Raw genomic sequence first — 72,089 nt, 5'->3', positions numbered from 1 at the left:
GCTCTATGTGTGTGATCTGTGAAAAGCTAATGTTTTTTTCATACATCTACTGTCTACTTAGTGGTTGAGCCAGAACTTACTAACTACTCTATGAGTGTTTGTATCACATCAACAAAGTAGACTGCTATATCGAATTCTCTTGCTTCTCTGTATGATGTTAGTTAAGAAATATGGAGGATCAAGCCATCAAAAATGCCTTGTATGGAAATGTGACATCAACATTAACCTTCATGCAGTGGCCTGTGTTAGTCTACAAAGCCTGATCTACCACAAAACAGGTGTAAGATAGTTAGGTCATGTAATAGTGAACGGGAAAGGCTGGTGTATTGACATATTCAGAATGTTTTGAGACCAGCTACCAAAATGTTATCAAATATTATCAGTATATTGTTCTCATTTAATTCACTGTATAAGTTGCCAGCAAACAGCAATATTGTTAAACAAGGAAATAATTATTTGAACTTGTATTGTATTTCTGATAGCACCACACTACCAGTGATGGTGTGATGCAGAGAGTGATTGTGTCTGTCACGCCACATGCTCAAGAATTTTTTACTACATGACCTCTGCAGGGGTCATGGTCCCTTATCGTTTTAATCATCTATTTGCTTTTATACTGCAGAGATCTGAGGGTATTGTGTACTTGTAACTTTGTAATAACCCCTGTATGTAACTCTCATTACTTCTTTTCTTTTCTTTCTGTTCCTGGAGAAAATTGACCTGAATGAAATCAATTAGCTAAAGCAACTTGGTCAGAGTTTTTGCAGAAATAGATGAATTAAGGCATTTGCATCAATTTAAATGTTACTTAGTAATTTGGATGGACATCGATTGTGAGTGCCAGTTGAGCAGAACTATTTTCTAGAAAAGAAAGATAAATCATGACATTAATTTTATTCATATGAAGGAATTATTCTTTTCTTTGTCTCTAAGAATGTGTAGTAACTTGGTAATGCTATCAGCAGTCAGAACCCAAACCTCACAAGAAAATAAGAAACTAATGATATTTTATGCTCGAAAACCGGACTATTTCACCGGCAAATTGAGAGATACGTCTAAGATGCTTCTTCCAGATGACTTTGAATGTTTAGGTAGACCACTACCATTATTCCATGAGCAACAATTATTTCTTATAATGTTTGCCTACTCTAATTTGTAATGATCTGCTGCCCTTTGTCACTGCATATAAAATGTTGCTGTTTTGCGGGTTTGTCCTCTTTATTTGAGTACTTATTTTGCATTTAAATTTTGTGAACTGGAACTTGATAAGACAAATGTTGCTAGTGGTTGAATTTGCAACTAAAGACCACATTGGCAGAATGAAAAAGAAGTATTATCCCTTTTGTGTTAGAGGAGGCAATATTTACCTGTCTTCTTAGTTTCACAGATTTCGGTCAGCTCGTGAAATTTCGGGAAATAAAATCACTGGGAAGTGTACCTGAATGTACAATATTAAAGGTGTACTATGAACATATGAAAAAGCGAAATTTTGTTCTACCCTGTTGGGGCCTGGATATTTACATACTATAGTACTGGAGTGTACCTTTCTAAGCTTGTGCTTTATGACAACCACTGTAAAAATTTGAATCAGTATAGTCGATGTTATGCACTTTAAATACACAAAATGTGAACAATAGTTATGATAAAAATGTTTCCAGACTAAACCGCCTACAGTTATGGTTTATTGAGAAAAATACTGATATCATGTATTGTCAACAGACGTACGCATATACATCAAATGTGATATCTTGAGAAGAAAAAAACACAATATAGAGTGGTTGCACTCTGTGTGAAAAGTATTCTGGTTGAATATATAGTCATGTGTAGCATTATGTATAGGATATGACTGACCTTGTGACCACTTCACATGGTAGCCGGAGAGAACCCTGACCACATGGAGTATGTCAGTCACACAAACTTCTTGTTGGCAATACTTACTCTATGTGCGTTGTTTTGTATGCAAACTTCAAGTCCCGTTGTAGTTGCCTAACAAAATCATTGTGTAGACAAGTTGACTTGATTTTTGTTCTATGTTGTGGAGTCTTCAAATTTCCAAATATATTCTTTATTGTGTTAACTGGAGAGTTGTAAATCTGCTTAAGATAAACGGATGCTTAAGATAATATGGGTGTCTAGGACTCTTATTATTCTAATTTAGTATATGTGTACAGAAATAATGTGAATGATTACTATTTGTCTGAATCCGTAAGCAATTTTCCTGTCTAACTCTTTCTTGCACAAAGAAACAATTAAAGAGGTCTTCTTCCATGAGATGATTTTTACATATTCACTCCTATGAGTCTCCAAAATATGCCTGGGCTTCAAGTGTACCTCCCCCCCCCCCCCCCCTTTAATGTTGGTTGTTTGGGACATGATGATTTAACAGGTTATATGTTACCCGAGGGGACCATTCATCATTAAATGTATTTCAATGTATGCAATATTCCCTTACTGAAAGATTGCTTATTGTAAAGTTAAATATATGACCATAATATTATTACCTGCATTTCTCAGTTTCTTCTTGCAACATGGTGAGGTTAAGTGATACTGTTTGAGACCCATCAGTACTGCAGCGTGTCACAAGAAGGCAATTGCAGGTGCTTACACTGAGCAGTTGGCTCAGAGAAGAATTGCTCAAGATTGAGCAAAGCTAAAGGGGGATGTTATCTCATACCCTCCAGAGTATGATGGGTTATGATTCATTGGCACACTGGATCCTGCTCAGAATGCACACATCTGTGCTTAATTCTTCTTGTTTTAACATCTGACATCTGACGTTAAAAAAAAAAAAAAGTAGACAAAAATAAATCACAAAAAGGTACATCCCTGGGAGAGCATGTTTTGCCATTTGACCATCAGTTCTAGATTTGACATAGTCATGTAGTGTTGGCCCATTGCTGTCTGCCATTTTTGACATAGTTATCAGTAAAAATTGTGTACAGAGAACATTTCCGTGAATATTTCTAACCTCATTATTCTAACCCTCATTTGACCGGCTTTTTATGTTGGGTGGGTGGAGGGGGGGGGGGGGGGGGGGGGGGGGGGGGGTCTACTTGCCCATCCTTGATGTGACCTTAATCCAAACTGTTAACCAGAATATAAGAGTCAACCTCTAATCTCAAACCCCAATTCCTGATCATGAGTGCTTAAATTTCTGGTTTGGGGAATTCGTATATGTGGGACGAGACCAAGTATGTAGGTGGGATTTGAGTAAAGTGCAGTTTGCCCCGTCAACGTATCTCATTCTGTACTGGGAAATATTCTCAAAGGACGTCAGCTTAGACTCACGGCCAGTTTTCTCAATTTTGATGCAAGAGTGCACTTCCAGTTAAATTGGTCAGTTTGTGTTTATGTACATTGTATTCTCTGTTGATAGGAGTGTGCCAGCAAAAATCATTTTCCCAAGAAAAAGAAGTCAACTAGTGGCATTTTGTACAGTGGTACACCTGGTAAGGTACAATAACTTGATATTCTGGGACTGCTTTCTCCATTGTATTGCCTATATTACCAAGTAATGTAATATTTTATGTATCAATCTGCTCTCAACCATTTGATATATACGAACAGGTAGTTGGTGATGGACACAGGAAAGGAAAATGGGAAGCATAACTTGTGCAAATTCTATTTCACATTTTGTTTGATTATTTGGTGTCTTTGCCACAACAGGTGTTGTCTGCTTTGAAAGCAAGATCACTCAAGGTTTCCTACTCCTATATTGGATAATTGGTTAACAGTGTATATTATACTGTGAAATTTCTTTTTAAGAATCATGTACATGTATATTGTTTATTGCCAATAAAAAGATTTTTCACCTCATCTCATGTTCTGCTGTTTCATTAGCTCTGCTGCATACTGGTATTTCTTCACATTCACTTTATGAGAGCTCTCCTCGGTGAGTACAGTGTGGCATGTAGTGTTTGTAATCCCCTTTGAGAGTCTCTCATATAGGGTGATGCATCCTCGTATTGTACAAACTTATGGTTAAAGTTTCACATAAATTTGACTGTTATTGATCTTCCCATACAGTCTTCACAAACCATACGAAAACACACTACATTATGTTCTGAAGTTTCTTCAAAGATAGTCATGAGAAGTATTGTGATTGTGTAAGGTTGTCAAAAATGACAAAATGAAATAAAGGCATAAAGTTGATTACTACAAATTTTTTATGCAAACAATGTGTCTTATAACTTGCTTTACTAGGCATTTTTGGTTGTTTTTTTGGAAGTACCACATACCTCAATTTCTTCGGGAATAACCATTGTGAAGAAACTTATGTGTAAAATACATGATAGAGTGAGTCGATTCGGTAACATTGAAAACTGAAGTAACAAGGTGGGGGGGGGGGGGGGTGGGGACATATGATGATCAAATATTACACACAGATCCTCTAGAAACTGGATCCACACATTTGGCAGCAAAGAGAACTTAAGGCCTTGTCATACTACAGCATGTACAGCAGTGAAGCAAACTTGTGACCAGCATATATATTTAGGCCTACATTTGTGTGTGTTGAAATTTGACAGAGTCCATACTTTGGATATGCTCCAATTCTAGGCCAGAATCTGTTTCTCATAGAATATTGAACAGTATGTTGTCAGAGGCTCAAACTTTCAGACGTGTTCAACAATTTTTGTGGCTAGCAAACCTGAACAAACTGCTAAAGAATACAACTGATGAACAAAAGACAACATATACCAATACAATGTATACACTAACTACGAGAACAGGCACACGTCACCTCTGTAGGCCAGAATATCCTCCGTTTCTATCCTTCAATGACAGAGATTGAAAAAAAAAATGTTACTTACAGTGTATCCTCCTACCTGGTAGCAGCAGCTGCATTACAAAGAAAAGATCATATGACTCGCAAACAATGTGCTATCATAGTGGTCCATCTTCCTAAAGCATTTGCCTTGATTAATGAATATGTCTGGCAGTGGCGTACTGTGGGTCAAGACATTAAGGGGGCACCTCGTGGAAAAGTAATTTTGAGGGTGTGTATGCTTGTGTGTGCGTGCGTGTGTATGTGTGTGTGTGCGCGCGCTGTCAGTCTGCAAACTTAATGGGGACTACAATACATAACGGAATGTGATACATTCCACAGCGCAGTCATTGAACAACATTGTAAGTTTTCCTTACATGGATTATGGAATGACGGTGTGAAACGACAAATTACTGGCAGTAACATCAAGAGAATCGCATAACAATAAAATGTGAGCGAGCGGAGCGAGTGAGCTTGAAAATTTTGACATTTTACAGTCCAAAACCTGCCGTTTGTAGCTGTATTTTTTCGCTTTGGAAATTAAGGGGGGGGGGCGCACTGGGCGCAACTGCTGGCAATTACTAGCAGCAACATCAGGAGAATGGCATAACGATTAAATGTGAGCGAGCAAAGCGAGCGAGCTTGAAAATTTTGAAATTTACAGTCCAAAAACTGCCGTTTGTAGCTATATTTTTTTTTTCGCTTTGGAAATTAAGGGGGGGGGCGCACCTGGCGCAACTGCTGGCAATTACTGGCAGCAACATCAGGAGCATGGCATAGCGATAAAATGCGAGCGAGCTTGAAAATTTTGACATTTTACAGTCCCAAAACTGCCGTTTGTAGCTGTATTTTTTTTTTTCGCTTTGGAAATCAAGGGGGGCGCACCGGGGGCAACTGCTGGCAATTACTGGCAGCAACATCAGGAGAATGGCATAACGATTAAATGCGAGCGAGCTTGAAAATGTTGACATTTTACAGTCCAAAAACTGCCATTTGTTTAAAGCTATATTTTTTCAATTTGGAAATTAAGGGGGGGGGGGGGGAACCGGGCGCAACTGCTGGCAATTACTGGCAGCAACATCAGGAGAATGGCGTAACGATTAAATGCGAGCGAGCAAAGCGAGTGAGCTTGAAAATTTTGAAATTTACAGTCCAAAAACTGCCGTTTGTAGCTATATATTTTTTTTTCGCTTTGGAAATTAAGGGGGGGCGCACCTGGCGCAACTGCTGGCAATTACTGGCAGCAACATCAGGAGCATGGCATAGCGATTAAATGCGAGCGAGCTTGAAAATTTTGACATTTTACAGTCCCAAAACTGCCGTTTGTAGCTGTATTTTTTTTTTTTTCGCTTTGGAAATTAAGGGGGGCGCACCGGGCGCAACTGCTGGCAATTACTGGCAGCAACATCAGGAGAATGGCATAAGGATTAAATGCGAGCGAGCTTGAAAATGTTGACATTTTACAGTCCAAAAACTGCCATTTGTTTAAAGCTATATTTTTTCAATTTGGAAATTAAGGGGGGGTGGGGGAACCGGGCGCAACTACTGGCAATTACTGGAAGCAACATCAGGAGAATGGCATAACGATAAAATGCGAGCGAGCTTGAAAATTTTGACAATTTACAGTCCCAAAACTGCCGTTTGTAGCTCTACTTTTTCGCTTTGGAAATTTGGGGGGGGGGGGGGGGGCCACCGGGCGCAACTGCTGGTAATTACTGACAGCAACATATCAGGAGAATGGCATAATGATTAAATGCGAGCGAGTGGAGCGAGCAAGCTTGAAAATTTTGACATTTTACAGTCCAAAAAAATGCCGTTTGTAGCTATATTTTTTAAAATTAAGGAGAGGGGGGGGGGGGGGGATGGGGGCGGCGCCCGGTGCGTTTGTGTGTGTATGTGTGTGTGTTTTATATACATGGAAAAGTTAGGAAATAGCCCAGGTCAAGTCTTATTATTGGCAATGCAAGGCATTTTAATACAGACTAGTATGTAAAGCAACACTGCAAAATCAATAATCTAGCTTTGATATAACGAAGCGTAAGGTACAAAGATGTACATTCTACATCACATTGCGCAACATTGCAGCGACTCTTTTTGCCGTTCGGATGTTCTGAGTACACTGCGCATATCCTGCTTATATTCAGAATGCCAACCAGGAATCACGCTGAATCACAATCTTTTGTCGGCTCCGGGCTTGTTGAACAATGTTTCACACCATATACCTCTTTGATTATGGTTAGAAGAAATCTTAGAAAAATATCTTATTTTTTTATCACCCTTTCATGTCGATTTCAAAAGCACTTTACTAACCCTTGAATTACAATTTTGGTAAGTTTTTTTTTTTTTTTTTTTTTTTTTTTTTTTTTTTTTTTTTTTTTTTTTTTTTTAACCAGCGGATAGGGGGCTTACGTGCCCCCCATAGTTACGCCACTGATGTCTGGTGCCGCAAATGTGGCCTGGGATGGCTGCCTCACATTATCATGTCTGCTATACAACGTACTGCCTAATTAGATACACTGATTTACTGATACATAAGCCTACATCAGATGATCACCGAGTAGTTAGCATACTTAATTCTAGGACTTGTCACTTCACAAGGAGCCCTGGAAGGGACATTTTCTTTTTTTCTTTTTTTTTACTATGATATTCACATGTATATAACTTTTCTGGGAAAGAGAGAACTTACAATTTTGGGCATTTGTATTTTCCAAATTGTATTACATACACACACCTCTGTATACACAAACACATACACCCGTGCATACACACAATCACAATACAGTCAGTCATGCTCTTGTATCTATGCTTTCGGCAAATTAAAGTTATTTGTTGTTCCTGCTATTGGAATGTCTCCAGGGAGGTGCTGTTGACTCAGCTCTGTAATGAGCAGTTCCATAATCCAGTAACTGCTAAATAGAATTACTCTTTGACTGCCGACTACACTGCACACACCACACAAACTATTTTGCTTTGCGGCTGTAGCTGCCAAACCATGCTTGTCTTAAACTATCACAACTGTTCTATATCGTTTAAAGTCGTCTTCTCCATGTCCATCCAATTACTCTTGCAGCATCCCAATGCTGACTTTTTTCTGATATGGCTGTGCTGTCAGACAGGTGCCTTTACAGACATTCTGTCTGACCACCATACGCTACATTATCGTCGATGCTCCTACAGTGCATGTACTGGTATATATGTATATAAATGCCTGTGTAAACCCTCAAGACCAATAAGTTTGATACTGACTTGACAAACTTAGACAGTGATATCGCAGCAGCATCTTAGCCTGAACGGTACACAGATATTGCCTTCAAGTGCGGAAGTGGCACCATTTTCAGGAAAGGCACAGGTAATCACTCTCGCCTGTTCATATGGCACCTGTTATAACAACATACACTGCTGTGAATCATATTTCAGTTCCCTTGATATTCATCTAGACTTTGGCAGATAACCACTTCCTCAGGGGCCCCATATACATTGTATGCACAAGCATGGAGAAAGTGACATTGATGATGATCTTGTACATGCAGCATGAAAAAGTGCACTCATATGTTCACTTTAAAAGCAAGGAAAGGATAATTCATTCCCAATCAAATGAGTACCACTGCATTTACATGTACATTTCAAAGGGGTTCAAGATTACTTTGTTGTTTGTAGCTGATGCATTTTCTCTTTTGCTCAAAGTAAAACTAATTTAAAGACCATTGGTTTTCTTTGCTAGTAACACATGTCAACTTCCTATCTCTTTAATCTGTTGTCAATCATCTTTCTTCAGCAGCGAAAGAAAGAAACAAAAACAATGCAGTGTTGTTATGTCTTATTGTGATTTCTTTCGATATGGGTATATACCAGTTCCCTTGAGCCTGTCTTAGTATTCCATGTTGGAGTCTTGACTGGCCTCCCTCTAGGAATGCAGGTAACACTATCATTTTACCTCCTTCGTATAAACATATATACAGAAAGATTCTCTCCAAAAAGCCAAATGAATATCACAATGGCACTGAGTGACTTGTGGAACATATTCTGGCTTAAACAAATACTGATACTGAAATGACACTCTTTACAGCGATTTTTTGTTGAATCAAAGTTGAAGATTTTTATTCCATCTCCAAGTTTACACAAATCATAAATAAAAATCATGATACTTTGTATGATGATGTTTCAAGGTTTCAGAGCTTGGAAAGTATTATTAACTACAGAGGCAATACAAAAGTGTTTTCTGGAAAGCAACATGCAGTGTGACTAACATTCAATTCATGGGATATTATACTATGTGCACAAGCCTACTATGGTCTGATGAGCAGCTGCTCTGGGATTTTATGGAGTTATTCTATTTTCAAATGTCGGTCATAATGTCTTGGATTTAGTTGGGTTAAGAAAAAAAATTAAAGATGTTCAATTCTGAATAACATATTATGCAGGTCCACATCCCATTGTTTCTAATAACAGATTAATGCAAGCAATGTAATGATAAAAGAAGTGTTACATAACAACAGTCTACAGTCTTGGACTGTGGTATTTCAAGATTCAAATAACATCAAAACCATCAACAGCAAACAGTGCATGCAAGCAGGGTGTTTCAAAGTCCTCTTTGGTTGAAAAAAAATCTGAATATATGATCCCTGGCCTTAGAGCTATCAATCCTTGGCTGGAACTGCCTCAGCTCTTGAATACACAATGTCATCATCAGAAACCACTCACAGGGCAAGCATGTACACGTAAGAACTATTAAAGTCAAACACAGTCTCTACTACAGGGGAATCCCCTTATAACGAGATCGGATTCAACGAGAATCTGCTTATAACAAGATAAATCGTCCGGTCCCAACTGACTTTGCGTGTTAAGCATTTGGAAATTCGAAGTTCCCTTTATAGCGAGAAAATTTTCGGGCCTAAAAGCAAAGAAAAACAAAGACAAAATTGTGCAGATATAACAACATTTTTTTTTAACCGAACTAAACAATGGGCAAAATCATGCACTGTTTTCAAACCGGAAAAGGTCCATTATCCATATAATTGTCTGAATTATCGTTGCATGCAGGCAGCGACTAACATCTGTCAGTGTCAAACAGAACGCAAACAAGGAGCATGCGCCGCAAGTTTGTGAAGTCTCTTTCCGAGGTGGAACAGCATCGGAATATCTAGAAGCTATATAATATTCGCTAAAGAATAGGACTAAATGTTATCACAAATGCTACAATTCAAATTAATGTTCTCTTTTGGTTGAAACAAGAAAAAAAAAATAATGGTGTATTTATGTAGGCCTATCTGAAATGTTAAGTTAACCTTTCCCGCAAACATATATGTAAAGGGAGTATCTACGTGTGAGTGGCGAATGTTTGCGAACATAGCGAATTGTAGGTTTTATCAGAAATTTTTAACATATTCAAAATTTCTTTGCAATAAGAAAAACTGGTTGCAATAAAGAACACTGTTTTCGAGTGTCTTTTGATTATGAGAGAAATTGAATTAGATGTCAAAATCAAAATACAATGAGGTCATAAGCTAAAAAAAAAAAAGGAATTAACTCGAGTGTATCTAATCTGAATATTATTTCAGTCGATTTTGCGATCAACAGTTACCGGATAATAGTTTTTGTTTTCATAAATGGCGCCTGTCAATCTCCTCGTCGGGTAAATCATTGATGCAAAGCACGTATTCAACCTGAGGCATCGCAACAAGCTGGAAGCACATGGCGCTCTGGCTCTTCTGGGTAAAGCACACATTTTGCAAATCGCACTGTGCAGCAATAGTGAAAGAAAAATAGGACATTGGGCATGGTTTCCTTGAAAAAAAATGAGAGTTTAAATTGTGATGTATAAACTTCCACCATAATGCATGTGATTTACATCAATAATTTGTCATAAAATGAAAGGTAACTTTGGACTGTTAGTCACAGCTCTCATCCACACGAGTTACGCCAAACGCAGCATTGATAGCGCTATGGCATTTTGATAGTTGCATTAATTTTTCTTCATCTTTCTCTTCTCAGATGTAACTATTAATAACATGGGCATAACAAAAGGCAGGTCCAATCTACATGATTATATGAATTGTCAAATCTAGAACACTCGATAAAATGCATCAAGAAAAAGAAATAGGGCCTATAGACGGCGTCTATATATTTTTTATAATTTTAATTTTCTCGAGAATGTTCTTGCATTTTCCTGTCGCATTTCCAGTTTTTTGTGTTCAACATGACACCGCCATATTATTTAATACATGTAACCCAATTTTACTGGACCGTGTTTACATACAGTGTTATTTTCCCAAGTGTTCGGATACAACAAGAATCTGGATATAATGAGAAAAATCACCCGGAACCGACGATCTCGTTACAACGGGATTCCCCTGTATTTAATTGGAACTCGTAAATGGAATGCTGCTTGTATAGGACAGCACAGAGGCATTATTTCCAAGGTACATTATTCTAACTGCTTAACTTGGCCATTAGATAAACAGGAACACTGCTTTGATAGGACAATACTGTGACAATGTTTCCATGGCATGTTATTCTAACCACAGTTACAAACAAAGCAAGACATCAGGTACATAGGACATATTTTTTCATCAAATTCATCAAATACTATGACAAAAGTAGAGACTTTGTCTAAAATTTATCATACTGGAGAATGAAAGTTCAATAATTGTCAGACAGAATGTAGCCATGGGTACTGATAACACATTTACCAATAATGGAAACTACATGTCTGAAGAAACATTCTTCAGTTACATATGATTTAGTACTTAACAACACATGAAATTCAGCAGCAAGTTTGGCCCAACCCACAGCCTAAACATTGATCCGAAAATGACCTGAACTTTAGAGCTTTTGGCTGGGAATGGAAGACCATGTGCAAATAGCTTACATCAATGGAGTGCTGACTGTGCATTTTGAGTTTCAGTGTAGGTATATTTTCCCAGTGCAAGCATGTGCAAAGAGCAGGCATGGTTGGATGTGTTTCCCGAGAGAAAGTTTGTTGTGTGTGTGTAGTTGGGGGTCACATGAACATGTATCTAAACAGGACAGTAAAAAAGTACAAGGACAAAAGTAATAAGATCCTCATATGTATCAGTACAGAATGTTCCATTCATGGTGTTCATGCAGCATTCACTGCAACCACTACAGTCACACATATAAACAAACATGCTGCTCTTGAAGCGCAAGTTGTATCAATATGATGATCAATGTAAATATCTACACCTGCCTAGTCCCATTCTGACTTTCTTTATATGTACGCAATGTCTATCAACATATAGCCTCAAAGAGTGGCTAAATTTTCAGCCTACAAAGATGAGCATTTCATACCTCGTCATCCTGTGATAGTTTTGCATACATGTGAGAGGGATGCAGTTAAACTTGCTACATGTTGACAAGCATGTGCTGCTCTCATACACAATTGATTCACAGACAAATCTTGTTTGCTTATAACTGAGAGAGCTTCCAAGGCAAAAAAGGTATCCTATCAACCTCATTATGACAGGGATCCCCTGTTCCAGGCACGTAGGATACACAATTACCAGACCACAGTATATTCACCCCATCACTGTGATCAAACCATCTTCACAGCCACAAGAAATATTCTGAAATAAATAATGTCAATGAACACAATGCACAAAACATGATGATGTCCAGAAAAGTCCAGGACATAAAGACAAAAACAAGAGTCATCTCAGTCTTCATCACTGTCTTCAGCCAAGACATGTAGAGACCCACTCTCTGGCTGGGCCTGTGGTCGACTCCGCTGAGTACTGCTCTGTGATTGCTGGGACTGCGAGGGGCCGAAGAACATGGACTTGAACTGTGGAGGTGACAGAAGCACGAGCTTGACAGGATGAGGATGTGCTTGAAAGGATGATATTTGTGTGAGGGTTCCTACCACATTTTGATCACTGTAAGCATTGAGTTTTACGATGGTTATTTTCCTGCATTCATATTTGCACACATCAATTCTTAGACATGCATTAATCTCATATCTTTTCAACATTTTCAGACCTTAGAAACTTCCAAACATAGAGCATTACTGCATATGTAGATCCTATCATAAGGAATTGATATTTTTAAAACTCCCTTTACAATGAGCGATAGAAGAGTGTGATATCATATTGTGAATGAATGTTCATAGCACAGGGAATTTAATATATCAACATACATATTTACAAAAACATGTATACAGGGTAGACACATATGTATATCAGTTTATTCACAAAAAGCTTTACAATATGATCCTTATAATTCCTTGCAAGCAATCACACCTTAAGATCTTGGGATCTCAGGAAAAAGAATATAATTGATTGCATATATATGACATATTGAAGTTTAAAAGCAAAACTGCATTCCTGTTCCTTGATATCCCATTAAAGTTTAAAAGAAAAAGATGGCTCACCTTTTTGCTTGGAGGAGTACCAGGTACAAAGTCAAATCCATCATCATTGTCATCACTTTTCTGATCTTCCCTGATGCTGTCACCCCTGTCCACTCCTACTCCACCTTTCTCCTCAGACATCAGCTCCTCTACATCATCATTCTCATCTTCCCTCCCATCCACATCGATAAAATTTGCCAACAATGTCCTATTGGGACTGGAAGGTCCTCCCTCTTTCCCATTCTCATGTCTCTTTGCCTGCCCTTGTTGTGCATGCCAGTCCCTGTCACCATGGTGACCTATGCTAGTTGATGTCTTTTGAAATTTGTGGCTGAGGGTGGGGTCAAATGGGATGACTGGGCTGGCTGAGACATCTGCATCATCGCCAGCAGTGAAAGCCTGTTGAGGTGGGTCCAGTCTGGAAGAGCCAGCTGTGTCCCCTGTGGGAAATTAAACATCAAAATTTGTTTTCACTATTCTAATTTTCCAAAACTTCTTTGTGTAATAGAGTGGATATCAAATAACAGGAATTTGTTTGTGCTCCTGCTTTGTTCACTCTACATAGTGAGGGGAATTATTCTGTCAAATGTAAAAGTTAATGGATCACATTGCTTGCCATCTTGCCATTTGCCATCTCTGCACAGACCAAAAACTCTAACTAAGAAAGCCTGCCAACATACATGATTGGGAGAATATTTATATTTTTACAGCCTCAAAGGTAGCATCTTGCCTATTCTTAGGGTCTGAAGCACTGAAACAGCTGATTGTTGTTGTTGTTTTTTGTGAGAGGTGAATATTACAGCATGGCTCACGAATAGAATCTGTCATAGCAATTGAATACAATGCATTACATTACATTATGACATTTGTACAACTGCCATTTCCAAAGCACACAAAGTGCTTCCTACATACATAACAATATATCAAACATATCATCCTTACAATGAATATACAAAATAAGCAGACACAACATCATGAGTATTGAATAGCATTAATGAAAAAGATGGGATTTTCAATGCTTCTTAAGCAATGAATTGGACGGTCTATTTACTAATGGAGGGGTAATTCCAAGTTTTTTTGGAATTTTCGAAAAGGAATAATCTCTAACCCTTTTGTGGGTTTTGGAAATACATCAGTAAGTCTGCTTAAAAGACTGTAAATAGTAAGTTGATAGACAGGTATGGAGTAGCTGTACCCAAAGGTCCCTTTTTACATCAAGTTTGATCCCAACGACAAATTGACATAAAAGGTAATGATAGGCTACATCTCAGACATTATATTCCATAACTGGTTAAACAGATGCACAAATGTGACCTGCCACAACAAAAGGATCCCAAAGTCTCTGACGGCTGATCCAAGATAATCAAATATGAGGTCAGATCATCAAAATCGGTCAAAACCATCAAATTTCTGTTTTTAACATAATTTTGTATTCTAACGTTTCGTCTATCATCTGCCAAAATTTCGAAGCTAAATGATTAAAGGAAAGACAAGAAATTGGCGTTTTTCTGGCCCATGATTTTCCAACTTTCAACAGAACAAAAACGTGTCCGAAGATTTGGATTTAGCACCGCAGATAGACTCGCCCCTAGCAACGACGGAGTGATCTTATTGGTCAGTGCGTGGCATCCTGGTTACCGATTGGTTGTGCATAGACCGCTGGCGCTAAGCTTGAATGAACATTGTTGAGGTTACTAGGAGCGTATACCTTCTATTGTCAAGAGGTGAAAACTGTCTTGATCATGATTGCATTGGAAGAAAAACTTTGAAGGTAGTTTTCTCGAAACGTCGATTTCCTAGACCACTCGACATGCTCTCGTGAAATCATTGATATCTTCGCAACCCAGTGCTTTTATGAGTCATGTTATATATGAAAATACAGTGGGAGAGTAGGGGAATAACGTCATGTCATTTTCAGAAAATCGACCTCTCCGACTTTTGGACCCTATTGTTGTAGCGGGGCACAAATGTTTTGTTTTCATGATAGCAGATAAACAATCACTTTTATCAACTTATGATTTTTAATCTATAAGCTATATCATAATATTTTTATGGAAGAAAATGGGAACAGAAGCTATCAACTCAGTAGCATGATACAGTCATCAATGGTTTCCATCACTCACCGCTGCCATGTTCTTTGGACATTTTCTCATGCCTGTTCATCAAGTCCATCATTAGGTCATCTGGAAATTCCTCCTCTTCTACAGTGCTTCTGAAAAGTTGAAGTCAATAGAAATGATAAACTGATGACTACCTGGTACATTCCTAGAATCAGGAGAAGCACAATGAAAGTACACAATAACAAGGCCCTTAGGAATAGTAGTACAAACACTGGAAGGGGCAACACTGTTGGTATGATGGATATCAATTTGTCATTGTTATTGCTAGGCATGTTGCTTTTCTTTTTAATCATGCTTTAATCAATCAGACATTTGCCCAGTGGGTATTAAGCCAACAAGGGAAAATTAAGTTGTCAGCTACTAGTTATTCCCCGTATAGCTATGCATTGTGGTCATTTCACGAGGTAAAAAGTCATCTGAGAGACTTCAAAGGAAGAAATGACACAAACCGCAGGTATTGTACACATCAATATTTTTGCATGATTATTATTTTTTTTGTTTTTGCGCTGAGCCCAAATTATGGGCAACTGGGAAAAACAGAATACTCTGAACATTTAATCTATTGAGTCTAAGTGCTTTTTTTACAGAATCTTCTGGTCATCTGGTGGAGATAATGTTAAGTCCTTAAATGTGCATGTTGGCATGTGGCAATGAATCAAAAGGTACAATATGATTTGCAGACGAGGACTGTGAACTTTTATGAAAAGTTCTTCCACAATTTAGAAGTTACTGATTCTCATCTACACACTGTAGTATTCCAACACAATGTTGATTGTCATTATCATTAATCATCATCAGAATGATGCATTTTCAAAATCAAGTTATATTTTGGTAGGGCCTATATACCGTTCATCAATCATGTTGTGATGTTCAAAGCACTTTACATGATATGATGTTAATCATTCTCACACCTCCTCCTGATTATTTCATGATCATGGCTATAGTTATTAACAGCAAGAACTCTGACAAGCAACCATGATGACTACAATCTACTTACCTATTTGTATTTCCATTAGGTATCCTCCTTGTGTCCCCATCTGCTCTCGTGGCAGTTCTTCCCTGTCTAGAAGCATCATACCTGGAGCTAAGTGATAAAATATAACAGAATTACATAATTGGTCTTCTATCAATTGATAATCCAAGACTTAGAGATTTTCTATTTTTATCCAAGGAAGGGAGGGTGGGGAAAAAAAGGCTCTTCTGGCTTCACTTTCTGATTCTTTTTTCTTATTAGTAGTAATTGCAGTAAAATTTGTAGATTGAAAGGAAATTCTGAACATTTCATTTTTGTGACAGCAGCAAAATTAAAGCACAAGGCAAGTGCCAAATTGTGTCTCGTCCATTCGCGTAGAAGACATTAATGCTTTTCTAACTCCCGGAAGTTCATTGACCCGCCTATGACCCTTGACCTTGTGGTGACCTTCAACTCCCTAAGGGATATTTACCATCCAAGTTTGGTCACAAACGGACTTATACATCAAAAGTTATGAGCAATAATTGAAATGCACATAAAATCTTAACATCGGGCCCTAAAAGTTCGTTGACCCCTGTCTGTGACCTTTGACCTTGTGGTGACCTTCAACTTCCCAAGGGACATCTACCATCCAAGTTTGGTCACAAACGGACATATACATCAAAAGTTATGAGTCATAATCAAAACGCGCCGTAAAAACTTAACATTGGGCCCTAAAAGTTTGTTGACCCCTGTCTGTGACCTTTGATCTTGTGGTGACCTTCAACTCCCTAAGGGACATCTACCATCCAAGTTTGGTCACAAAGGGACATATACATCAAAAGTTATGAGCCATAATCAAAACGTGCCGTAAAATCTTGAAGGGATGGTACAGTATTGGTGGATATGAGAATTGGGCTTTTAACTTTTTGCGAGATACCAAGAAAACACTTACGATATAGTACAGAGCATACCACTTTAAGAGGAATTCAAAGTTTATTTGATGAAAATCGGGTTTGGAATGACTGAAACATCCAAAAACAAAGTAAAACAAAGCGATCGTAATAAAGTGTGGGTCCCACACTTAATTAGAATCGCTCTTTTTTGGATATCTCAGCCATTTCAAAACCAATTTTCAGCAAATAAACATTGATTTCCTCATAGAATTACATACTCTTTCATATTTCATTAGAGGTTTCTTATTATCTCACCAAAAAATGTTAGAAACCTGAAATTAGGTCTCAACCAAAACTATACGATCCCTTTAACATTGGGCCTTAACGTTCATTGACCTCTGCCTGTGACCTTTGACCTTGAGGTGCCCTTCATATTTGGTAAAATGTGTAACTTTGTATAACCACTCTTCCCTCCAAGTTTGCTTGAAATTGAAGTCCTCAGTAGAGAGTTATTCATTACAAGTTTTTGTAGCGTTACGGACGGACGACGGATGGTCAGACGCCACAGGCGATCCCTTAGTCTCCCCACACCTCCGGTGGGCTCCACAAAAATGGAAAAGAAATTTGAGCAAACTCTGATGAAAAATCATAAAAACATACTATTAAAAGTAATTACAATATCAACCAATTTCAATTCATTAAGATGCCACTTATGATTTCATTTAAGCACCACAAACGACAATTTTCTGACAATCACAGGATCTAAAAATAAGGTATACAAGGTACTTTGTTCTACTCTCATTCAAATTTGATATCACCTATTCAAAGTGGCAATTTCATTTAAAGTAACATAGTCTCAGAATTAACTTCCCCTGTGTCTAAGCCAAAGTGAGAGTCTATAGTAGTATGTGCACAAAAGATTTTACATTAAAAAACCACATAAATGGAGAAAAAACTCATCTTGATATTGGAATCTCATTATGGAAGTCTTTGGAGCACACATGTCTTACAATGAGTTAGACTCATTGAAAGAAAATTGTCATACATGTACTGAACAGTCCTTTAAAAAAAAAAAAAAAAGATAGACAGAAACATAGGCAAAATGCAAAGACATATGGATGATGACCGATTAATTTGATTTCTTGAAATAACATTGAACAAAATATTGTCACCTTAATCAGTGTTATATAAGCAAATGATAAGCTAAAAGTCAGATAAACCCACAATGTTATGACCATGAGGAACAGCCATTTCAGTCATGTGCATTTGCCAATATTTGCACATAATACCTATTCTGATGGGGTTGTACAAAATGTCCCTCAAAAAAATTACAATCAAATTTCCACACTAATAACTTTCAAAATGATAAAGCCATTTAAACGCTATTTCAGGGTATAACACCTTGCCTATATTTTGCAGAAAACCCCATTCAATTTGGTTAAGTGGTCACAGAGAAATGTGGATTGCTGTAAAACATGTCATGGATCTGTTTCTTCCAAGTTCAGCACTTGGCTGTTTTTCAAACTGTGCATATATTAATATGTGAACACAATGGACAGAACTTGGAGGGAAGGAATTCCTGACATACTCTTCAAAGATAATTTCTCTTTGACCACTGAAGCAAATCGAATGGGGTTTTCTGTATGATGTGGGTAATAAGTTATAGCTTCATACCCTGAATTTGTATATGGATTGATTCAGTATTTTTAAAGTAATGGTTGCTGAGGGTCCCGTTGTAATTTTTTTGGGGGGGACATACAGTATATCAAAGATCTCTACATATCTAATCTATCAGGTATACTGATAAAGACACAGGAGAGAGATGATTGCTAACCTCTGATTAGCCTTGCTCCTGTTCTGCTTTCTGTGCTGTACAGTGGCTTGTGTGGACTGGCTCAGCCTAGTCTGCTGGGAGGCTGTGGTGGTCACTTGACTGCTGGACACATCGGCCAGAGTGGCCAGGACAAATGTGGCCTCCACTGTCTGGTCACTCTCCAGACAAAATACAATTGGTCTGTAAGGCATGCCATAACAAACAACATATATGCATAATTTTTAGTTTTATGAAAATACTTTGCTGCTGTGTATTACACCATGCAGGAAACCCTTGAAAAGTATAATTATCATACAAATAAAACTGTAAAAGTATGACTAATTTCTGCAATGGAAAGTACTTCAACGCTTGACATTTTTATTGACATCTGGAGTTTTAATAAGACATCATAATACAAAGGATAAACATAATATACAACACTTCAATTATAATTGTGCAGCCCCATCCTGACTTCTGCATACAGAGGGTGTTCAATTTCAAGTGCAAACATTCACATGATGAAGGATAATCTTGACGGGGATATCAGAATATATTGCCTGAGCTCACAACCTATGGTAGAAACAGTTTTGAAGACAAAATCAGCATTATCCTAACACAAACATCAGTTTCTCATGACCTCTGTAATTACATTTTATACAACACCTATTTAGAATGTAGCTATCCGATTGGTCGATTGCCCATCACGTGATATTTAGAGAAAAGTTCCATCGCACGCTCTGGCTGTCAGCCACGCAATTTTGTTTGAGCAAAATGTTCCATTGCATGGCTCTGATGTCACAATAAACAAACATGTGCCGCGCGCACTCAACAATTACAAGCGCGCTTACAAGCACATACTTTTGTCACTCATTTTTGTAAACAACTTCGTTTCGCATACGTACGTACATGGTGACTGAAACTGTGAGGCTACTCATTCTTTTTCACAGAAAATGGTTGCCATTTCTGTGCTAAATTCAAGAATCTGTGAGTACCAAATCTGTTGACGTTCGAGGTGTTGTATAAAACAAATAGTGTATGGTCTTTACTCGTGCAATGGAACCAGATTTCGCACTCGGTGAAAGATGAGGCGCACTATTCAACTCAGCTTCACCTCGTTGAATAGCGCGCCTCTATCTTTCACCTCGTGCGAAATCTTGTACCATCGCACTCATGACCATTCACCATTTGTATACTATCTCGTGTTACCTGAACTTAGAAAAAAATGTAAAAGCAGGCATGGTGGTTGACACACAAATGATTGATATCAGTTTAAACTTAACTGAAGTAAATTTCTGAAGTTATCTAACATTCATTTTCATTTTTCTGTACCAAGCCAGCCATTAATTCTATTCAGGCATAACCACTTACTTCCCAGTAGTCTCAAAGTAAAGTGTGATAGGGAGTCCTGCCGAGTCAGAAAATGATAGTATTGCCTGTGAGGATGAGAATTAATGAGAAAAGACATAACGTTATCAGATAATGGTGAAAATTCAAGTGTAGTTTGCAAGAATTGATCCTCTACTGTGCTTTTTAGATTGATGCTATTAAAGCAGCAGTTGCTGTGATAATTGTCCACAAAGCTCAACATAGCAATACATGAATTGTGATCTATATGTTACTGTAAATATTTAACTGTAAAATATATCATATACATTCATATTCAATCAATAATTGGCCCATGTTATATACATACAACCAATTAACAAATATACAAATAAACAAGGCAAGTGCCAAATTGTGTCTCGCCCATTCGCGTACAAGAAATTAAAATTTTTCTAACTCCCAGAAGTTTATTGACCCGCCTATGACCTTTGACCTTGTGGTGACCTTCAACTCCCCAAGGGACATTTACCATCCAAGTTTGGTCACAAACGGACAAAGGGATCAAAAGTTATGAGCCACAATCGAAACGCGCCCTAAAAACTTAACATTGGGCCCTTAAAGTTCGTTGACCCCTGTCTGTGACCTTTGACCTTGTGATGACCTTCAACTCCCCAAGGGACATCTACCATCTACGTTTGGTCACAAACAGACAGATACATCAAAAGTTACGAGCAATAAACGAAACAAGCCCTAAAAACTTAACATTGGGCCCTAAAGTTCATTGACCTCTGCCTGTGACCTTTGACCTTGAGGTGCCCTTCATGTTTGGTAGAATGTGTAACTTTGTATAACCACTCTTCCCTCCAAGTTTGATTGAAATTGAAATCCTCAGTAGAGAGTTATTCAAGTTTTTGTAGCGTTACGGACAGACGACGGACAGACGGCGGACGGACAGACAGCGGATGGACGGACGACGGACGGACGGACGGACGGACGACGGACGGACGACGGACGGACGACGGACGGACGGACAGACGCCACAGGTGATCCCTTAGTCTCCCCAAACCTCTGGTGGGCTCGCCAAAAACATAGCTTTTATATACAGAGTTTGAAAAAAAATGTCATCCTGTAAGATGAGGAAACAAAATGTTCAGAAATAGTGATGAAATCAGCATTGGATGAGTGTGAAGTTTTGACAGGAATGTTCAGAAATTAAAACAAATAAGTTTCCAACACTGTAATGCTGATCTCACCCGTAGCTCCTTCAGGCAAAATGTAATAGAAGTGTCAACACCAATGCTATATTCCTCAAACTCCTCCGGGACAAGCTGAAGCTCAGAGTGCACAACTTTGCTGGGGTCTTTGATGGAAGAAAAAGTCAAGATCACATCAATGGTATTTACTGCCTAGTACTTTTCTTTTACCAAAACAATGTCTCTGTCACATCTCTCAATTTAAAGATTATGTTGATGGCATGAACCTGCACATATGCTGGATTGCTCTTCATTACAGGTACCATATTCAAAGTGTTGCTGTGAAAGTAAAATCTGACCATAGAAGTTACTGCACATACTTGCATGCGGCTGTTCTTCACTACTTGCCTTGTTTCAAGCATAGTTATCAACACACGAACACATTCACGCACACAATAATTACCTCTGCCAAGGAGGTTATGTTTTTGTCAGTGTTGGTTTGTTTGTTTGTTTGCTTGTTTGTTTGTCTATTTGCAAAATAACTCAAAAAATTTTGACGGATTTGGATGAAACTTACAAGAAAAATTGTTAATGACACGAGGAACAGATGATTAAATTTTTGTAGGGATCAAGAAAACTGCCTGGATTCAGGATATTTTTTGATATTTTTGAAGGATAATCATGGGCAAATAGGGCCAACAAGCAAGAGAGTTCAAGCTGCGCCTACAATTTGTATTTGAGGTGTGTATACATGCACTGAGTGTGCACTCGAGGTGCAGCATGCAGTAAGCTGCTGATGAGATGTGGTAGATTTAGACACAACAGTAAACTTCTTTATTGTACTGGGAAATAAGGGCAATTTTCAGCATTTGTGATGGGTGAAAATGAGCTGCTTGGCGAAGGTCTTTGTTCTCAAAGTGTTTTTCTAGTTGGTTAGGCGAAACTTAAAGACAGCTATAACTGAAAACACTCTAAAGAATAGAATCTTGAGCTGAAAACTGAAAATCAAAAATACAAGATCTTACACAATTTGTCTGAATAGCTTAAAGGCATCTAGCCCCTATGCATGGTATACAGAAAGGCAAGTGTCCAAACCTCACACAATTCCTTTTTTATGCCTCCGCAACGAAGTGGCCGGAGGCATTATGTTTTCGGGTCGTCCGTCCGTCCGTCCCGTTTTGTTTTTGTTGATATCTCAAGAACCGTGTGGTGGTTTTACATCAAACTTGGTATGAGGGTATATCCTTGGGGGATAATACTTTGTGTGAATTTTAGGGTCACAGGGTCAAAGGTCAAAGGTCACAGGTTATTTTGTGAAAAAAAAATGAAATTTCATGTTTTTCTCCATATCTCGCAAATGGTTCAAGGTATCTTCATGGAACTTAGTATATATGCTTGTACCGATGGGCAGTGATTATCTAGGGAAGTTGGGGGTCATGGGTCAAAGGTCAGGGGGTCAAAGGTCAAGGTCAACTCCTCAAAATATCACTACTTTCCTGATATTTATGCAATGAATGAAGGTTTTTTTTTTTTTAAACTTGATATATACATGTATTACCCAATATATATTCTGTGGGAAGTTTCTTGCCAAAAGGTCAAAGGTCAAGTGAAAGTGCTGAATTGCACTTTTTCCTCCATATCTCAAAAGTAACTCAAGGTATCATCATGAAACTTACATATTTATGCATGTTCAACCTAACATTGATTCTCTTTGGAACTGTGAGGTCAAAGGTCAAAGGCCAGGTTTAGATAATGCTATTTTCCCATTTGATACTGAAATTATACTTTTTCTCAATACCTTGAAAAATTACTCGATGCATAAACTTATAAAAGGGTCAAAAGTCAAGTAAAAATCATCAGTTCCCCAAATACCTGCACTCTGACATTTTAATCATTCATCCAATTGAACCTAGCTCTAGGAAAGTGAACATTCAGCACATTTGTGTCAAACCTGTCATTTTGATATTTTGCCAATTGTTTGAAACTGTCATCACACATTGTCAAGACATTGTACTATAGACCTATTAGGAGAACCATGCATTATGGCGGAGGCATATCAGTCGCCGTAGCGATATATCTAGTTTTGCTTTGTTTCTTGTTCTTTCATTCACAGCATTAACTTTACAGCTTTGTAATGACACTAGACACCAATAGACTGAACCACATTGGCTGGACCGATAGGCTAAACCTAGACTAAACATAGACTAAACATGGTTACCTGGCTCATCATCAACATAGTTCTTGAAGCTGAGCTGAACAGGAGAGACGATAAGTGTAATCTCTTCTTGCGATGCCTGGAAGCTGGATACGGCCTCTGCCAATAACCTGGAAAGGGGCAGAGTTATTTAAAAGTGTGCATAAGTTGTAACTATCATTCAGGGAAGATGTATCCTAGTATAAAGACCAAATCTGCATTCTGCGACCATGGTGAACCATGTGCAAGAAACAAAACTCTAAAAATTTAATCAAGGCTTAAATAATTTATGACCATTTAAATGCCAGTAATCATCTACAAATACAGTGTTTCCTAACTTCCTCATGGTAGTTAGATACAATGGTCACCTGATTGAGATATTGTTTCATTATATTCTCCATATGTTCGGCTATGAGTGTGCAATGTTATGTAATGTACAATGTTATATTTTTCACCATGTATGTTTCCTTATAAATTACATTGATCATAACCCTTCCATCTTTTTTTTTCCACACAAGACAAAGCCAGAATATATCAAAGTTTCACAGGATTTATGTTGATCTTTTTGTTGTTCTTTCCCTTGAACAAAATAATGTAGAAAGGACTTTTGACAAAAGTAGACATTATGGGCACATGACCAACACAGCTGAAAAGGTTTCCAGAACATATCAAGTAAAGTCAGCAACTGACAATCAAACTTGAAACATTCTTCCTATGTAGCAACTTTGCTCGGACTTTCTTCAAGTGCCATTTATCTCAAATTTCTTCTTCTTCCAAGCATACTAGCAGGTCATCATATCTAACACTCGTTAGAAATATACAAGTCATAGGAAACAATCAACGAGCTTGGGCATAGAAAGCCAATGACCTATCTACTTATAAAGTATTGACTTAGAATGCAATCACATCTCTGACATAATGTCCATTTAGCTGTTTAATAGACTTTGGCCAATTCACTATAATGGGATGTGATGAGCAGGCATTTTTGTACCAGTACATATATTGTCACACATGTTTAAATTATCTGTATTCAAAGGACTGACTTTTCTTAAAATGACTGGGAGCTGGCAGTGACAAATGCTACATTCAGAGGAAAGTGCTTGGTATTCACATTAATGTCAAATTACATACATTCATCATGCATATCAAATGACTCGTCAATCAGAGCTCTCGAGGTGTTATGTTGTTCATGATTCAACAAATTACTTTATCATAATATAGCAATTTCATGTAAACACTTGGCTGAATTAGAAATACCACAAATAACATTGACATAATCAAAGCCATATATCTAATGTTGTGTGATGAAATATTGATAAATCACAAAACTGAAGGTGATCAAAGTCAAGTTGATTGATACTACATATAGCTTACATACAAAATAATGACACTCTGTAACTGCAGAACGAAAGATCATATCAGTATTAATGTGCTCTGATCAGGTAAATTGCCGTTTACCCAGAATCTAGCATGCAAGATTTACACTAAATCAATGATGGACCTTATTAGAGACTATGATACAAGCATAGCAGTGTGAATGCTATCAGCGATTCTTACTTTGAAGGAGCTTTGATTCTGTTTGGGCACAGGTCCTTTGAAAACACAGCTTGCAGTGTCTCCGTTTCCTGATACACCAAATTATATGTCTTCACTATGCCTGTACATTGAGCAAAAGAGTGTAAAGCATACCAAAACATTTGGATCTACAGGAGTGTGTAGAATTAATTAAACTATGCATGGTCCAGGATATTCCCATATCTACTGAACTACAATGATGAAATAATGCATTGGTCACTTATTTGTGTTCTGCCAATAACAAGACTCTTGTCTGCTGAAAACTTTTAATCCTTTCAATTGTTTCCAATCAAACTGTTGTCAGTATAATATCCCTATGTGCACCATTTGACCTAAGAATTCAAGTTCAAATTAACATGACTCCCACTTCCTCTCCAACAACTTTAGCTGCTGCATAAGGAAAGAAATCACATCTGCAGCATACAAAATCTCCTCTTTCTCCATGTCAAATTAACATTATTTTATCAGGGCATGAGAAAATCTACCTTGGAAACCAAATGAAGATAGCAGTACTCTAACAAGAAAGTTCTAGGTGCAACTTAATCTTAATTTTCTGGTAAACTGCATGCTTAGAAACATAAATGTATTGCATCATCATTATTATTATCATAACTGAAAGAATGCAGCAGCCCTCCACTTTCTCTAATGTTCTGCAGTGATGTAATCTAAAAATTTTCACTGCAAAAATTAACTCCCTCCTGCGCAGAGCATAGGCAAGCTGCCATGGCTATAGGGCTTCATTTATCTCAGTCACTTCTCTTACCATGTCTACAGTGTAGCTGGAAGACAAGTCTGCATTCCTGTGTGTCCAAGCTGATGTTGCAGCGATCTACATTTTTCTCCAGACTGTACAGAGATTTAAAAACTGCTAGGCAGGACTGCCAGGAAGAGAAAAGTCAATGCAAAATAAAAAGAAAAGAGTACATACATCCATGGATATACCATTAATGTACTTCATAAAAGTGAGGTTGTAGGCATTACATGCTTTCAATGAAACTCTCAACAACAACAACAAAATCAAAAGAGGAAGGTTCCAGTAAATTAGATGGGCTAACAGAAATGCTTTGAAACATGCAAGGATTCACATGAATTCACATCAATACTTTTCAACACTTAAGTGAAAGAAGCCCCAATGCAATGCAACACCAACACTTGATCGAACCAAGTTTGTTACCCCCATGTGTTTACACTTGTAAGTGTGTGAATCAATGTGTGCTCTTCATTTAAATGATTGTATTTTATCAAACCCTTTACTTACAAGTGATTTTCTGTATCATTTTCTTATAGTTTTGGACTATTTTTTCAGGCAAGTAAAATTCATGTTTGGGCAAATGTTCTGCAACAACTTGAAAATCTGCTTGCCCATCTGGGCACAAGTGGTAAAAAAAAAGGGGGGAAAGGAGTTATGTACATGTAGCACCCTGACTAAGGGCTTTGAAAGTGAAAGGTGTAAAGAAAAGGTTATGAGAGTGTAAGCATTACAGAAAGTCTTAGCTGAATAGAAGGGTTAAAAAAAACAAAAAACAAAAAACAAAAAAAAGCTTGGAGACTGGACGAGTTATCAAACAGGCAAAAAAAGAACTATACAGGAGAAGAAAACGTATATTTACCAGCAATATGTGATTGACAGATTATAATGACAAGCAACAGACAACAGACAAAGAGTGATTAGAATATAGCTTGCTTTACTCAGATGAGCTGTGATAGGGCATATCAACAGATATTTCGCTGATGCAGTAAATGGAAATTATCATCATCATATCAATATTTATATTGTACAATTACAGTAATCCAAATATGTGCATTACAATAATTGTTTAAAAACTGTGTTGGATAATATTATTCACACCCAAACACACACACATAAAATGAAATTGTTGGTACAGAAGTGTTTTTCACAGTCTTAATGGCTTTGAGTGATCACAAAAGACATAAGAGTTGAAACAGAAATCAATCAAAGAACTGTTGGGAATTCATCATTTGGAACAGATACAGACTGTTCCTGAACAAAGCCAGGGCAATTACCACAGTTTGTTGTTATGAAGGTGACATTTCCAGACTTTTACTGGACTTGTCAACTGGGGGATCACGATTATCTGCATGACCACCTAGTTGACTTGGGGCACAATAATGGTTTTGCCGGAACAGCAATTTCTGGTCCTCAGTTTTATGACACTGGCTTTACCCCTCTTTGACAAAAATTAAATGCTGACAAGAAGTCTACCAATAAAAATTATGTACAGAACAAAAACAAAAACAAAAACAAAAAATATGAAAAACTAGATAAGCGCTCTGAGAGCGCAGAACTCCGCCAAGCAACTAATTTTCACCAATAATCTTGTTCTTCCATAGAGATTAATGATTTCCATCCATACGTATGCACGCAGAAAATCGCCCGATTTCCCAATATAGAAGCCTTTTGTTACATCATCAACTTTCAGCTGCACGGCGTGCCTTGCCCTATAGCAGAAACTAGAGCAGGCACTTTAGTGCGCATATGAAAACCTCAAAAATGCACAGCTTGAACTCCCAAGCTCATTGACCCTACCAATAAAAATATCGAAAATCCTTCATAAAATCCATAAAAATTTACGGATCACTACCAAAATTTAATCATCTGTTCCTTGTGTCATTCTCAACCATTCCTGCAAGTTTCATCCAAATTTGTTTTTAACTTTTTGAGTTATTTTGCAGAAGACAAACAAACCAACAAATGGTAATGACAACATAACCTCCTCCCTTGGCGGAGGTAATGAATATACTGGTATGTAATGAGCAAGCAGATTCCACAGTAGGGCTGATAATATTGATCAATTTTGTTAACTCCTTCCCATGCAGTGAAGTTTGTATCATAGGCGCAGCATTCAAATTTATTAATAAAAGTGTAGGTTTCACACAAAAAAACCCAACAACTCTGATTTACCCTGGCAAGTAACAAAAGCAAAAACAAAAGAATTCTCAAGTGTCCTTTTGCAATTAAATGTGCAGACTATTTGTGATCCCCTGCAAATGTAATGAAGATAGTTGAGTTTCTATGCAGTAAAAGAGTAGTTTACGACCATATGTTCCACTATGGTGTACAGGTAGATGGCTCTCTTTGGGATACCCTCAAAGGATACCCAATCTAGCTATTGTTCACAAAATATATAATACATGCAAATCAACAAGGTCCAACCAACCTTCATAGTGATTCGCCAGCGGGTAGTCTCACCACCTGTCTGTGAGCTCTGGGAGGCAGAGGCAGAGCCATCGTCAAAACGTAGAAAGAAGTTTGGACTGAAGAGGAAACATGAGTAGGCTGACCGAGAAGAGTTGACAGCTCTAAGTGCAAGCTATCAAGATTGGAACAGAAATTGTGCAAAAATTGTGAAAAGTGTAATTATTCTTGCAAACAGTGTACAATATTTGCAACCTTTATAAGTATGATTATAAGTGTAATCTCAGAGACTCCAACTCGCCCGTTCTCGACGGGAGATCTCCCGCCGAAAGCCCATTTTTGCAAAATCTCCCGTTCTCGTGCTTGAGATTTGATTTCTCCCGCCCTGGCTCTGTGTCTCCCGGTGGAAAGGATTTCTTACTTATTGCTATCGTATATTGAAGAAATAAGCCTTAGATAGCACCAGAGAACATCGAGAACCCTAGGAACTTCGCGCTTTGCACACATCAACTTGGAGTCTCCCGTTTGCTAGGGGTTTCGGGCGGGAGAATCTCCAGATCAGAAGGTGCTTTGGGTTGGAGTTTCTGTAATCTAGATAAAAATATGTACATGCTGTGAGCAAGAAAACTAATATGCTGGGTTTTTCAGGCATTCTATGTTTACTCCTGTCCCCCTTTCCCTTAGAAGGAAACTATGAAATAAGAACTTATCTCTCTCACACTCACACTTACTCACACAAAAATATGCATATATATGCACACACTTTGGCTTACTCGAACAGTTACATGAATTTATGAATGACTGAAGCTACCATGCTTAGGGTCACTGAATGAGAACACTAGAAACCCAAGCAAACCAAATAAGTACCGTACCTCACACATTTCTGCCTTCTATTTACAATGTCTAATACATTTGATGACAATTTCAGCAGTGCATAGCAATACTTCATTTCACCTTACAAAGTGTGAACAAAATTCAGTATCAAAATGCCAAAGAAGCCCCAAATCAAAAGCATTTCCTTCTAATACAAGTTGCCTTCATGACCCAAACTACACTACTGTTTACTTTACATTTATATCTAAAAAAAATGTGATTTCAAATCTCAAAATCCTATTTACAAAGCTGCCATCCTCAGCTGACTAAAATGTACTGATGCATGCACACAAAAAATAATCTAAAAATAAAAGTGATTTGAAGTTTCCATATTTCATGCTTTCATCTACATGAAGGTGAACATGTGATTTGCAGTTTACATGTGATTTCAAATTTTCATCAAGATAAAGGTGAACACACTTAACATGGCAAAAAAAAAAAAAAAAAAATGCATCGAATAAAAATTGCTCAATTACTGACCTCAATTAGGCCCCAAAACATTTTTGTGATTTAAGGCAATCATCTTCACAATTTGCAAACATTTTCTAATGTACACATAATATGACAGGCAAAAGGGAATCCTAGCAGCAGCAGAGCTGTGGAGGCATTGTCAAACAATGCATCAAAATTGGAAAAAAAACCAAACTGCTTTGTACAGTCTGATACACACTCTAGTGTCTCTGATATGGAGTTGTAAGACATTGCAGCTGAAAATGATCATCCAATACATCAAAAAAAAAAAAAGAAGCAAAAATCTGAATGATAAGATTAAATAACTCAATTTCTCCAGTAGCAAGTACAATAAGAACATTTTTGGAAGCAGTTTGCTACCATGGTAACATTTGTTCACAACTAAATTTTAGTATAATTTCAAAACTTTCATATGGTCGAGTGTTTCTTTGTCCATTTAAGAATCATCTCACATTACACAACCCAGTCAAGCATAATTTGAAGTTAATCAATACAAAAAAGTAACCTAAATAGTTTTGACAAGTATCTGTAAATATCAAAAGCATTGTGGCAACATAGGGACAATATAAAGAATCCTAAAATTTCATACCCCTGTGTCCAGTGGTTCCATGTAGAGATCATCCCCGACTTTGGAGAGGCAATGGACAGCCCGCCCAAATACTGTCAAGAAAGATTATATGAATGGAAGGTATTGCAGCTTTGACATTCATTGTACAAAACAGTGATGACAACAGGGCTGGTGTCATTTATATGCACCGACTGCTTGCAAACTTTCTCAATTTTAAATCCAATATCGCAAAGTTTGATTTGTGTCCCCTCCTCTTACAATCTTAGTAAAATTTACCTATTAACGTTTTTATAGAAAGTGTTTTATAAATGGCTTCGTTCACATAACAAAATACATCGTAACATGTTCAATATCTGTATAGTGGTACTGCACTGCAGAGTTTAGTGGGTGTCCAACACATCAACACTGTACATTGAAACTGACACCCCTCTATTTACAGCATTGCGCGTAAAGAACAAACTTTTACGCATGCGACTACGCGCAGCAGTTTTGCATTCTTCACTGGGGATTTGAAGATGTCCAAATATTACTGAAAAACCTGATAATAAACAAGATCAATGCCAAAACAATGATACCGTAGATTATAAATGCAGATAGGAAAAGCATTACGTGCATTTCACACGTATTGCCAAAAGTGGGTAGGGGTGTTGGTTTCAAAATACGGCGCAACTGAGTGTATCAAAATAACAACCCAAGCGTTCGAAACAGTTATCTTGGAGCGTGTACCGCATATCGCATTTTTAATGCACGCTTGTGAATTCAGAGTATTTTCATTGTCATGTGAGTAAAATTTCAGGCAAATTGTGAGATATTTTAAGTGGAAATTCTAGTAGATCTATTAATAGAAAAACATTGATAAAAAAAAAACCAAGACGACTTGTATGATTACACTATGAATATTGGAAATTACCTTTTACATTACCTTTCACACATAGATTCATGCAAGGACCTAGGAGTCACGGTTGATTCTACACTTAAGTTTGATTCGCATTTTCAGGAACAAATAAACAAAGCCAATAAACTTATGAATTTAATAAGATGCACATTTGTTTATCTAAATAAGGACTATTTTTTATTGTTATATACAGCTTTGGTAAGACCTTATTTAGAATACACCCATGCGGTATAGAGTCCTTATTTGAAAAAAAACATTTAGCTATAGAAAATGTCCAACGGAGAGCTACAAAATTAGTACGTGAAATAAGATCTTTATCTTATGAACAGAGATTGAGGCACCTTGGACTTTCAACTCTAGCACACCGCAGGGCGAGAGGTGATATGATTGAAGCTTTTAAATCATTTCATAAATATGACCAGGAAGTAGTGCCTGATTTGGGTTTAATTAAAAAATGCACAAAAAGTTATATATTTTTCGATCACATACCACTACAAGAAGAAACTCATTTTACATGCGTATCAGGAAACCATGGAATAGTTTATCAAGAAATACAGATGCACCCAGTGTCTTCAGTTTTGAAGTTGGTTTGGAGAAATTCTGGGACAATGAACCCATAAAATTTAAGTTCGATGCCACTCCACCTGCCCATGACCCAGCTGCCCAGCTCATCTCAAGGACCAAATCTGGATCTGAATATAAGAGGCTCAGCCTGCATTCAGAATCTTCCATAGGTATCCATAGGTAGGTATTAGGGTGTCGATATGTTGGACACCCAACTACACTTGTATACGTATACCTGTGTCCTGAACAATATCAAAACTAAATCATGTTTTGCTTCTAAAATGGGGCAATACAAATAAAGAATACTTATCTAACATGTACAGGTTAGAATTCCTAAATTAAAGAGATGTATACAACTCACTATCATCATCATCTCATCATTGTCAAACTGCATGATATCTCCTGATAGATCTAATATTAAAATTATATTTTAAGCGCAGCCTACCTTGATAACTGTGTGTGACCAGCATTCAGGCAGGGGCCGTATTCTGAGAGCTTATTAAGTGTCTGATTAGCACTTAATTACCGAATTGGTATTCTGAGAGCATGATTAAGTAGGGGGTATATTAACTACCATAGCAACAAGCGTTTTGGCGGGAAGGACCTACGCGTTTGCGCGTATCAATGCGCGTGCACCTCTGAGAGGACTTAATCACAGAGTTAATTACGAATCGGTATTCTGAGGGTGTAATTAAGTATGAAAGTTAATGAAAAACTTAATGATACCAAAGAGTGTCATTAACTACTCCGATATCACGCATTACATTGTGTTTTCTCTGCCACAGCGATGCTTACCGTCTTCGGTAACCGAGGAGCGGTTGAATCTTGTTATCATGGTATCCGTAGAATTCAGAGAAAAAAAAAGAAATATAGCCGATCTTCGAGGAATTTTGTCATTTTATTTGAGCAAAGAGGTTGAGACCTTCGCGTGCGTAGGTGAGGGGTTGTAATCAAATACCGGAGTGTGCGCACGGAGCTTTTGGGCTGTAATTACAGGCGCGTGGAGGAGCACGCATTGAGGGCATATTTGCGCGTGTAATCATCATTTTGGCTTCTAACAACTCGTCTGATTGGATGGAATAACAATTAGATGGGAGGGACCTAAGATAATTACAGGGGACTTAATCATACCTTAATTACGTCCTCAGAATACCCTGGTCATCACCCCACCCACCCACATGGACACACAGCAGGATCCTCATTAGCCCCGGAGACCGCGCCGCCAGGCGCGGTCCTGGCGGCTTCCCCGCAGTTTCGCTTATGTTATAGTTCATTGTCTGTGCGCTTGTGCAAGTGATTGTGAATTCTGTGAACATCGGTGAGCTGCTTATAATATAAGACATCATTTTGTGCATCACAAGCAATGAAATGCATCAAACAGTCGCCGATGATAGTCATTTAGGTTTCATCGACCCATGTAAGTATTCCTAGTAGTTTCTGTTGAAAAATTAAGGAAATATAGCGCCGCAAAGGCACCCGTTTGTTCAACATGAAGATCTTTTATGGGAGCACGGCGCAGCCGCCACACGCAGCCGCCACACTGCGTGTGGCGGCTGTCGCAGTTAGATCCTCATTACAAAGGCATCAGCCTAGTAATTGTTAGAACCTAGCTGTAAATTTATAGGCTAGTAGATAGTAAATTAGATCAGATCTATCGTACCCCGTTACTAATACTAGAGGTCTAGGATCCAGTCTTGTTATAAATAATGGCAATAATGCGAACGCAACGATAATTAGGTTAAAATACTTTATCCAAACATGAAATGCAACATGTGGGACTGAAAAGTGACTAGATTCTACTACTGATAGTTTACAACCACTTTACAACCAGTACAGAACGGGAATACGTCGCGCACATCTTGCGATAAGATTGCAGGAGAACATACACGCCAGAAGATTTTGCGGATAAATCGGCTGATGCCTTTCCATTACCTTTGACATTACTCCCTGGTATTATGCACTTCATGGCCGTTCATCGAGAATGAGAGGTTCCCTTAGCTGTGTTGTTCTTATTCTGTTTGCATTGCGCGGCGGCTAGGCTTCCACTGACTTACTAGAGTACGTCCTCTGACCAATCAAAGAAGACGTACTAAAGCTAGCTTACTCGATCCTATCCACAGAACTCTACACACGTACACTCTGTGTGTGTGCAGCTGATCCTATCCTGCAATGCAGCGGGGCGTAAACACGGCGCAGGTCACATGTCAGAAGGCAAAATAATCTTTTCCGGTGTTCGCGTTAGTGCAAGAATTGCTTGATAAAAATGGTAATGTATTACAGTTATGTATAATAATAGTAATAATAATTGTTTGTGGGGATTGTCTCTCAGATTGAGGTTTCTCAACTCGTAATTATTGTGTCACATTATAAAAGTGTTGTGTGCATTATTGTGAACGAAGATAATCCATTATGTAGTCCCATAGGCTTAAATATATGTTTGTACGCCTCCGTGAGTGCAAGACGCGTAGACGACGCTGCGCTGGCTAAACATAGAGCACCAAAACAACTCTGTTTGCGGCAGGGTGCCTATTTCTGGCAGGGACACTTTCATTCATCAATAAAGCAGCTAATGAACATCATGTGTGCTTAAATTTACTCCCACTTTACTAGAACATGAGCAGGATCAGGAGTTATTCGCATGTTATGGGAATTGACCAAGCAAAAGATCGGTCTGAGCCATCGCATCGGGTATAAAACTCTAGAGTAAAATAACCCGTTTGCGGCAGTTTAAGCATTGTTAAGAGTTTTTCCAACTTTTAAACAAATCAGGCAAATTATTTTCAACCATTTCATATATCATAGACAAGATTATTCATTAACGGAATTGTTTTCATGAAAGAAATTTACCATTGACCAACGCAGTTTTCATGATTTACCAGGGCAAAACCCGGCACAATTTTCGCCGATAAGGGCGATATGCGACGTAGTATTTCTGCTTGCGGCACGATGTACAATCCCTATGCAATACGCGCGTGCTCCGCGATCTTTAGCTGAACGCCTTCACATGTCTCGCGAACATTGCGTAAGCGCCAATTCCCATTGCGAAAGCACGTGAAAATAGCGTGCGCACATGCATTGGCCGCAAACGAGATCGCAATTCTGGCGGTGTTGTTGATGTCTTTCTCGTGTTTTTCTCATTTTTTTTCGATGGTAACATCCACTTTCCGAAAAAAATGGCGGCCCACATCGACTCGCGAAAATTCTATTTTACGTGAGGATATGTTTTCAAAATCCATGAACATCGAGAAAACAACAAAAAATCCAGTTTCTTGGACCATTGTTTCTTAACTGTCATGTTAAGAAGTACCGAAAATTTCATTTTGGATGCGATATGTTGTCATTTAGGTGAGAAAATTTCACTTTCGTCAGAGATCGTGCCCATTTTATCGGTTGGTTTTTGTTGATTGCTAGTGTGTTAGTATATGTGTAGTGTGCATGTAACAGTGCAATGCTGTGTTTAGCTGTATATTACCGTGTATGTTGTACCTGCCGCGAACGGCTGCACGGCCGCTTACTGACGCAGTTACTCTATGTTCCGCGTAACTATACACAGCCCAGTCGCTGTACATGGTACATCGCGACAGGGCTGTACGAGCGCGACCACCAACAACTAGGAGAGCGACGTAATCGGATCACGATAGCTTTGACTTTTGATACTTACGATCATTTTTGTCACCTCAAACTCATCGAGTATACTCTTCAATATTTACTCTACATCTGATGCTATCAGTATTCAAATGTACGAAATGAAACTTACCGAAATTGATCATCATATCCAGCATGTCCACACGGTACACAATCTTTCACGCCAGGCCAAGTTTAGATATCGGGTGGTCACGTGATGCGAATGCCCTTTCAAAAGGTCACGCATGCGCATAAGTCAAGGCGCCATTTTGAATCCTGCAACGACGAATCCCGACGGTCAGGAATTGCGCCAGAAAGTGTCATTTATTTGTTCCACGGACTTATCGCAAGTGGTCTCCATGGACCCAGTGTGGCGAACTATTCTTCTGTAATAGAAACATGCATTTAACGTGAGTAAAGTATTCTGTTTAAAGGAGAAAAGTATACATTTTCCTAAGTTTTGTAGTTGTGTTGAGGTTCCTCACTTTGAGGCTGCATGCCGCGCTCGTCAGACGCTGTTTTCGCATAGCAGAACAGCGTCTGGTCGGGCTATGTTCCGCGGAGACTAACGTAAAGCAAGTTTAATACCTATTTTTCGACCACCTAAATTGCGGAAGCAAAATAGCGTGCATGACTCGAATGGCTGCGCTGCGATCATCGTTCGAACGCCTGTGCTCATTGTTTGACCCCGTATGTCTATGCTTTGAATTTGTGACGTACCACCGTGCGCCACCTATGAATGGATTAGCGCGCGTGCCACGCCAGACGAAACTGTATACATCGCATCCCTATGAGAGCGCGGTACTCGATATGCCCCCTTGATATACTCCACGCTGTATGCGAGAGATTCAACGCATACACGTTGCGGTCGAACTGTGGCGAATACTGCATAATATTCTGGCACGGTGGCATGCAAAATATAAAAAGCGCGTAAACGCACAAGTTATCTCAGAAACTGCTGCCACCGTGGCTGTAGGTGTACACACCGTACAGATTCAATGCAGATAAACGGACCAGTAACTTCGAAATTTGGAATGAAACAAGTCTATATGTGTTGCTATGCAACTTTACTTATCTGTTACTTACCCATTGAACTGCTTATATGCGAGCTCACCTGGGAGGGTCGCGACAGTGATTTCGGGGGTCCGGCGACGTGGCCCACTGTTATGCTCTTCGGAACACGTGTGGAGGTAGTTGCATAGTTTGAATTTTGCACTTGATTTGCGCCATATTTTATTCATGAATTTCAGGGAATTTATATTCGTAAGAGTGGTCTATTCATGGAAACGGTCGAATCAAGGGTAACTTGCTTTACTTCTGGCTTCATGGAATCCCCTCCTATGCCTATAGAGTAATTGTGGCAGTATGCGGCTGTGAGCCTGTTCATGGTAGATACAGAGACTCCAACTCTCCCGTTTTCGACGGGAGATCTCCCGCCGAAAACACATTTTTGCAAAGTCTCCCGTTCTCCCGTTTGAGATTCAATTTCTCCCGCCCTGGCTCTGTGTCTCCCGTTGGAAAGGATTTCTTACTTATTGCTATTGTATGTTGAAAAAATAAGCCCTAGATAGCACCAGAGAGCATCTACAACCCTAGGAATTTCGCGCTTTAACACATCAACTGGGAGTCTCCCGTTTGCTAGGGGTTTCAGACGGGAGAATCTCCAGATCAGAAGGTGCTTTTGGTTGGAGTCTGTGTAGATACAACATATTTGGTAATGTACCGCTAAACACAGCGACACACTCGATACATGCATAGCATAGTAATTTACACATACTTTGACACTGCCAATCTACACAAAACAACCGATAATATCGGCACAATCTCCGACAAAAGTGAAATTTTCTCGCCTACAGTAAATGACAACATATCGCACCCAAAATGTTATTTTCGGTACTTCTTAATATCACAGACACAGTTAAGAAACAAGGGTCTAAGAAACTGGATTTTTTTGTTGTTTTCCCGATGTTCATGGATTTTGAAAACATGTCCTCGTGTAAACTAGAACTTTCGCGAGCCCATGTGGGCCGCCATTTTTTCCTGGAAGTGGATGTTACCATAATTTTAAAAAATCAGAAAAATACAAGAAAGACATCAACAACACCGCCAGAATTGTGATCCCTGTTTGCAGTAGGTGTATGTGCGCCAGCTATTTTCACGTGCTTTCGCAATGGGCATTGGCGCTTACGCAACGTTCGCGAGCCATGTAAAGGCGTTTTGCTGAAGATCGCGGAGCACGCGCGCATTGCATAGGAATTGTACATTGTGCCGCAAGCGAAGCTACTACGGCGCATATCGGCGAAAATTGGTGCCGGCTTTGGCCCCGGTCAATCTTGAAAACAGCATTTGTCATTGGTCATATTTTTATGATAACAATAGCGTATGAAAATGATCTTGTCCATGTTATATGAAATGGTTGAAAATAATTTGCTGATTTGTTTCTCTGCTGGTGTGGGCGCGTTTCACTCGAACCCTTTCGCTCGCCACTACACAGCGCGCAGCAAAAGGGCTTTGTTCAAAGGCCAAAATCATTGTGACTCTCATGCGTATCCATATCGCCAATGCGCAAAGTGCCACGCAAAGGTTGCATCGAAAGCCAAAGAATGAACGGGAGGTATGGAGATGAACTCATGGAAAAACGTCTTTTCAAGACAACATGGGATCAGTGTGGAAATGAACACGTGAACATATTTAATGAATTAGGTAAGAAACGTATTATAACAGTAAGCCTTATGCTGGTGGAATATGAAACTTATAGAGGCGCAAAAATTTGTGTTTCTTTTTCACCGTACAGAGATAGCACTCTTTTGACTCAGGGCGCTCCCACAGTATAACTGTGTAAAGGAGCGCCCCGGGGTTAATCTGACTTATAAATTGTCGAAGTTCACATGGTGATTTTTTGGTCACACACACACACATATCCAGTCTCCGTGATGAAAAGGAGGAAAAATTCTGTCTGCGCTTTTTGACAAAAATTGAGTTTTAATCAACAGATGTGCAGCGACCCATCGAAACACGGGTACCAACGGGTTCGCTCAATGCAGGGCTGCAGCACCTATCGATTTTGAGTCAGATCGGCCTGATCTGACTCAAAATTTTTGGTGCTTTTTTCTGCGGCTCTCACCTCTCCATGCATGAATCAGCCCTGTGAAGCTGAAGTCTGACATCATTTTACAAAGATTCGTAAAGAGAAAAATGAAATCAGAACTACAGAAACCTGATCTTTTGCATATAAATGATATATTCCAAATCACTATTCACACTGATAGAGTAGGTGGGTACTCAAATTTGTCAGCAAACTAATCACTTTGTACTATAACGGGTCCACTTTCTTCATGAATCTGCTGTCCACCAGCCTTTGGGCACCTTTCATACAAGTGTCCTGCTGCATCCAGTACAGACAACGCTCAAGCTAAGCAGGCAGGGGATTTTCAGAGCGAGCTTGCACACGCACAGGAGATTTCAGTACATAACGCAAAGCCATGGGAAGCTTGCACAAAAGGCGCCCAAAGGCTGATAGACGGCAGAATTCACAAAGAAAGTGTAGTTTCATACTGCCTTATGAGTCTCCAAAGTCCGGTAGAAGACATCTTAAGGCACTTTGGTATTTGTATTTGGGAATAATTTGATCACTTGAATTGAAATCTCTGCACTTTATACTCATCGAAAGCAGTCGGTCACGGGATGTACGATACACACATGGTATACCCATATTGCAGCCGTTGGTATGTGAACGTGATGTACACATGCACAGTCAGTGCTGTTAAATTCAACTTTTGCCTTACTTTGTAGACTCAGATACTAGTGTTGTAGGTTGTGAAATTTTTAGGGTTAGTTTGTGCATGATTGAAAATCATTCTAGAAGGCGCTGCAAAATTACACGAGCAATTGCTGATGTATGCAGCAGCCTCAGATAAGAAAAATAGTAAGGTATCAAATACTAAGGACCTTTTGCATCACTGTCACATGGGCGGATTTAAATCATAAAACAATCACACTTGTGCCATTCACAGTTAATATATGCACAGTGTATTAAAACAATTTGTGGAGATACTTACAAGGTTTAACCGAAATCAGGAGGTCGTGACAAACAGCACAAAGTTTAATTTCTGCGTGAAGTGAATTTAATTATAATACCACATACAAAAACAAAAACAAATCAAATTGGATTTCAAAAGAAAGTTTGTTTCTAAAGCTGTTTTGCCTATGTCCCACAACTACCTCAGCGTGGACGGGATCCTGGCTTGATCCGGTTTCACTTGCAAAATTTCAGTTTGTCGCCTTATTCACTTCTCCACCGTTAGCGCCGTACTGGCAATCCACTAATAAGCGCAGAGCTTATACTCTTCCTTAACTGCTCAATCACTTGCCATGCTGATCCTCAAAAATGATAAATCAAGACAATATACACAAGCTAGAGATGATGCAATGTCGCTATGCTCACTTCATCTGCAATGACTACAGACGAACAAGCAGTGTTGCAGCCATGCTTCACCAGTTACATTGGCCTACACTTCAAGAGTGCAGGGCTCAGTTCAAAGTAGTAATGCTGTACTACATCATCTACTCACTCATTGACATACCCACAGATATCATACGCCCTTCTTCATCAACATCACTCTGCGGACATTCTCACAAGCTCTTTTTTCCATATGCACAAACTGTTAGCTACCACAGGGCATTCTTCCCAGACACAATCAGACTATGGAATGCTCTGCCCCAGGATACCTTCAACTGCACCACTTTAGCTCAGTTTAAGCAAGTGGTCCAGGATATTCAACTTCACTAGAAGGGAACGGGATGTTTTTAGCTGCACTGTAGAAAATGCAGTCATTTTAACCTGTACTGTACATAAACACGTCCACACCATGCCTGCCAACAGTACGACAATACACCAAAGGTGGACTGTACTGAACAGGAAGAAGAAGAAGAATTCCGCACATATAACCAAAATAACACTCTTCATTCACTGTACGAATACTGTCTCCACTGTCATTGGGTTCTGTACTAACCCACAATGCAGCTACAAGATTTCAATTGTGTTTACATTATATTTACTGACCACATCTTGACAGTATTATATCATATACTGGTGACTTAGCATCATTCCGCATCGTTAGTACAGGTGCGTCATGCATCATCTGGTTCATCTCTCACTTGTGTCATCCACAAAGTCACAAATCAAGTGTCAAAATTTTTCACTTCCAGTAAGCTAACCTTGTGTATGGACGTCCATGGACGCGGGACTTCAAAGCTTGCATGATAGAACGTGCTCTCCCTGTTCCGACTCCAAAATGTTGCGAGGAACCTGCATTCACAGTCAGTGGCATCTAGAGGCTCTCCCTAGCGAGGGGCAGAGACAGTCTCTCTGCTGTGAATTTGTCTGCCTGGGAGTAAACTTGACCTTAGCACCATCTACAAATATCATTTGAATACAACATATGCCAATAGACTACATGTATATCTACAAAATGTTACTTAGATGTGGCCAGCATAAGATCATGACATCAGAGTGAGGGTTGGGACCTGTGTTACTATCCCAGTATTTCAAAGAGTTAAGTGCTGCAGTAAATATAGATAAACTGCGCATACAATTTTCCACATCAATTGGGATTCAATTATCCAATTTTCCGCTTCATTATCAGAAACTGTACACAACCACAATATGCATTCTTACACATTTACCGAGACTCTCCGTGACTGCACTGTCCTCACGTAAATTCATATCTTTGAGCAGCACAACAAAATTGGCAAACTGTAATTTCAACTTACCAATGACCTGTGTAAAATAAGCCAAACTGTCACTTTGCCCTGTCTGATGTTTCCCAGAGGCTGAAGAGGTACAGCTCCTGGCTGTCAACAAAAATGTGCCATGTTTAGAACACCATGCCAAATGGCGTCTGGGTGTGGCGGGTCCCGACGAAGTCTAAGTGATATCTGCCATGAGAAATCTAAATTCTATGGTAAACTGCACACTCTGCTAAGACACTCCTTTCCAAAGCATCTCAGGCATTTCATAAAAAACAAACAAACGTGGAATAACATCTACAGGACACTCCAGGACTGCAGCTATTCTCTGTGTCTCCCTACGCATAGCTAATTATTGACATGCAAAATAGTTAAGATCTCAGTCATCGATGGCACACTACACATAACATTGCCACCTGGTTTACACTTTTTCTCTCGTTCACTTTTTCTCTCTCCCTCTCTCGCTCTCTCACTTTCTCTTTCCCTCTCTCTGCACATGAACGTGATGACTTGTCTAGTTGAATGACCGATATAACGTCATTAACCTAATATACATGAAATGGCTTTGAAATGTATTTTCAATGTGACAATCACATCTATCCAAAATCTGGACCGAATGAGAAACTACTTTCTCTTTTTACTTGGCCTTATCTCTCTCATACCTTAGTAATACTTCATAGATAAATTTAGGATCATCTTATTTGGTATATATGCCCATGAATCATTGCTCTGCATTATGAATTTGAACCAAATCAGTATCAAAATGGGATGGTATTGATATTAGATGTCAACTTTTATGTTGTCACTCAAAACAATTCACTCTTTTCTTTTTTTCTCATGGAAAAAATTTCATCACATTTCTTCTTGCACGCTGATATATATTAAAAGTAATGTGTTTTTGCTTATTTTCCGCAGCAGAAAAGTTCTGTTTGTGGCAAAATATTTGAGAAAAATAAAAATTTGTGAAATTTTGTGCGTGAAACAAATGGAAAGCTGCTCAACACTTACATGTACATTGCACAGAGTTGCCAATTTGTCTTACTCTCTAAACTTTATCAGTTTGTTACGTTTTTGTGTGTGCCTGACTTTTCACCAAATTTTCACTGATCTTCTTGTGTGATTTTCCTGTTTTCATACAAAACAATATGATATCAAGATGAAATTTCCCGTTAACAGCGGAGAAAAGGTTGTGAGATCCTTCATTCTGTGACAATCTATAATATAGACAACTAATTGATATTATAGCATTAGGGCAATGGTGCTAAGTCTGTAAGAGCTGGTAAAGAAGCACACATTCAACCTTTTATTTTTACAGACTTTGAATAACTTATAAGAACTAACAAACACTCATTACGCCTACATTTGTGAATTTTCAGTTGGTACTTGTCCTTGGTGATCTCCACATCCCACATCGCAAAAGTGGTTTGCCAGCAAAGTTCAAGAAGCTCCTGGTTCCTGGCAAGATCCAGCACATCCTGTGTACAGGCAATCTCTGCACTAAGGAGTCACAGGACTACCTAAAAACACTAGCCAGTGATGTCCACATTGTCAGAGGGGACTTTGATGAGGTAATGCTTTGAGTTATCATGTAGTCATTGATAAAATACTGATTGGAGGAAAATGTAATGTTCAGCATCTGCTTAAGCCTTCCTCTGCCATTTAGTATCAGCTTACGCATAGGAGGTTCTGTACATGCACCATTGTTGGATTGAACCCTTCACCCCATAACAATACCTTGGACACTGACAGGAAAAGCCACCTTTGAATAGTAGTGCTATTCCAACAACTTTCTTGTTTGATCGTTTTTGTGTTTGTTTTGTTTGTTTTTGTTCAAGGCAAATTTAGTTCACTCCATTGTGTAGCATTGCTTTGGCAAGTGAAAAATGTTGACTCATATTCTATCATTTTCTTGAGTCATCTCCCTTGGAGGTGTTTTCCAATATTATGAATAATGGGGATACAGTGGAAACCATGTTCATGTCTGCCAATTTTCCTATTAACTCTCCTGGTTTATAATCATTTTAAGGTTTTTTCCCCCTGTAATTTCTTTAACCCTTACTGTACTGGGCTATTTGGCTCAATGAAAATACTGGGGGGGGGGGGGGGGGGGCCTGGGAGGCCCCCCCCCCCCCCATTGATCTCGGAAACGCAATGTCCGATGAACTTGAAAATTTGCATGTTGATAGATCTTCGCGTGCTGAATCTGATGGTGTAATTTATTTTAATCAATTATGAAATTTTTTTGCGTAATTAGCTAATTAATTATTCATAATGCGTATTTTATGCATTTGGGGGATATTTTCATAATTTCAGCCTAAACAAGTACAAAATTACATGAAAACTGTGTAATAATGAAGAATAATGTTTCCCAAATGTGAAATAAATCAGAGAGAAAAAAACTACTTTTTTGTTATGTTTTGTATTGTTCTTTTCTTATGTTTTCTATTGTTTTATATTCCTTATGTATATCATTGTTTCTAAACTTTGCCCAATTTATTTCAGAACAATATAGAAGCATGAACCAAGTGGAAAACCAATTCCTGAGCAAAATTTATAAAGTAATACAAGCCATGGTCTATTGACAGTATGTAACTGTACACAAATATATGCAGCAATTAGCCGTTTTAATGACATGCGCATACTAATTGGCCCATAACGCCCCCTAGGTAGGTCCGATATGGACAAATGTGGTATCAAAATGTGCGCAAGACTTCAGGGGAAAAAGTCATGAAGCGAGAATCCAAAATTCCCAGCGGTCGCGATGCAATCGCCAAAAGTATGGAGGGGGGGGGGGGGGGCTCCCAGGCCCCCCCCCCCAGTGCAGTTAGGGTTAATACTCACAGTACACTGTGTTTGAAGTACTATAAATCATACCAGCCAATTTTCATGATTAGCATGCTTTACATCATTTATTCAGTGTTTTATTGAATTACACATTTTTAAAGTGTTTTTTGTCTATTGTTGGGGCCACCAAAGTTAATTATCAGGCCACCAATAAAATGAAATTTGATGATTTTGGTTACCTGAATGGGCCTCAAAAGAAAAGAAAATGTTAGTATCAAGCCTTGTCATATGTATTCAAAGGTGTGACTGAGTCTGTGGTTATGAGTTTCAGACATTTCCAGTCCTGTGGATGATACGACTCTTGTAAGAATGCATAGAATGCTTGCCAGTGGAAGCAAGCAGAAAATTCATCCCCCCATGATGTTTACACCGGTACACAAAAGGAACTTAGTAATTCAGAAGAAAATGTTTTTGTAACGAATATGCATGTATGTTAACATAACAGTTATAAAATTAGCAAGAAGAGCTTCGTTTGTATCAATAATCTGAAGTTCCACATGTGTGTAGGCATCCATTGAGCAAGATTTAGTTATTTGAACAATGTAAACTTTGTGGTCTCCAGAGTCTCATAATAAGGGGTAGCACCTGTCATTGCAATATGATTTTTTTTTCAATAAAATATTTTCTTTTGTTATTTGTGTTCAGTATGTTCTATATGTAAAGTCATGAGCTCTAGTTTCTGTTGAAGCACACAAAGAAGCTGGTCTCTATAGATATAAGGATATGTTAGCCTTAAAATTTTCATTTTTTTCCACTTTCACAGACAGTGTCATATCCTGAGCAGAAGGTGGTAACAGTTGGTCAGTTTCGTGTTGGCATCTGCCATGGTCACCAGGTCATTCCATGGGGAGATGTTGAGAGTCTGGCCATGGTCCAGCGACAGCTTGATGTGGACATTCTCATCTCTGGTCACACCCACAAGTTTGAGGCCTATGAGCATGAGGGGAAGTTCTACATCAATCCTGGCTCAGCCACAGGAGCTTACAGCGCCCTTGACACGTAAGATTTCTGGTTGTCTTTGCATTTTATTAGCTCACCTGAGCCTTAGTGAGCTATTGCAATCGCTCTTCGTCCGGCGTGCGTTGTCCATCGTGCGTAGTGCATAAACTTTTTACATTTTCATCTTCTTCTTGAGAATCCCTTGACCGATTTTCACCAAACTTGGCAGGTAGAGCATCTCTAGGGGGTTAGGATCTCAACTTGTTCAAGTGGGCACCATACCCCACCTGGCGGGCTCCAGAGGGGCCCAAACTTCCCAAAATTAAGGAATCTTAAAAAAATCTTCTTCTCTAGAACCAGAAGTGATAGAGCTAAGTTAATACTATGAGTTAGTACATTGATGACTGTAGTTTCAAGTTTGTTCATAGCAGAATCAGGGGTGCCCCCCTTGGGACCCATGGGAGGAGGGTGGGGAGGGGTCCTAATGGGGCCCAAATTGTACATTTTCATCTTTTTCCTGAAAATGCCAAGATGAATTTTCACCATACTTGGCAGGTAGCATCCTAGGGGGAAAAATCTCATTCCCATCAAATGGGCACCATGCCCCACCTGGGGGGGGGGGGGGGGGGGGGGGGGGGGGGGCCAGGGGGCCTAAATTGGGACCTAAATTGTAAATTTTCAACTTTTTCTTGAAAACCCATGGGATGATGAATTGTCACCAAACTTGGCAAGTAGCATGCCTAGGGGATAGAATCTGAATTCCATCAAATGGGCACCATGCCCCACCTGGGGGGCCCAGGGGTCCCCCCCCCCCCCAGCCCAGGAATCTGTAAACATTTTCTCTAGAACCAGAAGTAATTGAGTTAAGTTAATACAATGAGTCAGTATATTGATGACTGTTGTTTAAACTTGTTCATGGCAGAATCAGGGGTGCCCCCCTCCCCCCTTGGGACCCAATGGAGTGGAGTGGGATGGGTCCAAATGGTGATGTAAATTGTGCATGTTCATGATGATTGAAAACCCCTTGATGAATATTTACCAAACTAGACAGGTAGCATGCCAGCTCTCAAAGCTACCCCCACCACAAGTTTCCAATGTTCTCAGGAAAGAGTCTGCAAGAATGCATGGAAGGTGAACTTGCGATACTCAGGTGAGCGCGAGACCCCCTGGTCTCTTGTTTCATGTCTAGCTGTCTGTCATTTTCTGTAATTAATGTAGTCAGTGAGAAGAAAGCATGAGCATGCAGTATAATAACTGTTCTGTTAGCATGCTTTGACTTCTCAAACAGTGATTTGTTAAGTATCCTTGGAACAAAAGATTTTCCTGTTTTCGTAGGAGTATCATGTGGAAATGTGCATGTAGGTTACCAGACACTCTGTAATATTTTTGTTGTATTTGTTTGGAAATGTGAATTTGCCAGAACTTACCAATGATGTGTGTTGCAGAGAGGGAGCTGTCAGGCTTAATTGTTGACCTGAAATATGATTGAAGGAACTGTTAATTTACTTACCACAACGTGAGCTGTGAGGTGATGACATCCTCACCTCTTGTAATATGCTGAAAAATGTCCAACCAATACTTCTGTTTAGTGAAAACGTGCAAAACTCAGAATCCAATAATTTGATTTTATGTGTAATTTCATTTCAACTTCTATGTAGTCCATGTATGTTATTTCACTTTTTCATCAAAGTCAACTTGATCACTACTAACTAAACATGTGGCCAGTAGTCACAAACCATAGTTTGTCTTGATTTTATCCACAAATTTTGTAATGACAAACAGAAGACCCTTGGTTCCAGTAACATCTTGTGTTTATGTCTTGCCACAATTTAAGTAAGGATGTATTCAGTGCTCTGTGCCTCACATCTTCACAATCACTTATCTATACTAATTTTTCCTTTGCTACACAGAAATACGGTTCCCTCCTTCGTACTTATGGATATCCAAGCATCCACTGTTGTCACATATGTCTACCAGCTGATGGGAGATGATGTGAAAGTTGAGAGGATAGAGTATAAGAAGAATTGAAAAAAAAAAGATGTTTGCTTGTTTCATTCCATGAATGCGGTATATAAGCACTGGGAGAGCATTTTTCAATGCATGGACTTTTGTTCAATCCTCCACAGAGAGAAGACACAGTGTGGAATACAGAAAGTCATCAATATTAAAACAGTTTGTAACTTATTTCAATTTAAAGGAGAATATGAATGTAAAATTTGAGTTTATTACATATGGATGATATACCAGAGTGAAGTCCTATTGAAGAAAAAGTAATGAAGAAAATGCAACAGATCAAGGAAATGTGAGGAGCTTGGTAGATTTTCAGAGATACAAATTGTATGTGTTCATTTGGGTGTCAGGATGTTTCAGACTGACATCTATCAGAGGTCCTGAAGGAATCAAGTGCATCATGTGATGAAAACATTGTATTCCTCATCAATTCCTTATAGGTTTCCTGGAAAAGATTTTACTACTGACATAATTATCTCCAAAGAAACAAACAATATAGATTGCTGGTCAAGAGACCAGGACTTTACATAATTACAGATCATTCAGAACAAGACATGTGAAATTTGTTCTGACAATTCGAGAATGTATGGTTTTGCCACTGAATATAATGAGGCATGAAAAACGCACTTGTAAGGTGGCATTGACAATTAATGTAGTACATTCAAAGGATACCATGACGTATTATGTATTGGCATTCTTACTGCCATATCTTTCATCCTTATAGTGAAGTGTTTTTCTTCTCTGTTACTTTGATAACACTGGGCTTATTCAAAACGACTTCTCTTTAGGATAAGTCTTCAAGAATCTTTTTTGAATACCTTGCCATGCAAAGCAAACAAACTCTTTGGTTGAAGCACATATGAAAGCTTTGTTTTGTGTTATTTTCAGCAGTATTTCTCACAGAGTGTGTTAATACAGCAACCTTCTCTCTTTTAAGTCTAGATTCATGGCAGTGTCATTTTGTTTCATACATGTGCAGTCACTCTTTTTGTGTGTTCATGGTTTAAGTGAGGTTGTTTCAGGAGAAGCATCAAGTATTTAGCTGGTGGAGAACATTCTTTTATGAATAGTCCCATTTGAACACACACTAGTTTTACATATATTTTCTGATAATACATATAGTACGATATATATAGATATGTCTCTGTGAGTATGTAAGTTTGTTTGTTAATACACGTGTACATTTATAGAAATGTCCCCATGTAGTGGGTACATGCTTTCACTGCAAAAGGGGATCATGACATATGGCTTGTCTGTTTATGCTACTGTATACACCATATATTTAGCGAATTCAAATTTTCGTGAATGGAGTCTTGCTAGCAATTTCACAAGTGGTTAAAGTTGCGATCATGGAATACAGCAATGGATGGAGAAATCATTATCATGTTCTCATTTTCAGGAAGTAAAATTAGCAAATCCTATATTGAAAACAAAAATACTGTAAACATGCAAAAAAAAAAAGGATTGAGCATTGTTGGTACTATGATGTATTCCTAACATATTTCCAAGATCATTGGAACGAGGGAGATTTCAGTATATACTTGTACATAAACAAACATGATTTAGACACATGCACAAATATGTTTGTGCATATACTGTATACGCCATATATTTCGCGAGTCTAAATTTTCGCGAATCGGGACTTCCCGACAATTTCGCGAGTGGTTAAATTCGCGATAGTGGAGTCCTGTACTGAATGGAGAAATGTATACGTATGTCACATTCATATCGGCATTAGAGTCAATATTTTCGCATGTCTTAGAATTTATTAATTTCGTGAATAGCAGCCGACTCCCAAAATTTGCGAAAATAAAAACCTCGCGAAATATTCGGTGTATACAGTAATGTATGTTGTACTTGTACTGCTGTATAAACATATTGGATCAGAGGTAATATTTTCATGGGCTGTTAAATTCGCAAATACCCCCCGCCTCATGAAATTGGTGAACATAACACCCTGCAAATTATATGCTGTGTACAGAATATAGTGCTTTTGTACTATATGCAATTTCAGTGTCTGAACACATGAAATATTTGTTTCTTTTCCTGTATTAGCTTCATGGTACGAAGTGTATAGTCTTGATCTCCATTAACAATCACGAAATATGGTCATTTCTGTGCAAACTGCATCCCTTGACATTTCTCACCCTCCCCCCCCCCCCCTCCCCCCAAAAAAAGATACAATATTTTTTTTTTTTTTGGATCATTAGTTGAGGACATAAATTGAAAGTCTGTGGGCTTAGACATGTAGTTAACAAGAGGATGAAGTATTGCAGAATGCAGATACTGAAAGATGTGAATTGATGTTAATACATGGAAGATACTTGGGCACTTGCTAAAATTGCCTGCTGTAGATGTAGAAGGATTCAGTTAACCAGGGAACATATCTGCATTTACTCTATTGGGGCAGGCAGGACCAGCAAAATAAGTGATGTCTATTACAACTCATGTGGTAGGCTCCCAGAGATTTCAGTAGTATTGCTCTCATGATAGGTTCATATTCTGTTCATTGAGAATGGTTGACTCTGTTGACCATACTGTTCGTTCGAAGTCTTAGTCCATGCAAGTTTATGGTAAGACGCTGTACTGCTGTGAATCTATATACTGATAACTACCGGTAAGCTGTTACCCCTACTGTGTCGTGTACAGAAATATCTGTTTTGATAAGCTTACATCAAAAACTGATATGTAATGCACGAATGGATACTGAGTTGAGAGAGATAGAGAGAGAAAGAGAGAGAGAAAGAGGTAATTGTATGTAGTCGCTCTAGATGACCATCATCAGTGGCAGCTTATTGCCAGTTGTGTGATGTCCATGCAGCTTGACATGGTGTCAAATCTAACAGAAAACCAGTGAGAAATATACAATTTTCCTGTTATAGTACATTTTAAAACAAAGAAGATATGCGTGGTTGATTTATGTGAAGATCAATTCATTTAATCAAGCTTTGTTGCTGGATACTTAAGTCGCATCAGAATTTTCAGATAAAAGATTGAAACAAGGTATACGTAACTATTGAACCTATAGGTAGTTTAGTTAGTTACATCAATGCAGTAACAAGCAATTATATACACATATTCGTCTGTGTTTTAATTAAATTTTGTTCTAACTTGTCTGTGTGACATTTTAGTTAATGAGATGTGAAGATAATGGCATTGTGTAAGAAAAACAAAGCTAGAATTGTACTTTATACCTGGTGGCTGCACCAACTACCAAGTGAATATTGAACCACAGAGAAAGAAGCAAGTTTGACTCAGACTGTCTCAAAAATGGTAGCATCAAAGCATATACAGACTTTAGCATATCAGACTTTATAGTAGGTGAATTATTATTGTACTTTCAAACAGTTGTGTAGGGGTTGTTAGCTCACCCGCGCCATTGGCTCGATTGAGCGATTGCGATCGTCCGTCGTCCGTTAACTTGTTAAATCTTCAGCTTCTTGAAAACTCATTAACTGATTGTCATATAACTTGGCTGGTAGCATCCCTAGGGGAATCCCCCCCCCCCCCCCCCAAGACATGATAGAGATAAAAATAGTACTATGAGTAAGTACATTGGTGACTGTAGTTTCAAGTGTGTACATGGCAGATTTGGGGGAGGGGGCCAATTGGGGCCCAAAGTTTACATTTTCCACCTTCTTAAAAATGCATGGTCAGATTTTCACCAAACTTGGCTGGTATTATTGCTGGTTGGTAGAATATTTACAAGTGGGCACCATTCCTCCACCTCCCCTCGAGACCCAACAACCCCCAGATTTGAGAATTAAAGAAAAAAAAAAGAAGAAACAAACGAACAACCATAAAGTTAAAAAGTACCCTGAGCAAAAATTATTTAATGTACTGTGAATGTTACTCATGGTGGATCCAGGGGACCCCATCGTGGCCAGGACCGAATTTTGGGCCTGATTTGACATTTTGATCTTTTTGAAAATGCTTGGTCACATTTTACATATTTGGCAGATAGTTTTGCCAATGTGATGGGATATATGGAGACCATGACCCCATGGAGGCCCTTAAAGCCCCCCCCCCCCCCCCCCCAATTCTATGTTCATGGGCTAGAATGTGTGGAAGGTAAACTAGTTTTACTCAAGCGAGTGCAAGGCCTGCAGGTCTCTTGTTGAGTATCTACTGTACCTTTTTGTATGTGATGAGCTGAGACCCTACAGTGATATTGTTAATGCCTCTTAATGCCACATACTATTATTTCTTTTGTTTTTATAAGACCATTCATGCATGCAAATATCAGGATGAATTTTGTACATGTAACTTCAAGTGACCTGATAATGTACTGTAGTATAAATGTTATAACTGTATTGACTACATTGAATGAACAAACATCTGTGTGTGTGTTTTATCCGTGTATTTATATACATTGCATATTGCATTATTGATACATACATGTATACTATTACTTGGAGAGAGGGGAATAGCATGATGAGCTGCATGCTCCTTTATGAAAACCACAGAGTTAGAAGGTAGTTAATGTGCATAACAAAACAATGATACAAGTACACATATGCACACAATTTTGATTTGTTTTGATTTTAATATAGTGCATTATTCATAAAACTATTTCATTTATCATTAGAGGTATTATGTGTCTCACACATTTAAACAACACACATGCATACATATATATACAATTTAGGAACATGCAGTTACATCACTAGAATCTTTGGTAACACAACAGAAAATGAACCCAACACAAAATAATTCATTATTATGTCAAAAATTGACAAGTACAGGATGTAGGAGCCTATATAATGTATGACTGCACACTTCTAAGTAGCAATTCAGCAAGGAACAAATACATGCACATATTACATAAGCTAAACATTACATGGAAAACAATGGTGGCAACAAGTCAAATTATTTAGTGTTAAAGCAGGGTCTGAAGAAGTGCAATTTCTGTAATTGACAGAGAAATTGCTCCCGTCACTCACTAAAGTCAGCATAAATGATACCCGCACACACACAAAGACACACACACATGCATATATGTATGTATACATATGTATATCTATGTAGTGTTATAATATATTTGTGTGTGCGTGTGTGAGTGGATTGAGTGACTGCAGCATTACAGTGCACTCCTGCTATAATGAACAGTTATAACAAAAATTTTATAACAACGAAGTAAACGTTCAGATCCAAAAATTATTTAAGTTTTTGTATACTCTATTGTTTGGCTGTAACAAAATTTCCATATTATGAAAGACAATTGTTTGCCCACAAAAGTGAATTTGGAGGAAAATCAGACTATCAAAGATTGCAATAGTTCTTGACATCACTGCAGGCTAATGATATGAAGAAAATCTTAAGAGGATTCAACATACTTATTTCAATTTTCCACCATTATGAAAGAGAACTTGACTGGCCTCTTTCAGAAAGCAGGGATAATATTACCCTTAGCACATGAAAAAAGTCAAGGGAATGTGTATTGTTCATCCCCCCTCCCCCCGAAAAAAAAAGAAACCTTTTTCTACACTTTCTGAAATCATCTTGCAGTGACATCTGGTAATGTAGTCTCCTCATCCAGTGATATATAGTGACACTGAAAATAGTAAGTCAAAACATTCTGAATTTCACCAGACAATCTAGATAAACAAATCAAAAGGCACTTACCCTTTCTTATGTAAAACGAGGAATGTTCACGCGCATTTTAATTACGCGAATTTGCCAGCGCAAAATTCGTGTGCATTTGCGAAATTAAAATGCACACGAAAGTTCTTGGTTACACTATATGCATTGAAAGCCAGTGGCAGTTCGCGAAAATTTCATGCCGCAAAGAGGGCCGTTGCCTCCAATTCGCAAAAAATTCATGCCACAAATGTATCGTGTTTTACAGTACATTAGGCATACAATTGTACTTCATAATTGATCACCATCACTTATTTGTAAAATAAGTTTACAAGTCCATTGGTGTGTGTGTGTGTTGAAATCACTCAAAGGCACTAGACATCCTGAATGCCCTATTGAGCCATAAAGAGCGAACCTGCTGCACTTAAAATATGTCGGCGAATTTATTTCTTCAGACTTTGGCAACTCGGGGGGGGGGGGGGGGGGGATAAAAGTTTGTTGCTTCAACAAATGGATACATGAAAAACAGAGATAATATCTTGCTCAAATTAATCTACTTCATGTTCTGAATACCAAACAAATCAAAAAAAGGATTTTAGTTGTTTTGTATCTTTTGAGACGGACAAACAGGCATATTACATTCGTATGTACACGCTGTGTCTGTTAAATTCGTTACACGTTCCACATTAGAATACATTGCGTATACATGTACAGTTATCAACATACATTATTACACAGCAACAGCTCACAGAAACTTTATAATAAAAATTGCAGTGACATGATATTGCATGCCAGAATCTCATCACTACAACATAGTAATATGTACCCAATAATATTCAGTAATCATTTGCTTCTCAGTGGATCTACAATACATACATGTATTTGAATACCGAAGAATGAAATATGAAGCCATTCCTCCTCTTGCCCCTTGAACAAATCACTGGTTCAAGACATGTTTTACATATTGCTACTCTCCTGTGTCTGAGTTGAATTCAGAAGCTGGAAAGACGGTACTGTATACGCCATATATTTGATGAGTCTAATTTTTGCAAATGGCATATACAGTAGTTCATACTATAACTGAGCAGTCACACCTGTACTGAAATACTACCACGTCTAAAATGAACAGCAACAAAATTACCATGTCAGAACGGTATTTCTGGTTCAACAATTGTCCACAAATATGGCTATAATTATAGAAGCATGTACAATTTGTGCATTTGGCAAAATGCATTACTGTAGGTAATAAAATAAATTTCTATTTATTCAAGGCACAATTGTGTATCATGCACAGCAAGCTACTCTATCATTCACTTATTTACATTTTACTTGGCAGATAAGATGTGATGACCATTACACACTTCATATGAAAAATATTCAACTTTATTAAGGCAATCAAGGTGTAATTTCTTCAGGTAATAATCATAGAAAATGGTGTGAATACTTACTCTGATGATACATTAAGGCATGAAACACTTTTCTATTGTATCAAATAACAAAAAAACAAAGTATCCCCCTTCCCGCCACCCATCAAAAACAAACAAACAAACAAACAAACAAACCCACTAAACACACACACAACACACACACTCAAAATGCTATTAAAAAAGGTGTCCATCTTCCCTCCCTTTCTCCCCACAACAATTAGATATCTACATTACGAACAATTGATATGGGTAATTCCATAAAATAGGGACCCACTTTGTGACATGCCTATTTTGCCAATAAAATCAGAAAATCAGATTTTTGTTCAACATAACTTTAAAAAACATTCATATTGAGTAAGTCCCTTGAAAACTGACTGAAAATTAACATTCTAAACTGAAATTGAAGGAAGTCAGCATACCAAATTGCAGTGTATGGGGAAAAACTGGTTCACCATGTAAAGGGGACCATTTTGGCATCTTACCACATATTTCAAACTAGTTTTATGTTTGTTTCAATAGAAGAGATTATTTTGAAGTAAGAAATTAACTATACTATTGAAAAAATGACACAACCCCTATTTTTGGCCCGGAAAAAGATTCTTCAATGTTTCTCGTGTAAGGGGGACACCAAATATTATTTTTGCATTTTTTCTTTTCAAATTAATAGAGTGGTCAATTTTTGATACCTGTTACAAAGAAACCACAGCTACAATACATTGTAAAATATGCCAATGAGGAGCAATTATTGTTGTGATAAGACACAAAAAATTAGCTATCACTGTGCCCCCACGAAATATTTAGGGGGACACCAAAGCCACGTGTGTGAAAATTATAATTTGGTCTTTTTTTCAATTTTATTTATTTTACCCCAATTTTCTCTTGAAATCTTTTAAACTATGTGACTGCTACCAAAATAACAAACAGTTCAACACTGGTCCTTAATATGGATTCCACACTCATAAATTAAGGTTTCTCGTGTAAGCAATTATGGGGACACCAAAACTTACACGTGAAACGTCTTTCTTGGGATTTACGTGCGCAAATGTGTATCAATTGATGCATGGATTATATTTATAGTGTTCAAAATTTGCTCGTCTCTTATCATTTTTGACCCCTTAAAATAGAGTTTTATCCACAAACAAGCTGTAAATCTGTCTAACTGGTGTTACAGTAAAATGTCACACAAGTTTGCCCAAAAACGTTGTGATTTTGCACTTTTTGTCAAAATTCATGTGGAACTTTGAAGAAGCAATTTCTATATTTTACTTTGAAAAGGAAGATACTTACCTGAATAAGAGTATTCAGAAGTAAAATTGATTAAAGGAATGTAATTTTTAAGCAATGACAATATGAAGCAAATAGAAGGGGCATTTAACTAGTGGGACCCTTTTTAATGGAATTACCCATATTGATACAGTGGACTCCCGTTATAACAAAGTCCTCGGGACCGGCAGTTTTCTTTCACTATGTCCAAATTTCATTATAACCGAACAAAGAGCGGGTAATGTTGCGGCCTCAATATCTACTTCGTTGTAACCGGAATTTTGTTATTTATAACCGTGTTTGTTATAACAGGAGTGCACTGTACCACACTTTACACAGTCCAATCATGGACCTTGGTCCAATCAATGATGACATGTCCTCTACAAGCGGCAATTCCTTGGTCATCTGTTGCACAGTAAAGATGACTTTTACCAAAATTTTCAAAGAAACTGGAATGTATCAAAAATAGTTTGACCTCATGTCATGGAAGGGGTCCTGTTTTTTCTGCCCTTTTGGGAAAGAGAAATGTCAGATCACAGTAAAACTCATCCTAGTAACACACAAAAGAAAAATACACACATACATGAACATATGCACGAAAATAAATCATTCCTCTGAGGTCCTGGTTTGGAACTGGATTTAGGACTTGGCCTCTTCCTTGCGTTCCCTGGGTAATGTCCTCTTGAGGTCCGTACTGTAGAATAGGCTCAGCTTCTCCATTGACTTATTTAGGCTCCCTTTTGATTCTTTGCCTGTGAGAGGCAAGATTGGTAGGATAGCAAAGAGTCATGTCTATAGAGAATTTGTATTGCACTTTTATTCCTTAATGGTTTTGCACTATCCATTGATAAGGTGAATAATCTAAAGGCAGAAACAAACCAATGAGTGGTTGTAATTCTCCATCACTATAGTGTCAATAACAACCCATCTCAAACAATAGTGCATGGGAAGCAGGCAAAGTATCACAAGTCTGGCAGTATGTAGTTGTGGTCCCAATATGGAAGAACAGCAGTAAACTCTACATGACTGCAGAGTTAAGATATTTCAACCAAAGAAACTTCAAACAAAGAGCAACATCTCCTCAGTGATACCCCAGATTCACTGATTTAAAGGTAAGGGGAAGGATCAATTCACAGAATCATTGCCCTCTGTTTTGAGACAAGGCAAATGAATACTGTATACACCACATATTTAGGGAGTCTAATTTTTCATGAATTGGGACTTCCTGATAATTTCACAAGTAAACAAAAGAATATCAATCAGAGGGTGTGAAGGCTGAGGTGTGAATTTTCTTCAATTTGTCTCCTTCTACAAATGAAATTTGTAAGATTGCAATTGCTGATCTTTAATTCAACAAACATCTTATCACTGCTGGCAATCAGGGATAGCCTGGTGGTAGTGTCGCTGCCCGGAAAGCAGTAGATGACAGGTTCGAGTCCCGTGTTTCTTTTTTCTGACACGTTTGTTCAATTACAGATCAGCAGTTGCGATCCTACAAATTTCATTTGTAGAGGGAGACAAATTGAAGAAAATTCACAACTCAATTACATAAGTTCAATGTTAAATTCGTGATTGTTGAGCACAGTGCTGACTGGCAGGATCGGAGTTAATATTTTTGCATGTTTTTAAATTTGCAAATGGCATCTGACTTGCAAAATTTGTGAATATAAAAACCTTGCAAAATATTTGGTGTGTACAGTATAACTTAAACTTAATGCTGTGTTTGGTGACCAGAAGTTACCGGTATTTCTACATAACAGTCTTGCAGCAGCATGCTGTCAAAGAGCAAAACACAAAACAACAACTAGAAATGTCGCTATGGCGACTGATGCCTCCGCCATAATACATGATTCGCCCAATAGGTGTATAATGCAATGTCTTCACAATGTGTGATGACAGTTTCACACAACTGGCAAAGCATTGAAATGACAGGTTTGTGAGAAATGTCTTGAATGTTCACTTTCCTTGAACTAGGTAAAAAAAAAAATTGCTATAATTGTCTAAGAGTGCAGGTACATGTATTTGGGGAATTGAGGATTTTTACTTGACTTCTGACTGACCCTTTTATAAGTTTATGCATTGAGTAATTTTCAAGGTATGAAGAAAGAGTTTAATTACAGTATAAAACAGATTCTTTTATTTTGCATTTAAACCTGGCCTTGACCCTTAACCTTTGACCTTTGACCTTCTGGCAGGAAATTTCCAAGAGAATCTCCATTAGGTAATACATGTATATAAAGTTTTAAAAATAATAATGCAAGCATTGCATATACTAGTAAATGAGAGAAATAGTAAAATTTTGAAGAGTTGACCTTGACCTTTGACCCCTGACTATATTGACCCATCACCCCTAAATTCCCTAGATAATCCCTGCCAGTCAGTACATGCGTATGCACCAAGTTCCATGAAGATACATTGACCCATTTGCGAGAAAAGTGAAATTGTAACATTTTCACCTAATCTTTGACCTTTTGACCTTCTGACATGAAACTCTCTCTGGAGAATCTCTATGCAGTAGTACATGTCTACACTAAGTTTCAAGAAAATACCTTTGGGCATTGCATGGATATGGGGGAAATAGCAACATTTTTAGCATTTGACCTTGACCTTTTGACCTTTGACCTCTTGCCAATGTCACTAAAATCTACTCAACTAATTGCCCCATCATACATCCTTGGACCAAGTTTGGTGAAAGCTGCTTCATCCAGTTTTGAGTTATCACGTAAACAGATAAATTTCAGGATTTGACCTTGATCCTTGACCTTTGACCTCTGTCCGATTTCACTCAAAAATTTATCAAGTAATTGTCCCACCATACATCATCCTCGGACAAAGTTTGGTAAAATTTGCTTGATCCAGTCTAGAGTTATCGCGTAAACAGATACAATTTCATGATTTGACCTTGACCTTTGACCTTCGGCCGATTTCACCCAAAATCTAATCAAGTAATTGCCCCATCACACTTTATTCTTGGACCAAGTTTGGTAAAATTCCAGTCAATATTACTCAAGTTATCGCGTAAACGAAAGTGGACGGACGTACGTACGGACGGATGGACAGCCCGAAAACATAATGCCTCCAGCACCACTTCGTGGCGGAGGCATAAAAAAGTAAGTCATTAAGATGAGATACTACTAAAATCCAAGTGATGATGGGTGTAACAAGGGTGTAAATAAAACCATTTTACCTCCAAAATGATGTAGCAGGGTAAAGAGGTTTGGCATCTGCATTGAAATATCTCAAAGTACAGGTATGCTACTGTATTTCCAAGTTCTCTGGCCTTGGGATTAGGAGAAACCAAGACATACATGTGGCAGAGCCCCCAAGGGAAATTACATGTCTATGCTAGTAGCCCGCTTTCTTCATAAAACCAATTGCATTTCCTTATAACACCCAGTACAGATGAATAGAAAACGACAAAGAAAATAGACATTCTTGCAAAAGTTTTAGCAGAAAACGGAACATAAAATACGACAATCATTGCCATATAATTGTGTTACACCAAACTGAACACTCACCTGAGGATTTCTTGCCATTGGACCTATTCTCCCTGTAGTATCCAGTGTTAATTTTCCGAGTTTCATCAACATCGCCAGCAGAGCGGGTACATCTGTGAAAGTATTTTGGCCGAACAGGGAGCTTGGGTGGGTTCCTCCACACACTTGGGTCTGCCTCATATTGGCGCTTTCTGGTGCCTACCAAGTATTTGTAGTATCTCTCCACTTCCTCTCTGGTGTGGAATCCTATCAGTATGTGGTACAAAAAGAGAAAATGGACAGTATGGCAGCATGGTCAATTTTGTCCAGTTTATTACCAAATTATATGCAAATCACATACGCGCAGAAATTTTGTCAGATCAACTGCAATAATTGTTGTTCTCAATTAATAGACACTACAAAAAGGTCACATATCTAGTGATCTTGGGAGTTTGCATGGTAACTCAACACTCTATAAATAAAGTCAAATCTCTCTCTACCATTTTCCCCACCCCTCCTGTAGCTTCTCACCTGTCTCAACCTGGTGATTAAGGATCTGCCTGTATCTCCTCTGCTGTAGTGACTTCATGTTGCCCACACTGTAGACACTAGCTGTGTGCCACAGATACTCCCTCTGGCCTGGGTTCAAGTCGGGATGGTGAAGCTTCTCGCTGTCATCAAAGGCTTGTGGCAGGCTAAGTGGTCGCCGTAAAGGCTTTCGGTAGACTGAAATGGGGCGGTGGTATTCATAGTAGCCAGGTGCATCATGGGAAACATGGCAGGTGACATGGGAAGGGTAGGCCCACTCATGGGAGGAGGTTTCTGAGGATGCATCAGATGTGTCTACTGAGCCTGGTGTATAATGGTAGTGTGTGTGGAGAATGATGGAAATCAAGTTCAACAATTAATCACCATTCTTCTATTCACTATGTGAAAGTATTCATCACTCACAATATCTATGCTGCCATGTACGAGATGACAAATGATTGGCAACAGAAAACAATTCTATAACTGAGGTAATTATCTTATTTCTGTACCAACATTGCTTCCAGCTGTACATGATATTTGCAGTCAATCTACAACTGAGAAATTAAAGGGATGGTATAGTTTTGGTTGAGATGGGGATAAAGGTTTTAATTTTTTTTTTTTTTTTTGGGGGGGTGAGATAATTAATAACTACTTACATGAAGTATTAAAGAACATACAATTCTAAGAGGAATAAAAAGTTTATATGATGAAAATCCATATTGAAATGGCTGATATCCAAAGACAAAGCAAGATAACATGGTTATAACAGAAGGTGGGACCCCACCTTCTAAATTTAGGCCACTAGACTGGCCTAAATTTAAACCTTTCAAAATTTTGTCATGGTGGCACTCTGCATGTGAACAAACTATTAAGTGGCCTGCAAAAATCATGGGTAATCATTGCTATTGTAGAAGGAATACAATTTATTGCATGAATGGTTTAGAATTAATCAAATGAAAATCGATGCCACTGAAACAAAACTTATGGTTTTTTGAACCAAACGTAAGATTAGAAATCAGATTCTAAAAATTACTCACGGAGAAGATTACCTTGAAAATGTTACAAATATCAAGTATCTTGGTGTAATTCTTGATCAGAGTTTAAACTGGTCATTACATGTATCGAATATAATTAGCAAAGTTAATCGAGCAATAATCATGTATCAGGAGGATAAAGTCTTTTTGAACAGGAAAAATTCTTGCACAGCTGTATTACTCATTTATCCTATTGCACATAGAGTATTGCTCGGTGGTTTGGGGAAAGTGCAACAAAACAGACCATGTCAAACTACAACAAACTCAAAATAGATATATGCAAGACTGGTTCTAAATGCAAATTACTCAACTACCAAAGAAACTCTATTGAATAGACATGGGTGGCAAAGCATCGACAGTACAATTAACTATCAGTATTGTATTTTTGTTTTAAAGATACTTCATGATTCATATACATTGTATATAGCACCGTACTACCTGAATGATCTTGCCACAGAATGTTCTATATATTATGTCACCCATCATTCTACTCTAAATCCACTGTTTATTCCGAAGCCCAACATCAAATTTTAAAAATGATCATTTTCTTTCATAGCACCCAGTATTTACAACAAACTCCCAACCCATATTCGAACTGCAACAACACTCATCTCTTTCAAGACCCAAATACAATTAATTAACTTCTCAGTGCAGATTTAACGCAAATTCTGGTTTATTCTTCTATAATTTTGTGCACCGACTAAAGCCACAACTGTTGTGTGTCAAATTGATTACCCTGTTTTGTTATATAGTATCTTATCTGTTATGAGTTTAGTTTAAATTGTTTCTGTTTGTTTTTCTTGTTTAGTTGTTTTTGTGTCTGACTTGGTATATTTTGGTTTTGTCGTAATATCTCTTTACACTGTGCAAATAATAAGTTCTGATCTGTATTGTATATTTATGTTAACAGGGCTCTTTTTTAAAGCAGGCCTATTGGCTCTGAATAGACTACTCTGTTTTTAAATAAGACAGAATAAATTGTTATAATGATTAATGGCTTGACAATTTAATATTTTGTTGACCATTTTATCATGATTATTATCAATTCATTGATACTAGTTATATAACTGGATGTAATTATTAATGATCACTACCATTACTATTAGAATGATTTAATAATTAAAGCCTAAATCACACCATTCACAAATAGACACACCTGTTATGGAATAGAGAAGTGGGATTACTCAGCAAATTAATGGCTGAAGTCGATCCCAAACAACCCAAATAACAAAATATGAACAGAATCTCACGCGATATCATTTTAAACTAACACAAAGGAAGGTGACTGGAGCTCTATTTTTTTATACAGTGGGCTTAGCCATGGATTTAGCTTTACCCTGCACTGGTCGAATCTGCAAACACACACATACACACACACACACACACACACACACACACACACACACAAAATTATGTGTATCTTACAGAATTTATCAGCAAAATATAAGTAGGAAATGGTGAAGTACAGTCAAGATGATTCGATGATAACTAATATTCAATCACAAGTTTGGAAATCAATGCAGACAAAAAAAAACAAAAAATAAAAAATGAAGTATCGTACACTAAAGAAATTTTGCTACATGCGTGATGACGTCATATCCCATGATGTCATGATCACTGCATTTCTGGGCTTGCAATTTGGTACTGCATTTGGTCCAGCTTTTGTTTACATTGAGAAAAGGCTAGGCCAAGCCCGGGCAGAGCCCAGGCAAAGACTACCTCCAGAGCTTGGCCAAATGCGCAGTCATGTTTGGTACCGCATTTGGCCTGTTGAGCATTCACAGTGAAATTTAGGCTGGCCTCATTTTCACTGTAAGTGGGGTCTAATTACCTCGAAAAATATTAAAACCTGAACCCCCATCTCAACTGAAGCTATACCATCCCCAAAGATCTGTATACTCCTGACAGTCTTAATTTTTGGTCACAGTACTGATTTCAAACATTTCCAATTCTTAAACTCTTTTGTGCGTGTGTGTGTGTGTGGGTGTTTGTTTGTGCGTGTCTTCATGCATTCACTATCACTTCAATGGATTTTTTTTAATGTACATGGTAGACGTATACATATGTGTGTGTGTAATGCTTATTGGTGTGATACTCAATTCTTTGACAGATTAAACAAGGACATCCTGTGGCTTCAAATTCCTGGTACAGGTACCTCTTCCAAGATGAATGTGACAATAAAACCATGACTTAAGAAATTCACTAATTGTTGCTTTCTGCCTCTTCTTGTATAGCACAAGGGGCCTGGTTCATATCATTCACTATCACAAGCCATCCGAGTTAACTACAAAATTGATATCATTTGCTAATTTTCCAGAGTGTGAATAATAAGGATGTCTTCACCAGGTTTGCACTCTGCTTGTGTCAAGAAAGGGGATATCTTCAATGTGAGAGTTGTGATTCTCTCACACACACTGCCTCACCATCCTTTGACCTAACCAAGGGACAAAAGTGATTTTGTCTCTTGATGTGATTTCATAAAACACACTCAGCTGGTCTTTCTAGGTACACCATTTTGTTTGTAAAGAAGACATACTGGTGACACAGTCAGCCTGTCATCCTACTGTTTCTTTATGCAACTCAGACTCTGAACATTAATATTGTTTGATCTGATTCAGAATTGTTTACCTGGCCTTGGTGAACTCTTCAGAGGCATTCTGTGATGTTGCAGGCGGGAGGGGGCAGTCTGAGTCCTGAAATGATTTGGCTGATGGAATAGAAAATACAGAAAGGTTACACAGTAATAAACTGGGCCATATGTCATGCAATGGATGTGATATACACAATGGAGCTGCAAGCCTATACAGGCATACTCATGTCTTAAGTTTTGGTTCGACTTGGTGTTTTCTTTCTGCTTAGTTACTGTATCTAAAATGAACATGAAGACTACAATATAGCAGCTCAAATACTGATTTATAACATTTTGTATGTGTGTTGTTGGGTTCTTTTTTTTTTGTTTTTTTTTTCTCGCTATCATGCTGCTGAAAGAAGATGATCATGGCAGCAGACCTCAGCGTGTACCCGTTGTAAAAAACTGTATTCATATAGCTTTCATTCACATGCACAGGCATCCCCATCACACAAAGCAAAGTAACGTAACACAATAAATAATAAATGTGTCCCATGTTTTTTTCCACTTGAAATATAGGTGTATAAAATCCTAGAAAGATTTCAGCAATGAAGATTAAAAATGTCTTATTTCTATTTTATGGTTTTAAATATAGATGTGATATTAATTTTCAGAAAATCTTTCATATACGTGGAAGAGATATAATACTGGTACATTAAATTGGGTAAAAATTCTGATGATTTTCTTAGCTAGGGTACATTACACAGCAAAAATGGCCTATTTGGGGGATACCTAATCTGTGACATGAACTTACAGCATGGAGGAAGAAGCCCATTTGAGCTCTTATTCAAATGACATATCATTTTCAGATTCAATTCCCTGCAAACAAATATACTTTGTGTAAATCTGTGAATATCAAAAAAAAATCTCGCTGTAAATGCTATTTAGTGCCTGAAAGGACTTCTTGCTAATAAATGACTTCTTTCAGTGTGATGGTTATGTAAGTAAAAATGATCTATTGGTAGAAGTGATGTGGTGAAGTAAGCTCAATATCTATCTATTAAAAAAAATAGATTTAAAAACAAAATTTTGCCTATCTGCAACAAGGTGTATCTCACTTTTATATTTTCTTTAAGATTTAACCATTTCTTTCCCCTCTCCAACCCCTCCCCCCCCCCCAAAAAAAAAAATGAAACAAAAAGACAGAAGCAGTGTACTTGTTTTTCACAAAACTTCTCCGACTGGCAAAGTGAAAAACCCCTGCTACAGGCTTTGATACTTTTGGTAAAGTTTCATTCATATCATACAAAGCAATTGGAATTGCATAGTCATTGCTTACTGTACTCTTAGGCCTTCGTTGCAGTCTGTACTGGGAGGATGACACTGACTCTGCTGTAATGGATGAATCACTGACATCGTTCTCAGTGTCACTGGCATTACCAAGTTCGCACTGACACCCTGAATTGCGATGTGCCCTGGAAGACTTTTGGTTCTCCACTGGTGTGCTTACAGTTGAAAAACACATCAAGAGAAATGTACAGACATCTTGCATTTATGAGGATATGAAAATACACATTGTGAAAGTCACTCCAGATACAGTGCTCTCCCATTATAACGAACATGGTTAAAACAAAATTCTTGTTACAACAAAATCAAATTCACATCCCAAAACCATCATCTATATATGTTTACACACTATAGGCCTACTGTTCAGTTATAACAAAATTTTGACATAATGAAAGAAACTCGCTGGTCCAAAGGACTTTGTTATACCAGGAGTACAATTACTTTTATGGAATGATGTAGCAACACACATTTTATACATGGATAGAATCCCTTTCTTACTGAAATATTAAGAATTCAAAAAAGTCTGTCAAGAAATGCTGCCTAAATGCCACACACAAGAGGTACCTGTATATAAAAAAAATACCTTTGACCTTTTTTGTTATTGTTGTTTTTTAGAGGCATGTCATTCATGGTTGAATATTAACACATTTATCTTTGTGAATAAATTCACATTCAAGCAGCACTTTTCAAGAAGGAATAGTACCTGGTAAACTAGAAATTGGCACTCAGCGGGTCGCGCAGCCGAGCACATGTATCCCCCGAACCCACAGCAGCAGACATCATTGCAATATATAGAGCTCACACAGAAATTCCATAAATAAATACAGTTATCATGGCAACAATGATCCTGTCCACATTTTGCCTCTGGGTACCAAATTTGATGACAATAATATGATGCAGTGGTGTAACTCTGCAGAATCTAAAGTATCCTCTGGTAGTACCTGTGAAGGAATACAATCATGGAGTAATCTGGATGCATTGTAAACCTAACCCTCTTCCAATCTGCGATTTGGATGAATTTGGGATAAAATTGTATAATATGGCAATACAGTATTGTAGGTGACAACAGGTATCAATGCAGACAATTTTTTTGTTTGTTTTTTTTTTGTTTCCACTTCTGATATTTTATTGTTTTGTTAACAGACAAAGCGGGTTCCATGACAAATGCTGTGATGACAAATGCTCCGGCAAGGAATCCTAGTGTTGAAGCACACATAAAGCTTAACTCTTACCCCAATCCAAATCTTTAGTCTGCCTTGAACCTAACACCCAATCGTACCCATGGAGAAGAAACGCAGCCGGTAGAGCGCTCACAAGGAAATCTCTGCTATTTCCACAAAAATTCTTGTTACCATGGCAACGATGTCTCCGCCCACACCAAAAACACTATGCGTCTTCATCTTACCATAATACACCTTCATGCCAAATTTGAAGATGATCGAAGAAGACCTGCAGCCAGTAGAGCGCTCACAAGCAGACCCTATTGGATTTACCTTTTCATGTATAAAGACGGAACAAGCGAGGGCGCCATCACCAAAAACCATAGGCATCTTTGTCTTATCATAATACACCTTCATGCCAAATTTGAAGATGAACGAAGAAGGACTGCAGCCAATACAGCGCTCACAAGCAGACCCTATTGAATTTACCTTTTCATGTATAAAGACGGAACAAGCGAGGGCGCCATCACCAAAAACAATAGGCCTCTTCATCTTACCATAATACACCTTCATGCCAAATTTGAAGATGATCGAAGAAGGACTGCAGCCAATACAGCGCTCACAAGCAGACCCTATTGGATTTACCTTTTCATGTATACAGACGGAACAAGCAAGGGTGCCATCATCAAAAACCATAGCCATCTTTGTCTTATCATAATACACCTTCATGCCAAATTTGAAGATGATCGAAGAAGAACTGCAGCCAGAAGAGCGCTCACAAGCAGACCCTATTGAATTTACCTTTTCATGTATAAAGACGGAACAAGCGAGGGCGCCATCACCAAAAACAATTGGCCTCTTCATCTTACCATAATACACCTTCATGCCAAATTTGAAGATGATCAAAAAAGGACTGCAGCCAGAAGAGCGCTCACAAGCAGACCCTATTGGATTTACCTTTTCATGTATTAAGACAGAACAAGCGAGGGCGCCATCACCAAAAACAATAGGCGTCTTCGTCTAACCATCACCTTCACGCCAAATTTAAAGATGATCGAAGAAGAACTGCAGCCAGTAGAGCGCTCACAAGCAGACCCTATTGGATTTACCTTTTCATGTATAAAGACGGAACAAGCAAGGGCGCCATCACCAAAAACAATAGGCGTCTTCGTCTAACCATAATACACCTTCAAGCCAAATTTGAAGATGATCGGAAAAGAAACGCGTCCGCCACCGCCACAGAGATTTCCTTGTGAGCGCTCTACCAACTGCGTTTCTTTTCCGATCATCTTCAAATTTGGCATGAAGGTGTATTATGGTTAGACGAAGACGCCTATTGTTTTTGGTGATGGCGCCCTTGCTTGTTCCGTCTTTATACATGAAAAAGTAAATCCAATAGGGTCTGCTTGTGAGCGCTCTACTGGCTGCAGTTCTTCTTCAATCATCTCTAAATTTGGCATGAAGGTGTATTATGGTTAGACGAAGACGCCTATTGTTTTTCGTGATGGCGCCCTCGCTTGTTCCGTCTTTATACGTGGAAAGGTAAGTCCAATAGAGTGTTTGTGAGCGTTCTACTGGCTGCAGTCCTTCTTCGATCATCTTCAAATTGGGCATGAAGGTGTATTATGGTAAGATGAAGAGGCCTATTGTTTTTGGTGATAGCGCCCTCGGTTGTTCTGTCTTTATACATGAAAAGGTAAATTCAGTAGGGTCTGTTTTTGAGCGCTCTACTGGCTGCAGTTCTTCTTCGATCATCTTCAAATTTGGCATGAAGGTGTATTATGATAAGACAAAGATGCCTATGGTTTTTGATGATGGTGCCCTTGCTTGTTCCGTCTTTATACATGAAAAAGTAAATCCAATAGGGTCTGCTTGTGAGCGCTCTACTGGCTGCAGGTATTCTTCAATCATCTTCAAATTTGGCATGAAGGTGTATTATGGTTTAGAGAGGACGCCTCTTGTTTTTGGAGTGGGCGGAGACACTGTTGCCATGGTAACAAGAATTTTTGTGGAAATAGCAGAGATTTCCTTGTGAGCGCTCTACCGGCTACGTTTCTTCTCCAATCATCTTCAGATTTGGCATGAAGGTCCATTATGGTAAAGACGCCTATTCTTTTTGGTGATGGCGCCCTCGCCTGTTCCATCTTTATACATGAAAAGGTAAATCCAATAGCATCTGCTTGTGAGCGCTCTACTGGCTGCAGTTCTTCTTCGATCATCTTCAAATTTGGCATGACGGTGTATTATGGTAAGATGAAGAGGCCTATTGTTTTTGGTGATGGCGCCCTCGCTTGTTCCGTCTTTATACATGAAAAGGTAAATCCAATAGGGTCTGCTTGTGAGCGCTCTACTGGCTGCAGGTCTTCTTCGATCATCTTCAAATTTGGCATGAAGGGTTATTAATGTAAGACGAAGACGCCTATTGTTTTTGGTGTGGGCGGAGACATGGTAACAAGAATTTTTGTGGAAATAGCAGAGATTTCCTTGTGAGCGCTCTACCGGCTGCGTTTCTTCTCCATGGGTATGATTGGGTGTTAGGTTCAAGGCAGACTAAAGATTTGGATTATGGTAAGAGTTAAAGGACAAGTTCACCTTCATAAACATAAGGATTGAGAGAATGTAGCAATACTAGTAGAACACATCATTGAAAGTTTGAGGAAAATCAGACAATCCGTTCAAAAGTTATGAATTTTTGAAGTTTTTGTGCAGTAACCGCTGGATGAGAAGACTACTGCAGTGTATGAATAACTTCGATGTCACATGCGTACAACAATATAAGGAAAATGTAAGAGATTTTCACAAAATTTCATCTTTTGAAAAAAGTACACATTCCCTTGACTCGTTACCGACATATGTTATGGGTAATATTATTCTCCCTGCCCTTAGAAAGAGGCAAGTCAAGTGCTCTTTTATTATGCGAAAAAAGTGAAAATATGTTAAATTTTCTTTACATTTTCTTTATACTGTTGTACGCATATGACTCATAAGCTATAGTAGTCTCCTCATCCAGCGGTTCCAACACAAAAATTTGAAAAATTCATAACTTTTGCATCGATTGTCCAATTTTCCTCAAACTTTCACTGATGTGTTCTACTAATATTGCTGCATTCTCTCAATCCTTACGTTTATGAAGGTGAACTTGTCCTTTAAGCTTTATGTGCGCTTCAACACTAGGATTCCTTGCCGGAGCATTTGTCATCACAGCATTTGTCATGGAACCCGCTTTGTCAGTTAACAAAACAATAAATATCAGAAGTGGAAACAAAACAAAAAATTGTCTGCATTGATACCTGTTGTCACCTACAATACTGTATTGCCATATTATACATTTTTATCCCAAATTCATCCAAATCACAGATTGGAAGAGGGTTAGGTTTACAATGCATCCAGATTACTCCATAATTGTATTCCTTCACAGGTACTACCAGAGGATACTTTAGATTCTGCAGAGTTACACCGCTGCATCATATTATTGTCATCAAATTTGGTACCCAGAGGCAAAATGTGGACAGGATCATTGTTGCCATGATAACTGTATTTATTTATGGAATTTCTGTGTGAGCTCTATATATTGCGATGATGTATGATGCTGTGGGTTCAAAGGATACATGTGCTCGGCTGCGCAACCCACCGAGCACCAATTTCTAGTTATTAATGCTTTAAGAGGCAAAACACTTGGAGCAGCATCACCAAAAACAATAAGGGGTCTAAGTTTCACCATCATGCCCTTCCATCGTACCAGTTTGAAGGAAATAAACCTAGAAATGTGCATAGTACGATAGTAGAGTGCACACACAGAACTTTATGGTGGCTGCCTTCATGTTTCTAGTATAGCACTCACCTGGTTTCCCCATTTTCGTCAGACATCTTAAAAGTCTGTGATGCTAGATAGATCCAGACTTCATCACACTGCAGTCCAAACAACTCCTAGTTTCTTTGCGAAGGCTTTTTAAGGGAAGTCTTTCCTTAATTAACGGACCGTCATTCTGGCTGTGATCTCTTCAGCAGATTCGATTTGCACTGCACTGTAAACATAGTGTACAAACATGAACATCATAAAAAATTTTATGAAATCACTTGAACAGGATTTTCTTTTATTTGGAACTTCGGCCTACCTTAAAATAACACGAAACAAGTAAAACCTTGATCGATTGTGCCAAGAGAATCAGAGCTTTGTCATAGAAGACAGCACATAAAATGTATAGTGTCATTAATTCCTATATATACCATATACAATGGTGTAGGTTTTATAAATTCATTTTGTAAATTCATATCTAAAGCTCTCAGGTCATAGGAATAACAAAGGATCAGGATATTTAGGCCTACACATGTTTGGGAATGGACTTGTGAGGAACATTATGCACATGAATTAAAATTGTGAATTTAACTAGATGAATGGTTGGACTTACTACCTGACTAGTAGGGTGTAGTAGGCGAGTAGAACTAGTACTTATACTCATCGACCATCTTTTTATTTAATACCTTGTATTCTAGAAAATATTCCTCAGTTTAACCTTTATTTCATTCACCATAGCAGAAAATACTGCAGATTCATGTCACGGTTCAGATTGTCGACTCATATCATACACATGGAATTTTCGGCGTCACGAAAAGCAAGCGATATTTTTTACTGTACGCAAGTGCAAGCTCATCATTTTAAATGACTGCCTGTTCTCCGATAAAGCACATAAATCTAGTGAATGGCAAAAGACATGTTAACATCAATTAAGTGTTCACTTGTACTAATGAAGATTTTCTTCGATTCTTTTTCCTCCTTCTTCCATAAATTATTTACCTGTAAACCCCCTCATTTCTTTTCATATGTATTCATGTTCAAATGTTCCAGTGTATTGCGCCCTGTCCCACGCGTACTTTTGATTTTATATGCGAGAAAGCCATTTGCACGAGGATGGTCAATCTAATAATAGGTGGTCGATGAGTATAGTTTACTAGTTAGTTGACTTCCTGTACACTCCAGCTTTCCAAAAATAACCACATTATATTACAAAAACTAGAATCTAAAGTTACTTCTTCTGAAGGTACAGGACAGAGTATAAAGCAGATAATCTTGACCGAAAGATTGGTCTGTAAAGCTGTATCTTGTCGTCGGGGATATGTTCGACGGAGACTACATCTGGCTTCGCAGAATCTTTGTCTACGGAGGAGAGCCGTAAAAGTAAAAAAATGATAAAAGACTTCTCCGGGCAGACAGATTTTTCTGTCTATAGATCTAGACTAGACTCTAACGGTTAGGGCCTACAGGTTAGATCTAAAAAAAAAAAGAGCAGCATCAAATAAATATCACACATTCAGATAAAATAGACAGAAAGATCCGTCTGTCCAGAGGAGTCTTATTTTTTGGACATTATCGCTCTCCTCCATAGACAATCTATTTATACTACATTTATGAATTAATCTCTAACAGTTAAGTCTCATAAGAAGTTTCAGCATTGGCTAACTGCGACCAGCCCCCCCCCCCCCCCCCCCCCCCCCCCCCCCAACGCTGTGTACTATAAGGAGCGCCCCGCGGGTACAGCATCGGCTAGAGAGTTCACGGGACCTGTTGTCTACTTAGTAAATTATTGCCACTGATATGCCATATAGTTCATGATGGCACTGTGAATGTTAGACAGAAAGATCCGTCTGTCCGGAGGAGTCTTTATCGCTCTCCTCCATGTGTATATATTTAAGGAGGGGATCCGTGAAGCCAGACAGTCTCCACGGAACATTCCCCGACGACCAGATAGAAAACCTACAGACCGATCTTTCGGTCAATGTGAATCAAGGGTTTTAGGCTGTGTGAACTCGTCTAACGTTAAATTTACTAAGTTATTGAGTAGCACTAACACTAATGTTACAGTAAACACGGCAAACTGAGCCAGTGAAAAAAAAAGAAGAAAATAAGGTAACATTCGAACTCTTGATCCTGTAAGTTTTGAGACGTTCAGAGTCTAAAACTCTAAAATCAAAAAGTCTAACGGTTAGTTACTTACCACCAACCGCAGCCAGTTCAGACTTCCTCATCAGAGCTGATATAGATCTAGATTAGATCTAGAAACTACTCAGTATGTCAGTGATGTGCAATGTGAGGAGGAATTGAAGTACGTGTATTGTGATGGTAATTACTAATAGTATTGGAACAAACAGCGTATTGGTGGCACAATACAATGTACCTATTCTAAACCACTGCACTGTAGTGTAAACGTATCAACATACATTGTACGTGCTCATGTGCTGGGATATGATGGATGCGCATGGGGTTGCCGGTGCGGTTAACAACCCTACTCCCTTGTCATGCCTGCTCTTTTTTGTACCTGCGGGCCAGCCGTCCGTCGCCGTCACCGACCGTGGCGTGCGTAGTGTCCCTGTATCTCAATACAGACGTAGACAGGGACACTAATGCATTGCCCCGGCCCCCCGGTACACTCTCGTCTCCAAGCGACGCGACAGCCACTCGATCGTGTGTTTAAAGCGTAGGTTGAGCTCCAGTCGTTTCTCTCTCTCTCTCTGTGTACACTTGTACTAGTATTTTGCTTTGTTTTGCCTTTGTTTTTTGTTTTTGCCACGTGGTAGACCTACATGTGCATACTGAGCAGTAATATTTTCTACTCACAGTTTCCTCAAACATATCTAATCTGTTAAAAAGTTAATAACTGCATGTACCAACATTGTAGGCCCCTACAATTCACAAAGAAAAAATAGAAACAATTCCACAAACCTCAAAACACACACTTTTTTTTTTTTTCAGTGATCTTTTTATTAATTCCATTTCCTTTGAGAATATAACAATTCAAAAAAATACACACATTCTACATA

General features: G+C 38.4%; 3 protein-coding genes across 6 annotated transcripts; 1 reads left to right on the top strand and 2 right to left on the bottom strand.

Annotated features, from left to right (window-relative positions):
• Nucleotides 1–12,437: 12,437 nt before the first annotated feature.
• LOC139716658 (cell cycle checkpoint control protein RAD9B-like) lies at nucleotides 12,438–33,711 on the bottom strand. Its single transcript, XM_071628185.1, has 13 exons — nucleotides 33,657–33,711; nucleotides 30,287–30,357; nucleotides 28,376–28,528; nucleotides 25,960–26,074; nucleotides 25,179–25,278; nucleotides 23,646–23,752; nucleotides 21,488–21,594; nucleotides 20,280–20,344; nucleotides 18,933–19,112; nucleotides 16,248–16,334; nucleotides 15,254–15,342; nucleotides 13,152–13,570; nucleotides 12,438–12,566 (listed from the first exon to the last, which is right to left on the bottom strand). The coding sequence occupies exons 1-13, from the start codon at nucleotides 33,688–33,690 to the stop codon at nucleotides 12,438–12,440; spliced, it is 1,656 nt and encodes a 551-aa protein (XP_071484286.1). The 5' UTR covers nucleotides 33,691–33,711.
• A 229-nt stretch (nucleotides 33,712–33,940) lies between these two features.
• LOC139716667 (vacuolar protein sorting-associated protein 29) lies at nucleotides 33,941–50,894 on the top strand. Its single transcript, XM_071628197.1, has 4 exons — nucleotides 33,941–33,990; nucleotides 42,473–42,664; nucleotides 44,704–44,939; nucleotides 46,790–50,894. Exons 1-4 carry the CDS (start codon nucleotides 33,988–33,990, stop codon nucleotides 46,905–46,907), a joined length of 549 nt encoding a protein of 182 aa, XP_071484298.1. The 5' UTR covers nucleotides 33,941–33,987; the 3' UTR covers nucleotides 46,908–50,894.
• A 4,497-nt stretch (nucleotides 50,895–55,391) lies between these two features.
• Nucleotides 55,392–71,385, bottom strand: LOC139716634 (uncharacterized). 4 transcript variants are annotated; one of them, XM_071628160.1, is made up of 7 exons: nucleotides 71,270–71,385; nucleotides 69,115–69,298; nucleotides 64,106–64,271; nucleotides 62,826–62,904; nucleotides 59,167–59,487; nucleotides 58,678–58,902; nucleotides 55,392–55,911 (listed from the first exon to the last, which is right to left on the bottom strand). In XM_071628160.1, exons 2-7 carry the CDS (start codon nucleotides 69,138–69,140, stop codon nucleotides 55,799–55,801), a joined length of 930 nt encoding a protein of 309 aa, XP_071484261.1. In that variant the 5' UTR covers nucleotides 69,141–69,298; nucleotides 71,270–71,385; the 3' UTR covers nucleotides 55,392–55,798. The 4 variants fall into 4 exon arrangements, with proteins under 4 accessions (XP_071484261.1, XP_071484263.1, XP_071484260.1 ...); XM_071628162.1 differs by having other exon boundaries at nucleotides 71,267–71,379; XM_071628159.1 differs by lacking the exon at nucleotides 71,270–71,385 and adding an exon at nucleotides 70,347–70,469.
• Nucleotides 71,386–72,089: the final 704 nt, after the last annotated feature.

Source organism: Diadema antillarum, unplaced genomic scaffold, assembly GCF_040938485.1.
Source record: "Diadema antillarum isolate AM-2024a unplaced genomic scaffold, OU_Dant_1.0 scf00000068, whole genome shotgun sequence".
NCBI lineage: Eukaryota > Metazoa > Echinodermata > Echinoidea > Diadematoida > Diadematidae > Diadema > Diadema antillarum.
This window is presented reverse-complemented; position numbering and strand designations above follow the sequence as displayed.

What these genes read in the sequence shown, in the direction of transcription:
- LOC139716667 (XM_071628197.1), top strand. An exon ending in TCAGAGGGGACTTTGATGAG is followed by an intron (nt 42,665 to 44,703) that starts GTAATGCTTTGA and finishes CCACTTTCACAG; the next exon opens with ACAGTGTCATATCCTGAGCA. An exon ending in GCTTACAGCGCCCTTGACAC is followed by an intron (nt 44,940 to 46,789) that starts GTAAGATTTCTG and finishes TTTGCTACACAG; the next exon opens with AAATACGGTTCCCTCCTTCG.
- LOC139716634 (XM_071628158.1), bottom strand. Translation starts at nt 64,318, where the DNA reads ATGCAAGATGTCTGTACATTTCTCTTGATGTGTTTTTCAACTGTAAGC. An exon ending in AACGAAGGCCTAAGAGTACA is followed by an intron (nt 62,905 to 64,105) that starts GTAAGCAATGAC and finishes CTATTCCATCAG; the next exon opens with CCAAATCATTTCAGGACTCA. An exon ending in GAAGAGTTCACCAAGGCCAG is followed by an intron (nt 59,488 to 62,825) that starts GTAAACAATTCT and finishes ATTATACACCAG; the next exon opens with GCTCAGTAGACACATCTGAT.
- LOC139716658 (XM_071628185.1), bottom strand. Translation starts at nt 33,690, where the DNA reads ATGAAGTGCATAATACCAGGGAGTAATGTCAAAG. An exon ending in AGAATCAAAGCTCCTTCAAA is followed by an intron (nt 23,753 to 25,178) that starts GTAAGAATCGCT and finishes GCCCCTTTCCAG; the next exon opens with GTTATTGGCAGAGGCCGTAT. An exon ending in GTCCAAAGAACATGGCAGCG is followed by an intron (nt 13,571 to 15,253) that starts GTGAGTGATGGA and finishes AATTTCCCACAG; the next exon opens with GGGACACAGCTGGCTCTTCC.